This window comes from Neomonachus schauinslandi, chromosome 11, assembly GCF_002201575.2.
Source record: "Neomonachus schauinslandi chromosome 11, ASM220157v2, whole genome shotgun sequence".
Taxonomy (NCBI): Eukaryota; Metazoa; Chordata; class Mammalia; order Carnivora; family Phocidae; genus Neomonachus; species Neomonachus schauinslandi.
The window spans coordinates 95,838,733-95,898,349 of NC_058413.1; the positions used below are offsets into that span (position 1 = coordinate 95,838,733).

The 59,617-nt window shown below is 53.8% G+C and overlaps 5 protein-coding genes across 11 annotated transcripts in view; all 5 read right to left on the minus strand.

The window, feature by feature from the left end:
• PDZD3 (PDZ domain containing 3) overlaps positions 1-2,279 on the minus strand; it is a 3,991-nt gene extending 1,712 nt beyond the window's left edge. Inside the window, exons 1-6 of the mRNA XM_044919500.1 lie at positions 2,111-2,279; positions 1,564-1,775; positions 1,090-1,279; positions 855-991; positions 397-601; positions 10-206 (exon numbers count right to left, since the gene is read on the minus strand). Of these exons, the coding sequence (XP_044775435.1) occupies positions 10-206; positions 397-601; positions 855-991; positions 1,090-1,279; positions 1,564-1,775; positions 2,111-2,225 (1,056 nt within the window). The 5' untranslated portion in view covers positions 2,226-2,279. The remainder of the gene's footprint in view (positions 1-9; positions 207-396; positions 602-854; positions 992-1,089; positions 1,280-1,563; positions 1,776-2,110) is intronic.
• A 919-nt stretch (positions 2,280-3,198) lies between these two features.
• NLRX1 (NLR family member X1) lies at positions 3,199-15,208 on the minus strand. 4 transcript variants are annotated; one of them, XM_021696280.1, is made up of 11 exons: positions 15,197-15,208; positions 14,982-15,077; positions 12,563-12,690; positions 11,950-12,019; positions 11,419-11,507; positions 10,227-10,846; positions 9,011-9,832; positions 5,877-6,472; positions 5,552-5,638; positions 4,570-4,821; positions 3,199-4,133 (listed from the first exon to the last, which is right to left on the minus strand). In XM_021696280.1, exons 3-11 carry the CDS (start codon positions 12,630-12,632, stop codon positions 3,812-3,814), a joined length of 2,928 nt encoding a protein of 975 aa, XP_021551955.1. In that variant the 5' UTR covers positions 12,633-12,690; positions 14,982-15,077; positions 15,197-15,208; the 3' UTR covers positions 3,199-3,811. The 4 variants fall into 4 exon arrangements, with proteins under 4 accessions (XP_021551955.1, XP_021551959.1, XP_021551956.1 ...); XM_021696284.1 differs by lacking the exon at positions 4,570-4,821; XM_021696281.1 differs by lacking the exons at positions 14,982-15,077; positions 15,197-15,208 and adding an exon at positions 13,847-14,217.
• Positions 15,209-20,124: 4,916 nt separating this feature from the next.
• ABCG4 (ATP binding cassette subfamily G member 4) lies at positions 20,125-31,179 on the minus strand. Its single transcript, XM_021696465.1, has 14 exons — positions 30,942-31,179; positions 26,959-27,076; positions 26,711-26,843; positions 26,527-26,577; positions 26,163-26,308; positions 24,865-24,988; positions 24,625-24,739; positions 24,301-24,443; positions 22,608-22,706; positions 22,206-22,374; positions 22,008-22,108; positions 20,762-20,920; positions 20,474-20,592; positions 20,125-20,350 (listed from the first exon to the last, which is right to left on the minus strand). The coding sequence occupies exons 1-14, from the start codon at positions 31,177-31,179 to the stop codon at positions 20,125-20,127; spliced, it is 1,941 nt and encodes a 646-aa protein (XP_021552140.1).
• A 10,842-nt stretch (positions 31,180-42,021) lies between these two features.
• On the minus strand, positions 42,022-54,083 carry LOC110586148 (histone H4 transcription factor). Of its 2 annotated transcripts, XM_021696319.2 has the most exons (10): positions 54,062-54,083; positions 47,920-48,104; positions 45,643-45,872; positions 45,276-45,387; positions 44,949-45,101; positions 44,379-44,456; positions 44,171-44,291; positions 43,946-44,084; positions 43,730-43,854; positions 42,022-42,997 (listed from the first exon to the last, which is right to left on the minus strand). In XM_021696319.2, the coding sequence occupies exons 2-10, from the start codon at positions 48,092-48,094 to the stop codon at positions 42,643-42,645; spliced, it is 1,488 nt and encodes a 495-aa protein (XP_021551994.2). In that variant the 5' UTR covers positions 48,095-48,104; positions 54,062-54,083; the 3' UTR covers positions 42,022-42,642. The 2 variants fall into 2 exon arrangements, with proteins under 2 accessions (XP_021551994.2, XP_021551995.2); XM_021696320.2 differs by lacking the exons at positions 47,920-48,104; positions 54,062-54,083 and adding an exon at positions 46,072-46,093.
• A 3,693-nt stretch (positions 54,084-57,776) lies between these two features.
• The window catches only part of C2CD2L (C2CD2 like), a 9,500-nt gene continuing 7,659 nt past the window's right edge, over positions 57,777-59,617 (minus strand). For all 3 annotated transcript variants that reach the window (XM_044919340.1, XM_021696367.1, XM_044919339.1), the window contains one exon: positions 57,777-58,861. In XM_044919340.1, the coding sequence (XP_044775275.1) occupies positions 58,650-58,861 (212 nt within the window). In that variant the 3' untranslated portion in view covers positions 57,777-58,649. The remainder of the gene's footprint in view (positions 58,862-59,617) is intronic.

The following is a 59,617-nucleotide window of genomic DNA, read 5'->3' on the forward strand; positions in this document are numbered from 1 at the left end:
GAATCGCACCATGCTGAAGAAGCGGTCAGCCTTAGGGTCGACAACAGTGAGGGAGACACAGGAGCCCTGCGCCCGGATCCTGGACACCGTCTCCTCATGGCCCAGCCCCTCCACACTTTCCTCAGCCACAGCCACCAGCCGGTCCCCGGCCTGCATCCCGGCTTTCTCAGCTGGTAGTCCTGGGTCCACCTCCCACAGGAACTGTCCTGGGACATAAATATCCTCATCGCTCCTCCCGCAACTAACTCCAGCATCAGCCCAGGCCACCGTGGGCCCGCGGAGGGACTGAGCGTGGGGGGGACGCCGGAGGAAGAGGAGGAGGCTCAGGGCTGGGGTCTTCTGTGCACCACATGTGTGCCCGCACCTTCCCGACCCATCTCTGGGGCTCCCACTCACCAGGGCGACCATCAAGACCTTTCTCCTCACGAAGCAGGAACCCAAAGCCCTGGGGCCCTTTCTTTAGGTGCAGACAGCGGGGCCTGGTGGGCAGCGCCCAGCCCTCTGCCAGGGGCGCGGCCAGGGGCATTCCCAGCTGGCGACACTGTTCCTCCACCTCTGGCCCTGCTACCAGCAGGGTCACTTGCTCTCCACTCTGCCAAAGCTGTGGGGACCCAGCGGGGCATCAGCATCAAGCACCTGGGTAGGGAAGGCAGGGGCAGGCCCTCCTCATGGCCCCAGAAAGGAGGCAGCAAGGGTGGGGAAGAGCAGAGCCTAGGACCAACTGTAAAGGGCAGGATGGCCGGAGGTACAAGGTCAACTTTGGAGATGAGGTGTGTGGGGGAGGAATCGGCTGCCTGAGGCAAAGCCCCGGGGCCCCAGTGGGTGAGGATGAACAGGGAAACTTACAGCCATACCTTTCTGCTGAGTTGGCTGTAAGTGAAGTTCTCCACGCTGACCCCGTTCACTTCTAGCAGCCGGGCCCCCGGGGGCACCCCTGCCCGCTCCGCTGCTCCTCCGGGACTCAGCACCAGCCAGAAAGGACCCTGATGGCCTGGAAGCCAAAAAAAGCAAGTTTCGGTCCACTGGCTGCCCAGAACAGGGCGGAGATCCCCCTCCTGCCCCGCCCCCCGCCCCGGCCTCTAAGCTCACTGTAGGTGACACTGAAGCCAAAGCCACTGTCATCTTTCACTACGTGGCATAGTCGGGGCCGGACCCGCGGGCCAAGAGGAGGACAGAGGTGAGCACTGTTGCCCTGCTGAGCTTGAGCCACGTCATGCACGTGCCTCGCCAAGACCGTCAGCAGCACCCGAGGACCGCTAGCCCGGATGCGGCGAACCACCTGAACAGAGGCCGTGGGGGATGAGGTCGGAGCCAGCTCCTCCTGCCAACTCCCAGTCCCTGGAACCTCCATTTTTCACGCCGGGAGCCAGGGTGAATGGCTCCTTCTGGACGCCTTCACCCAACCATTCCCACCTGGACAGCCCTAGATCCTGGGAGGTGGGGGAGGCTGAGGCTTGGGTGCTGCCCCCGTATATCCAGGGAGGTGACCGACTGGCTTCTCTCTCCCTGAGGTGCTATGGAACGTCCTTCTATTCCACAGGGAGGCCCCCAGCCCAACCTCACCACAGCATAGTCTTCACATTCCACGACGTGGTCATTCACCCCCAGGATCCGGTCCCCTTCCCGAAGACCCTGGTGCTGGGCGGAGGTGCCAGGCTCCACCCTGCACACCACAGGCCCAGCCCTGCCCAGCTCCTGCTGCAGGTGGAAGCCAAAACTCCTGCCTTCCTCTTTGCTCAGCAGACAGAAACGAGGCCGCTGCAGGCTCCAGAGATCTAGAGGGGGAGGTGGGCAACAGAAGAGGGGGAGGGGAGGGGACAAGGCCCACATACAAGTCACCTTGGCCTGGCCGACGACCCTGCCCTGGTGATAGGGCACCCGGCAGGCTTCTACCCAGTTAGGTGTTGGGCAGTGAGGCCAAATACCATGTGGGCAGAGTGGTTTGGACAAAAGAAAACAGCCAACCCCCTCCTACCTCCACGTAGTTACTCCCCACCAAGGCTATTATCAGAGGGAGGCAGAGTGGAGTGGTTACCAAGGAGATGGGAGGCCCTGAGGAGCTGTGGTATCTCTGGGGAAAGGGAACGGTTGCCCAGGGCCAGGGGGTTACCAGAGGGGTCGTAGTCTTCAGCCAGAGAGAGGACAGGATTATCAATGCCCCACTTTGGATTAAACTCAAACTTCCTGCAAGGAGGCGAGGGATGCAGGTAGGAGCAAGCTGACATCTGGACTCTGGTCCCAGCCTCTCCTTGAGATGCTAACGGCAGCTGAAGAGCCTCCCCACCTTGGATTCCCTCCGCCTCCTGCCCCAACCCTTCCCAGCGCGGCACTTAGGCACTTACCGAGTTAACGTGAAGGAGGCTCTGTCCTGAAGATCTGCTATGTAAAGAAGGGAGGAGGGGAGGAGGGGTGCATTCTCTCCCTACCCCAACTCCTCTTCCATGTCATTAACTAAAAGGACTTAGGAGAACCCCCACTCCTAAGTGGAGGTTTGCCCCTCCATTCTGCTCCAAAAGGACCTTCCCTTCTTCTCCTAGTCCCTGGCACAGAAATCTGAGCATATCAGGAGAGGGCGTGGACCAGGAAGACAGACCTATCCACTCACCTCTTCTCTCCTAACTTGGGTCTCTTTGCCTCAGGGCTCCAAGCCTCAACAACAAGTACACCCTGGTCCCCAAAGCCTCCGCCTCCCACCCTGCCCTCTCACTGCCCTAAAGCCCCCACGGGAGGGTTTCTCCTGTCCTCCTACCTGTAGCTGCCTCCATAGTTGGACCAGCGACCCGGTGCTCAGGGTAGGGACAAGGTTCATCAAAACCAGCTGACCCTCCCACCTAGCCCGCCACGTCCCGCCTCCTTAAAGACACTGCCTTAGAAGCTGCGGGGTAATGGTTAACGGGAGGACAGTCTTCTCCTCTGGGGAAGTCTGCGTGTTCCTCCTGCCCCCATTCCTGGGCCCCGGACTTCCTCTGGAGACTCCGCTGCTGTCTGGGCTTCTGCTCTGGGCAGACAAAGGCAGATCGCCTGCTCGTGTCTGTAATTCCGAGCCTGGGATAAGTATGTTGGGAAAGGTGATAGGAGTCCTACGGCCCAGCTCGGCCTCCGCCCACCCCCAGGATCTTATTCATGCCCCCCCTCACCTCGGCCCTCACTGCCTCTGAACCTAGTGCCCGAGAACCACCTGCAACAGAAGGTGGTCAATAGTTTACCACAATGACCAAAAACAGTACCCTTTCTTGAAAGCACCAGGCAAGGAGGAGGCCACAGTAGGTGAAGACATAGCTTTTAATGGAAGTATGGCAGTGCACATGGCCCTCAGAGCCACGGAGCACAGGTACGGTGGTGAGGAAGGGGACGGGGAGGGGAGGGGAAGGCACCAAAGCGAGAGGAAAGTGGCTGCGGGCATCCTCGGGGTCCTCTGAAGAGCAGCAAGGCAGAAGGGGCAGGCCCGCGGACACAGCTGGATGGCGCACCTTTGGCAAAGGCGACTTAAGAAGTGCGCCCCCTGGTGGCACAATCAGAAGCTCCCGAGAGGAGAGAGGCCAGGTTGGCTGCGCCGCAGGGCAAGTGGCCACCAAAATGCCACCTGAAGGAGTCTTTCTCAGTCTTCCTCACAGAACGGAGAGGAGGCCTGTTTCATGACCCTGGAAATTCCAGACTTGGGAGCCATGGGTGGACATGGGACACCTGAGAACCCATCCCTTTACCTGCAGCCCCAGAGGGACCTTTCTGGAAGCAGTAATGCAAACCAGGAGGCCACAGAGGGAAGGATCATGGGGCAGGGTCACACAGCTAGGTGACTGCCGCCCCTGCTTCAGCTTCCCAGGCCTCCCAGCTGCTCCAGGAGGGCCCTGACCTCACCCTCCACTCGTAGCAGCTGGGCCTTGCGCCAGGGGTTAAGGGTGGCCCCTCGGCTGTCTTCCAGATCACGAAGCAGAAGGTCAAGGTGACGCCGGACGCGGCCCCGATCCCAGCTGTTGAGGTTCCGCTGGACTTCACTAAGGATCACCGACCAGTACTCGGACACCACTGTCCCCTCTGTCAGCGACACCACGACCCGAGCGCCCCCTTTAGCAGTGCCGCTCAAGTCCCGCAGGGCCTGGCGGCCCTCTGAGCTCAGCTCATTGAAGTAGAGGCTAGGAGAGAGAAGAGAAGAGGCCACTCAGCAGAGCTCTCAGATAGAGGGCAGAGGGTGCTGGACGGAGAGCGGAATTCTCATAACTCATCCCCTGGCTACGGAAGTGATGGGGCAAGTGTCTGCAGTGAGCCAGAGACGGAGGGTGGTGGCCAACAGGAGGCAGGGATGACACCTGAATTCAGCAGGACCAGGGACAGTAAGAATGGGGCCACCAGGACCCTAAGAGAAACGGCAGTAGGGGACCCGGGCAGGGTAAGGGCCAATCACAGAGGGGTGGGTTGATTCGGAAGCCGGTCCACGAAGATCCTCGAGAAGGCAGGGACAGAGGACAGGCCGTACGGCAGGAAAAGGCGGTGGAGACAGGGAGGGAGAGCCGGAGGGCTGGGAACAGCTTCTGGCCAGGGTGGGGCGGTGGGCCCAGGGGCCAGACTTACTGCAGCAGCTCCAGGGAAGGGTGGTCCCGGGCAGCCTGGGCCAGGGCCAGGGCCGCCCTGTCGCCAGCACCGTTGTAGGCCACGTTCAGCTCCTGTAGCTGTTGATTACGGTCCAGCTGGGCAGCCAGCAGCTGCAGGCCCTCGTCCCCAAGGCCCGTGTGCAGCAGGGACAGATGCGTCAGGGAGCTGTTCCCCACCAGCCCCTCCACCAGCAGGGCCACACCAGCCACTGTCAGCGGGTTGTTGGACAGCCTATAGCCACAAACACCCCGAGGTTATGAGGGACGATGGCAGGTGCCCCTGCAGTAGATGTCAGGACCCGGACCCAAAGGACACACAGCCTGGGGTGAAGGTGAGCCCCTAAAGAAATGCGGGCCAGGAGAAGAGAAGGAAGAAGCAGGGGTGCGGTGTGCACGGCAGCGGAGGGAGAGCGGGGTGGGAGCCGGCTTCTCCTCCTCCCTTGACTCCCCTCTCTTCATCGTTACTATTTCTGCTCTTCCTCCTTTTCTTACCTGCCCCCCCAGATGCCCCTGCCCCGGGGCCCTCCCCCTCCTCATTCACCTCCCCTTCCTCCAACCAGGCTTCTGGGTTCCTAGTAAATCGGTCAGCACTTTGGAAGCATCTACTGAGCGCCCAGCATTAGGGTCATCCTTGCGAGGCCACAGGGAACATCCTGGGAGGGCATCCGTGGCACTGTTACCAGGCAATCGGCCTGGGGATCATCCCCCCCTACCACCCCCCCCTCCCCACACGCTGGTTTTAGCCGCTTGAGAGGCTTTCTGAGCACCTATTCCTGGCAGCATCGTTCCTTTACCCTGCTGCTTGTACTGGACCTGGGGAGAGGGGGCAGGCCGGGGTCTAGGCTCCACCCCCTTTACCAGAGTACAGGTGGGCCAGCGCCAGGTGTGAGCGCACCCTTGACTTCAGCCTGCCACCAGGATGGCCAGAACCTCCCTCCAGGCCCCCCGACAGAAACACTCACCGCAGGGTGGTCATCTGGCATTGGTCATGCAGCAGCAGGTCCCGGAGGACACTGCAGGCTTCGGGGCCCAGGCTGTTGAGTTGCAAGCTGGAACAGCAGGTGGCCGGAGGGAAGGGGAAAAGCAAGGCAGGAGCTCAGCATGGAGCCTATCCACCCACCGTGCCCTCCCTCCCATTGCTCATCACCTCCACACACACCAGACTTCTTCATCCCACCCCCTGCTCCTTCCTCCCCACCTTTGGCCTCCCTAGGACCTTCTCTTCCCGCCCCTTCACCTCCAACCCTTTCCAGTCTTCAGGCCCGTTGCCAGAAGACAGGTCCTCACCCCAGCTTCCGGGCACGCAGGAAGACAGGCATGAGTGTGTGCAGCCCAGCAGGGTCCAGCTGACATGAGGCCAAGTTCACCTCGTCCAGGGCATGCCTTCCGCTGCCCAGGACGGCCGCCACCACCGTGCACTTGAGGGGCGTCATGCGCACACCCGCCAGGTTGAGCTGGCGCAGGGAGCTGAGCACCTCGGCGGAGAAGCGCTGATTCTGGAACTCGTAGTGGAAGAAGAGGTGGTCAAGGAGCTCGGACGGGGGCAGCACCTGCCGGCCCATCTTGCCCAGCTTCTTCTTGATGGCCTGGGCGTTCTCCAGGGCATCCAGGGTCTTGATGGGGCGGCCTAGCTGAGCCAGCATGGCCCGGTTGTGCGCAGAGAGGAGCCCCGCCATGAACATGGGGAAGAGCTCAAAGACCTCATCCTCGGGAGGCTCGTCCGGGTGCCGCCGCGGGCCCTCCACGCCCAGGATACTGGCACCCATCTGGTCCAGGACGTCGTCGTTGTAGTAATCCTCCTCTCGGAACATCTCCAGCACCATGGCCTGGGCCACCGCCTCGCGGCTCTTACCCACCATGCGCCCAAACACTCGCGGCACCACCTGGGAGAGCGCGCAGGGAAGGAGCTGCAGCCTCGCACGTGCCGCTCAGCTTCTGAAGCTCAGCCGAAGGCGCACTCTCCCTGCCCGCTCCGGCCTCCCCATCCATCCCTTTGATCATACGACTCCCCCCCCCCCCCCCGCTGCAGCACCTGCCATGGCTCCCCAATGCCCATGTGGAATAGAAAATGTGTCATGATTTGGCCCCAATTTGACCTTTCCAGACTCACCTCTCGACACTTGTGCCATACACATGGGCCCTTAGGAAATTCTTTTTCCCAAACACCCCTTACATTTGCAAGCCCAGTGGTGGGAAGGAATAAGCATCTGCTGTGCATTTTGTTTGGTACCCGGCTAGGGGCTGCGAAGACATCCCCATCCTCCACAACACCAGGGTCATCCCAGCAACGATGACTGACATCGCTCCTGTTCCTTGGAGGCCCTGCAGGATCTGGTTCCTGCCAGCCACGCGGCCTCCATCTACAGACCTCTCACACTCACACACTCTGCTTCTGTGCTTTTGGCTTTTCTCATTATTAGGATTTTTTTTTTTTTTTGACAGTACTACAGTTCTCTTCCTTCAAAGCTGTACTCTCTTCCTGGGGTGCTGCCCCCCTCCCCAGTTCTTCTCCTGGCTGATCCTTCAGGGATCAGATTAAATGTCCTTCCTGCAGAGAGGTTTTCCCTATCCACCACCCCCCAAACCAGCTCCCCCACTTATATACTTTCACAGCACCCAGAACTTCACTTTCTAGGCACTTACCACAACTTTAAATTACATGGTTATGGTGACCTGTTTGTGTTCTTACTGGAGGACCAGAGAGGGCAGAAACCGGGGTTCTGTTCATTTTTCCTTCCTCAGAATCTAACACAGTGCCTGGCACACAGCAGGTGTTCAAATATTTGTTGGAGAAATTAATGTTTGGGCGGATTTGGGACATCGGCACCCAGCCTCGTGTTGGGGCCGAAAGGCAAGAAGGAGCCCAGACCTCTGGCAAGGAGTTACGAGGCTATTTTGTGGCAGCTTCCCTAATGACTGGTTTTGTTTTTTTCACTTTTTTATAGGTGAGGTTCCTGCCATGGAGTTTCAAGTGCTTCTCCCTCAACAGTTACCTGGTGACCAAGAGGAAGAAATGTCACCCAGGGAAGCTGAGTCAACAGGCTGAAGAAACAGATGGGACTAGTCCTCTGCTAGGCAAGCCTCCCTCCCAGGGGGCTCAGAGTTGTGGTGCTAACCATAGGGTGAACCCTGTCAGGAGACCACAGCCTCTCACTGTAATCCAGAGCAGGCAAGCCCATCCTCAAAGAGGTGGGCTGGCCTCAGCAATGGCCATTACCCCCCTGTCTGAGGCAATGATGGGAGAAGGGGCAGGCTGTCTGAGCCTGTTTTTCATGTTTAACAAACATTTAAATAGAACTTACTACGTGCCAGGTCCTGAGAATGAATACATTTAATCCTCATGTTAGGCCCATGATAGAGATCATATTATCCTCATTTAACAGATAAGGACTTGGAGGCACAGACAGGTTAAGTAATTCGTCCAAGATCACACAGCTAGTAAGTGGCAGTGCCTGGATTTGAACCCACGGAGCTGGATTACTGAATCCCTGTTCCTAACCCCTATGCTTTGCTGCCTACACAAAGGAAAACCTGTTAAAATTTTGCCAGCACTGACCAGGGCTCTGCCTCCTCAAGACGAGTTACCAGAACATTCCTAGAGAGGACCAGGGTTACCTAGCAAGGCACCGAAGCTTAAGAGAAATATTCATAATACATCAGTAAAGTTTGACAAGAGAGCACAGGGTTCGGAATCACAAAACCTGGACTCAGATCCCAGCTATTCCACTATATGAGTGACCTTGGGTGAATTACTTGGCCCCTGTGAGCCTCAGTTTCTTTATCTAAAAAGGAATCATAATAATATTTCATTTACGAGGCACCTGGTAGACATCACCAGAGGGTGGATCCTTCCTCCCCTCAAAAACCTAGCATATCCGCCCTGCTCATAACACAGTCCTCAGGCCTGTAACTGGAATTCTGGAGCAGGCCTGCACTGTCCTAAGTCAATTACCAATGCCATTTATCCTCCTGGTATAAATGAATAAAACGGCATCTGCTTTATAAACTTGTCTCTGGTGATGTCGTTAGGATGAGTCATCACTCCCAGAGTCTAACCACCTCTGGGGGAACAGATACAGTGGAGTTTCCGGGCCCACAAAGCAGAGGACAGACCCTAGACTGTAGCGACTCCCGCCTCCCGCCAACAAAGACGAGGAGATGCAAAACTACAATCGTCATTAGGGTCACAGGACAGTGATTAAAGGCCCTGTGCCCTTCCATCCTCCTCCCAGTCTTCAAGCCTTGCACAGCCTGTGGTTTCTCTCTCCCCTTCCCTTGTGTCTCAATCCCACGGAAAGCCAGATTGCCCAAACCTGAAACCAGAGTCAAGAAGAGGATTCATGGCTATGTGGGAAGTAGCAGTTGCTACTGCAACTGCTGAGAGGGGCGGCGCTGAGAGCCTGGGGTGCTGGGGCTGTTACCTTGAGCAGGTTGAAGAGCAGAGGCAGGGCTCGCAGGGGCAGAAGCTTGGCCACGATGCCCAGGACCACGCTGACGTCCTCCCCGACTCGGCCCACGAGCTCGGCCATCTCCTTGCCCACCCGCTGCAGGGTCGTCTTACGCAAACCCAGCACGATGTAGAGGGCGGCCAGGTACTCCTGCATGGCAGGCACAGTGAACACAAAGGTGTCCCGGTGCCCTGGTTCCACGCACGGGGCCAGGAAAAACCGCAGGGCATCCCGGCAGAAAACATGCAGCAGCTGGAACTCTTCTTCCGTCTTGAGGCCAGCTTCCAGGCAGCCGCGGACGTCCTCTTCGGAGAAGTAGGTCTTGCGGGAGGACACCCCCTCGTAGGCCAACTTGCCCACGGTTCGGGCTGCATAGGCCATGAGGGACAACTTGGAGGGGTCAGTGCTGTCCAGCATCTCCCCACTGAAGTTGAGCCGCAGGAAGCTGGTGTAAATGCTCGTGAGGGTCTGCCCGGGCAGCGTGGGGGCATGCAGGAAGTGCAAGGTGGCACACACAAGCCAGCAGTAGGAGGGCAGGAAGCAGGCGGCAGAGATCTGGTGGTGCCCCTCCAGGTTGCGGGAGAGCATCTGCACCAGGCTGTCACGCTGAGCTGGCGTGGCCGAGACACCCGCACCCCCAGCTCCGTTCCCGCAGTCCGGCTGGTTGAGGCGGAGCTGGAAATAGAGCTTCTGCAGGTTGGTATCAGAAAAGCCACAGATCTCACCATAGCGGCCCACGTACTTGCTGGGGATTCGGCCGATGGCAGAGGGCCGGGTAGTCACCAGAATGCTGGCCTGGGGAGCGCATGGTTGAGGGTTAAGAAAGACCTTCGCGTCCTGATTGCCTCACTCCCCAGAGAGCCCCTGAAGACCGAGCGTCCGAGGATGAGGATGAGGATGAGCACCGTAATTCTAACTATGCCCGAGCCCCCGCTGCGACCCAGGGCCCTGCTCCAGGTGCTTCCTGGGCAGGATCTCATTTGATCGGGATAGCTCCAGCAGAGAAGGAAACAGAGCTTGGGGAAGTGAGGGACTTGCTCAAAGACACGCAGCCGGGACGTGGAGGGGCAGGTCTGAATAGCGGAGAGCCTGTGCTCCCGCCCCAATAAACACGTGGGCTGGAGACACCAGCGTCCTTAGGGGACGAGTTAGGGGCAGCAGCGGCGGGGCGGGGCGGGAGGCCGCTCACCTCGGGCAGCATGTACTTGCGCAGCAGGTTGACAATGATGGCAGCTGGTGCCCCTGGCTCCTCGGGGTCACTGCAAAGCCCTGTTCCCGCTAACCGGAAGTCGAGGTTGAGCCGCTCCAAGCCGTGGAGCACAAAGAGCAGGCGGGACCCAGCAGCAGCCATCAAAGGCAGGATCTCCTTCAGGGACGTGTAGCGCTGAGCCACGAGCTGGCATAAGGAGGCTGGGGCAGAGCCCAGGGAGGACAGGTCCTCGCAGGAGAAGGGGATGAGCAGCTCGAAGGCCGGCAACCGCCCGTAACACCAGTCCAGGACCATCTTGCGCACCAGCGTGCTCTTCCCCGTGCCCACCGTCCCGTACAGCACCACTGTCTGCACCCGGCGCCCACAGGCATCGGGGTCGAAGAGCTGAGACAGGGCCAGGGTGGGGAGCCCGGCCAGGGGGTGCTGGTGCTCCAGGGCCAGCTGCGCCGATGGGTGAAGCAGCTCATCCGGGGTGCTCTCGCGGATCACAGGGTCTACGTGGACCGTGTCCAGTGCAAAGGTCGGGCCGAACTGGCGCTCTTCTCTGGGCAATCGGCTGAACCACTCGGCCAGATTCCGGCGGTGGCCCTGGACAGCTTCTGGATGGGAAGGCAAGGGGAATGGGTCAAGGAAAGAGGCTGCAAGATGCAGGAGCTTAGGGCTGGCCAGGGCGGTGGTAGGGTCAGGCCACAGAGCAAGGTGCAGCACCAGGACACAGAGACCCAGGACGGTGCTATGTATACAGGACTCTCTCAGACAACAGACTGTCCAGAAAGTTTGGAACCCCCATGGCGGAAAGGGGCAAGCCATGAGACAAGTGCCGCCAAAACTGGGTTGAATGGTTTTGTGGTTGTCTGTGTGCCATCTCCACTTGACTGTTAGACCCAGTTTGCTGAGGGAAGGGATGATGTATCCCTCCCAGTGCTTTGCATATGGTAAGAGCGGTGAGTGTGCACTGCACACGTGTTGCAGGAAGGGAGACGTGGACAGGTGGACAATGGGCGACGGGGGTAGGGTTTGCCCACTGATGGATGATGGCCGTGGATCCTCTACGCCTCCTTCTTCCTGCCTGCTTCTCCCTCCAGACCCAACTCCCCACCTCCCACTCCCCCACCACTGGGATCCCAGCCAGCCCCTCCCCTCAGGCCGACTGAGCAGTTGGTCCCTTTACCCGATGCAGAGATGCCCTGGAACAACTTTCCATGGCTTCTTGATGGAGAACCACTGCCCGCTGAGCTTCCACGGTGACGTACAAAGGCCCTGAGAGCAAGGATGAGCTGGGGCTTGGCTCCTGGGCTCAGCCTCTGGACAGGCTCAGAGCCCAGGCCTGTCTGAATTGCTGGACTTCTAGCTCCCTGAGATCTAGGCCTGACCCCGGACACCCAAGCCGAGAGCCTTGTCTGACTCTCACACCCTTCCCAGGGACTGAGATCTCGCCCCCTGGAACTCAGGCTGGCCACTGCCAGCCTCCACCCACTTCCCCCACAGATCCTCCCCCTCTGGCTGCCCTTGTCACTTGTCCTGTAGATAAAGTAAACCAACTTTGTCTGAGGCCTGGTAGCTGACTCTGCCCTCCTCATTCCCAGAAAACCAACGTCACCCTGGGGGGGGGGAGGGGGTCAAGCCCTCTCCAAGTCCTGACCCTTCCCAGGTTACTCTGCTGTGCCCAGATGTGTTCTAAGGCATGACCCCGAGGCCTCACCTAGGGAGCCCAATGGGAAGCTTCCCTTTAAGGGGCCAACTCCAGTGGATCAGGAAGGGGATTCGTTCATCTACAGAGAGAAAGGTGAAGAAAGAAATAACATCCAGACCCCACCAACACACAGACTTCGCGTCTATATCAAATCCCCCGGCATTTGTTCTCATCGCATCACGTACTGCTCCTTTGTGGCAGCTACTATGCGGTTTTATATCTCATTGTGTGATTATTTGATTAACATTCATTTCTGCCCCACCCCCCTCCATGAGAGCAGGGACCACATCTGTTTTTGTTTATAATTACATACTTAGAACTTAGCACAAGGTCTGGCACATAGCACACAATAAATATTTGTCGAATGCAGAATGAGATCAGACAAGTGATCCTAGACTTCGTGTAGCTACAGGGACCCTCGAAGATCATCTAGCTTGACTTCCTTAGTTTAGGATGGGAAAAAGGGAACCTCAGCGAGGTGAGGTGACTTGCCAAGGCCAACAGCACATGAATCACAGAGCCAGAGCTAGAACACCTGGTGTCTGGATCCCTGCTCTCTTGGAGACACCATCTGGACTCTGAAGAGGAGAGGTAGAGACAGAAACCCCTGCTTCCAGCTCACCTGCTGACTGGAGCGCTCCTCCCAGACCAGAGCCCCAAGAGGCCCTGGGCAAATGGCGGCCCCACCTCATGGTAGGGAAGAAGGTGAGAGCCCAGGGCACTTAGCACACCACCTTCTATCCTGTTCCCCTGCAAGAAGACTTGTGTGAAGGGAACACACACACACACACACACACACACACACACACACACCCCTTCCCACCCCTACCTCCCTGTGCAGGCTACAGAAAGGCCTTCCTCCTCGGGGCGCAACAGCCCTTCCTTAAATGTCAGCAGTGCCAACACCCTGGCCTGGCTGGCCTTCGGATTGACTCTTTCTCCTATATCCCCCACTTGACAGATGCCATTTTATCTCCTACCCCCTCCCCCTCTCCCCCTGAGCCTTCATGGCTGCCTTTCTCCTGAGTCCCAGCCCTAGTGCACTGCTGCTTTATTTAGGTGTCCTTTTTTTTGCTTGGCTGCCAGCAAGCTCAGATGAGTCCTGTGTTCATTTTCAGTGGCTTTTCTGAACCTACATTTTCAAGGAACAATTATCCACTCTCCTCTCTGTTTTTTTTTCCCCAGCTATCAGGTCCTGTTAGCTGAGTTTTAATGATTTTATCATCTTATCTTCTCTGCGACTTTTATGTCAGCTGCCTTTGAGGTTGGCATAAATAATAAATAAACGGAAGAATGAACTTCCTACTTGACATCTCCATATGGCTATCCTGCCTGTGCTTTCAGCTTCACCCATACACTCCTTACCCCCTCCCCTTTTAGTTACTTTACTGCCTATCTTCCCAATCACACATTTAGACTAGGAACCTGACCTCCTGGTCTTCAGACCTTCTCCCCTCCATCACACAGTTGAAACAGTCCTACTGATTCCTTCTCCCCGTGCTTTGCCAGCCTGGTCCTATTGCATGGTCCCTATGCCCCTCCTGTGCTACCTCAGACCCTCTGTGGACTTCTGGGGACCCTCCTTCTCCTTCCCAGCCAACGCGTTCAGTCTCACCCCACCCCATTCCAATCCCTCATCCCAGCCACCAATCACCTCCCTAAAATCCTAGGTTACCTGTAGGGTCCAAAACCCCTGACCGCCCACACAAGCTGTTTTTTGGAGTTTGCCCCCAACCTGTACCTCATTTGCCAAGCCCCCCAAATTCGTGCCCACACTTCCCTGACTCTGTTCATACACTTTCTTGGGCCTGGAACGGCCTTACTCCCCTATCGGAATGCTACACAATCTTTTAAGACCCTGCTCAAAGGCCCCCTCTTCCGGGAAGTCTCCCCTGATGCCCCTTACCTGGAGCGTGCTGCTATTTGGCACGTGGCTCCTTAAGGGCAGGACAGGCTCTGGAAGACCCGCTGCCCTGAGCCCACCCGCCAGCAGGGTCAACCAGTGGAGGGGCTGGGGCTCGGAGCAGAGGTCCCAGGGGCTGGAGAAGGGTGAAGAGAGGGCCCTGGGAAGCTGAGGAAGCTCGGGAAAGCCAGTTCAGTGGGATCAAACCGGCTCCAGGGCCACTGCCTCAAGATGGGACCCGCGGAGCCGGTGGGCCGGTGGTGAGGGCAATTTCCAAAGACCACCCCAGCTCTGCGGGCCGGAGAGGAAAGGAGCGGGCGCCGCAGGAAGGGTGCAGGGGCTGTGCTCCCACGGGGCCAGAGCTCCCCGCCCATCCCCCCGACACACACACACACAAACTGGGTCCCAAACAGCTCTCCCCGCTCCCGTTGGCTTCGGAGCCCAAGGGGGTTGGCGGCCGGCATGCCCACCGCTCAGCGCACCCGCTCGGTCCTCCGCGTCCGGGGACGAACTCCCCGCAGCACGCGCGCCCCGAACAGCGGCCCGGTCGGGGGCGAGGGGCGACGGAGCCGGCTGGGCCTTCACCCGCGGCTGCCGGCGTCTCTCGCTTCCTCCCAGAGGCCCCGGCTCGGCGTGTCCCGCCCGCCCCGCCCGCCTGCGCGGAGCCCGGCCCCCCCTGGCAGCGGGGAGGACAGCCCGGGCGCTGGCGACCCGCGGAGGAAGGGGACAGCGACCGGAGCCGGGATCCGCGACGAGCGGGCCCAGGGCGGGGACTTCCCGGGCCGTCCCCTCCCCCACCGCCCCCTCCCCCGAGTCGCGCCGGCCCTCGGTGGCCGCGGCCCTGCGTCCGGGCGGGCCCCGCCGCGCCGAGCGCCCTCTGCAGGTGACCACGCGCCAGGGCCAGCCGGTTATCTCCCCTCCCGGGCGGGGCTCGCTGTTCGGCCCATTGTGCAGACCGAGGAGCTGCGGCGCCCCGGGGTGACCTGACTTGCGCCGGATGACCTAATGAGGAAGGGGCAGGGCGGGAACCAGAAGTCCCGGGCCTGGGTCTTCCTACCGCGCCCCTCGGCCGCTCCTGAGGCACCTACCCGTCCCCAGGGCATTCTTCCCATTGGGCCTCTTCACCTGCTCAGCCTACCTCCTGGCAGAGATCTGAGTCAAGGCCTTGTTGGGTCCTCCCTCTGTACCTGGCGCTCTTCAGACCCCAGACCTCTGTGTGTGGCTTCTGGTCACTCTGACCAAGAAAGGAGCAAGAATGAGGGCTGAGAGATAGCTCCCACCCCAACCTGCTCTTCTTGTCTAGCACCCAGTCCTGGCCTAGCCCTGGGGCTTCCTGGTCCCCAAAGTCCTCACCCTCATCTCCCTGCTTCCACACAGAGCACACCCAGGGCTCACGTCACCCATGGAAGAGCCACCCACCGCCCACAGCCAGGGCACACCCCACATACAAATATAGATGTGCAATGTGCACTGAACAGAGGTGTGCAATGGGGAAGCCATAGAGAGGCACCTCGGGGAAGGGCTGGGAAGAGGGCTTTGTGATCTCTACTCTCCATCCAGACTGAAGATAGAGTTGATCTTTCATTTATACTTGAATGCGTGTTCATTCACTGAGTTTGTACTGAGCAACCAGAACAAGGCAGGCAGGGACCAGACCATGGCTTCCCTCCAGGTAGCCCGAATGATGGTCCTTCAGAGGCTGACGGAAGCCTTTGGAAAGGTTGGGAGAGGAAGTTACTGACTCTGGCAGAGGAGGTGACATTGAATTGGATCTTAAACAAGTCTGGAAAGGGGGCACCTGGGTGGATCATTCCAGTAGGCGTCTACCTTCAGCTCACGTCACGATCCCAGTACTGGGATCGAGTCCTGCGATGGGCTCCCTGCTCCTTGGGGAATCTGCTTCTCTGCCTGCCCCTCCCCCACTCTCAATCTCCCTCTCTCTCTCTCTCTCAAATAATAAATAAATAAAATCTTTAGGGGCACCTGGGTGGCTCAGTCAGTTAAGCGTCTGCCTTCGGCTCAGGTCATGATCCCAGGGTCTGGGATCGAGCCCCGCATCGGGCTCCCTACTCAGCAGGGAGTCTGCTGCTCCCTCTCCCTCTGCTGCTCCCCCTGCTTGTGCTCTCTCTCTCTCTGACAAATAAATACATAAAATCTTTTTTTTAATTAAAAAAATAAAATCTTAAAAAAAAATAAGTCTGGGAAGGGAAGGGCATTTCCAGACAATAGGGAAAATGGCACATTCTCATTTTAAGAGACGCTCCAAAAGGGGAGTAGAATGGTAGAACAACACTGTGAATGGGGTCTCAGGGGTGACATTTCAGACCTGGGGGTCTTTTAGCTTCGCTCCGCTTCCCTAGCCACACGAGGCGGACAGGCCCCCGGCTGCAGTTACTGGACATGGCTCAGAGCAAGCTGTTCCCCTCCCTGCCCCCATGGCTATGACAGCCATGGAGGCTTTATTAATAACATATAATTTGGCCTCTTGCAAACAGAAGTACCATGAGTCACGCTGTGGGCATGTGCTCTGTCGTCTGACCTCAAGATCGGGCACCTGGTCCCCTAGACCCATAGCATGGAGAACAGCCTGAAGCATCCCTGTCCTCCAGCCCCTGGCACAGGCCCTGACACAGAAGGTGGCTGCACGGAAGGAAGTGATCTCTGAGTCCGGGAAGGGCTGGCACTCAGGGAGAGGGGGCCCATTTCAAAGCATGCAGGGCCGGGCTGAGGGCATTTGTGCCACACCTCCGAGGGCCGATGGGACCAGGGGGAGAAATCGCAGGTGGCTCACATGGCGGGAGCACAGTATCTGGAGAGCTTGCCCAAGGCACTTTTCCAAGCCTTGGTTTTCTTCTCTGTGAGAGGGAGAAATGATAATACTCATCCTAGCAGCCTCATGGGGTTATTGTCAGAATCCAAAGAGCTTTCTTTGCAAATACATGAGCCACTCTACAGATGTTCTCTGTGCCTGAATGGCCCTTGCTGGCTCCAGAACGGCTGTTCGTCTCCTTTTGCTCCCAGGGGCACTTATAGAAGTGTGAGTTTATAAATGTTTTACTCTTTTAGGGGTATTTACATTTTGAAAGAGAAAGTAAAGAGGAAGAATCTTAAGAAAGACTACTTAGGGCGCCTGGGTGGCTCAGTCATTAAGCATCTGCCTTCCGCTTGGGTTATGATCTCAGGGTCCTGGAATCGAGCCCCACATTGGACTCCCTGCTCAGCGGGAAGCTTGCTTCTCCCTCTCCCACTCTCCTGTTGGTGTTCCCTCTCTCACTGTGTCTTTCTCTGTCAAATAAATAAAATCTTTAAAAAAAAAAAAAAAAGACTACTTAGTGGTGGGATTTTGTGTCCATGGACTTTAAGAAGCCATCTGCAGGCATCACTGCAGAGAAAGGGTGGCTCCCGGAATGCCCTCTAAAAGCTAGCTAGAGTTCCAGAAGCTATGACTCTGACTTCTTCCCACTACCACCCTTCCCACTACCACATGAGAAGGTCCATCTCCAGGCAGGCACCCCAGCAGTGACAGATGGGACCCTCATCTAGCCTGGGGCACTTAGCACTAGTAGGGTGGATGCCAGTCCCCCCCTTCAGTCCCCAAGCTTCAGGATCAGGAAGGAAGAGGGTGAGACAATGTGCTGTTTCTTGGGTCATCTTGCCACCAGCCTTCAAGGACTTCTGGACAATTGCCTACTCCAAACCTCAGGCTACCAACCCATTTGCCGTCCTGGTAGCCGATGGCTCAGCCCTGCTAAGTATGACCTGGGGGCAAGAGACGAGAGGAAGAAAAAGAAAAAGCTGGGGTAAGCTCAGTGAGGTCCCTGCCATTCTCATCCTAGAGCTTCAGCTCCAGGGTCTTTCCTGCTTCTCACTGCCCTTCATGACCACTGACTACACCCGCCACCATGGGCACAACCAGGGCTCGGTGAATTCTGAAGAGAGAGACGTGTATCACCCGGCAAGAACATACCCATGTGAAAATTGGACAGCCACATGCAGAAGAATGAAACTGGACCATTTCCTTACACCACACACAAAAATAGACTCAAAATGGATGAAAGACCTAAATGTGAGACAGGAATCCATCAAAATCCTAGAGAAGAATACAGGCAGCAACCTCTTTGGCCTCAGCCGCAGCAACTTCTTGCTAGACACGTCTCCAAAGGCAAGGGAAACAAAAGTAAAAATGAACTAGTGGGACTTTATCAAGATAAAAAGCTTTTGCACAGCAAAGGAAACAGTCAACAAAACCAAAAGACAACCGACAGAATGGGAGAAGATATTTGCAAATGACATATCAGATAAAGGGCTAGTATCCAAAATCTATCAAGAACTTATCAAACTCAACACCCAAAGAACAAATAATCCAATCAAGAAATGGGCAGAAGACATGAACAGACATTTCTGCAAAGAAGACATCCAACTGGCCAACAGACACATGAAAAAGTGCTCAACATTACTCGGCATCAGGGAAATCCAAATCAAAGACACAATGACATACCACCTCAACACCAGTCAGAATGGCTAAAATTAACAAGTCAGGAAACGACAGATGTTGGCGAGGATGCGGAGAAAGGGAACCCTCCTACACTGTCGGTGGGAATGCAAGCTGGTGCAGCCACTCTGGAAAACAGTATGGAGGTTCCTCCCTGCCCCAAACACTCTAAAGCTCACAGATTTCTCTCAAGTGCTCTGAAGACCCATCACAGACCACGGAACCAGGAGCCACAGCCAGACACATTCATGCACTGCATACTGTATAAATATAGGTTTTATTAATAACGGGTGAAGTCCCACAATACAACTGGCATCTCTGGACGATGGGGAGGATCTGTGGCAGGGTAAGAGAAGGAAGAGTGGTGTGTGCACAGGAATAAGCAGGGGGGAGAGCCCTGGGGGAAGGGGAAATCAGAAGTGGCGTGAGCCTGGACCTACCACAAAAGCCAGACATGCTCTGTGTCTGTCGCTCTGGTGCCCAGAGGTATCGGCTGATGGGAAGGTGGGAAGGGTGTGGACAGACCCAGACAGGAGTTTGAATGAGCAGCAAGTGGCTGGGGAAGGGGCAGGGGAGTGAGAATGCCAACTTGACGCACAAAAGAAGGGCCCCGGGGTGGCAGTGGCCAAGGCCAACTTATGCCCATGCTTGTGCTCATGTTGGCTCCTGAGCTCCGGGGAGCTAATGCCCTGTGCCACCCCTGGCTTGGAGGGGAAAGAAGACTCAGGGGTCGACACCTGCAGATCCCGGGTCCCGGGACACCCTGGGCGGCACCAGCCTCATCTGTGCAGTCAAAGCGGCATCCCCGGAGGAGGTGGGCACTGCCCTTCCCACGGCACCTACCACGCCACCATCACTCCTCCTCGGAGCCACGGGGGACCGCGTGTGTGTGCCAGGCTGAGGTTGCCTGTTCACATGTATGTGCCTGTAACTCTGGGGAGGGGAGGGAGTGTTGCAGGACCGGGCAGGAGAAGCAAGAAAGGAGGCTTGGTCTTCTCCTACTCACGCCCCAGAATAAAGTGCATTCTCCAGTTCCAGTGGCAAGTGGGAGAGAGACACACACATTATTGCAGAGGTGCCACCAGACCCTCCCCCCATCAAAGGGGACAGGGAAGGAGACGGGGAAGGGGATGGGGCATCCCAGGGCCCCAGGCCTCTCCAATCCCCAGGATTGGGAGGGATGACCCAGACAGAAAACCCAGCTTCTGTTCCAGCAGATTGTCCAAATCAGCCAGGTCTGGGGGTGGGGAGAAGGTGAGGAGGAGGAAGAGACTTCCAGAGCCTTCCCTGCTCCGTTCCATTGTCCAAATGGGACTTCCAGGGGACCCCACCAGGGCCCAGCCCTGGAACCTGAACCTTAGAACAGCCCAGTTTACAAACACTTGTGTGGTGGGGACCCCCAGAGGGGGCCACTTTGGTCAGTTGTAAATGGGGGCCTGGAGAACCTGGGGCTCCCAGGCAGACAACAGAGGAGGGTGCCGAGGGCAGGAAGGAGGGTGGTAGCCTCCTAGTGGTCTTTGCATGCAGATGTTGGAGAGAGTAGGGAGGAAGCTACAAACTGCAATCAACTGGGGAAGACTCCTGGGCATGTCGGGGAGGGCTGGAGCCCCTGTGGCCACGGCCACGGCCACGGCTGGGAGCGCAGTCCGGCGGCCAACCTGTGGAGGAGCTGAGAGAGGGGTGGCCGCACCAGCAACCAGTGCCAAAGTCTACAAGGTTAAAACAGTCCCAGAGGGCTGGGGCTGGGGGCTTCCGCTGCGGGGGCTGGGGCGCAGGCCAGGGCACAACTCTATCTCTCTGACTTGACCCGGTAACGGAGCACAAGGTATGCCAGCAGCCGCAAGGCCAGGAAGAAGATGCCCAAGACAAGGAAGTCCAGGTAGAGCTTGGCATCCTCCACATCCAGCGCTCGGAGGATACTCTGCGGATTCTGGAAAGGGCAGTGTTCCTCCAAGCAGGTCAGATCTCCTCGATCCATGCCATAGATGGTCAGAATCACACCCTCAAAGCCATACCTGTGCACGCGGGGACATCAGAGCAGGATACAGAGCATAGGGTCACTGTTCCCTGGGCAAACTGCCAGGGCCCAGCGGCAACTCTCTCCTCCTTGGGGCCTGGGCTCCTGCCGTGGCACTGACCTGACATAGGAGAGGTAGGAGCTCCATTGCAGGTAAGTGGGGATGGTCTTGAAGCTGACAAAGAAACCGGAGAACAAGAGGACAGGGATGGCGGTAACTGGGCCCACAAAGGTGGCCACCTGGAGGGGAGAGAAGGGGACCGGGCCATCACAAGAGTGACCGGGACAGACCCAGGCCCCGGGTGGCCCGCGGTTCCCCACAGATCTGTTCCACTCCTGATGTCAGCCCCTGCTTCTTCCCACCAGACCCCGTCCCCTCTCCGGATCCCCAGGGGGCCAGCCCTCCCACCTGGAGGGAATTGGAGGCAGCTCCAATCAGCAGCCCCAAAGACTGGGCCACCAAGGCTGTGGCAGTGGCCAGGGCGGAGAAGAGCAGGAAGCGGCTGGTTTCGGCTGGCTGGCCTGTCATCCAGTACATGACACTGCAGTACACCACCGGGCACACCACCTGGGGAGCGGGCACGGGCCTGAGCAGGGGGCACCGGCCGGGACCACGGCGGCCAAGACCCTCCACGCCACCTGGGCAGGAGCCCCTAGAACAGCTCTTCCTAGAGCATCCGTGCTGAGTCCTGCCACCCCCACGCTCGGTGTGTGCTGTCCCCCCAGGCTGACGCATGTCCCCTTGCTTCCTCCGGTGTCGCCATTCCCATTGGGCCCCTTCTGACCAGTTCAGGCATGGTGACGTCTCCATATCTGAGCTCCTAAACTGGACCAGCTTATTCTTTATGTTGTTGATTAATTACTCTACATGTGAACATGTGTCGTCCCCCTCTGAGCTATCAAGTCCTGGGGGCCAGTGTCCAAGCCTAGTGTGGACAGTCATGTCGGCTGTTCCCTGTACCAGGTGCCCACTCAAGAGGCCACCAGACGCCGAGATCCAGCTGTGCTCTTCTGCACCGTGCGTGGTGCAGCATCCGCCCTGAGGAAGGGGCAGGTTTTTCTCATTTGCACACCAGCTGCCCTACAGATTTTTGGTGGCCCCGGAACTTGGAACGGGGGGGTGGGGGGCGGTTAGTGCAATAAAACCAACCCAAACCGGCTAACACTTACTGGGCACTTTAGCACGTGCCAAGCACTAGCCTAAGTCCTTTATGTGTATTAACTCACTGACTTCTCACAAACCATCCCGAGCTGGATACTCCCATCATCCCACTTGATAGATGGGGACGCGGAAGCAGCGAGAGACAGGCGGCCTGCCCATGTCTCGGGGCTAACAAGCAGCAGTAAGACTTCAGTGCCCGCGCCAGCTACCCTCCACCGCGGTGGCTAAGATCCCCAGAATCATTCGTAAATGTTTTCATCACCGTCTGTCATCGGTCGTTCCCGCAAGAACATCAGTGCCACGAGGTCAAGATCACATCTGTCTTATCCATTGCCGGGTCCCCGTGCCCGGCACAGAGCCTGGTGCGTGGTAGGTACTCCCCACCGATTTGCCAAGTGAGGAGAAGGAAAAGAGCAGACGGCCAGTGACGGGGTGGAAGGGGGCTAGCAAGCAAGGATGGGAGAAGCCAGCCAGGAGGGAGGAAGAGGTTTACCTGAAAGGGCACGTCGGCCATGGTCTTGGCCAGGTAGTATGCTTTGAGGCTGTACCAGTAGTTGAGATGCTCTCTCATGAAGACCGCCATCTCTAAAGGGACTGAGGACCCACGCGGGTGAGGCACAGCTGTCTGACCCCCCCGCCCCGCCCCTGTGCCCCGCTACCCGCCCCCCCCGCCCAGGGCGGCACCGCTCACAGGTGAGCACGGTTGGCATAAGGGCGGCAAACATGAGGAACAGCATGGAGAAGAAGAGGCAGCCAGTGTTGTTGAAGACCTTGCTGGCATCGTTACCGATGTGCAGGTAAAGGAGACCAATGAGCACGCCGATGACCACGTGGGACACAAACCGCAGGTGGGTCAGGACCTGAGTGAGGAGAGGGGATGGGCCACAGGGCCGGGGATGGGCAGGCCACACTGGGCTAGGAACTCAGAGCTGCCCTCAAGGACACATAGACCCAGAGACACATAGTGCCTTGGGAGACTGCTGGCTGGCGGCGGGGGGTGGGGGGGGGGCATTCCCATCCCAGCTGCTGAGATCCTGTGCCCCCCAAGAGCCAGGCCTGCACCAGCCTCCTCTCCCCCAACTTGATGCCTCACCGTGTCCCTGAGGATGGACAAGAAGGTCCTCTTGAAGAGGATGCAGAACTGTGTGAGGGTGCTGGTGGCGAAGGTGTGGCTTTCAATGGGATCCACTTCCTGGGGAGAGGACATTGGATCAGGCGAGCCTACCCCACCCACCCACTGCACACCCAGCGCAGTGAGGGGAAAAGCCTCCAGCCCTTCCCCAGGGCAGGGGTCCTCCATTCCCTGCCGTCCTGATGGGAAACTCTCCACCACTGAGGTGTGTGCCTGGAAGCGGGCCTCAGGGTCATGCACTGGAGCGAGATCTGGAGCGAGGAAACACTTGAGAGGGAGGAAAGAGCAAGGGCGTCGAGGGCACTGTGGAGGCCGAGTAGGCCAGTGACTCCTCTTCTTGTCTTTACTCCATCAACAGACATTTACCCGAAGGGCACAGTAGCTGTATGCCCACCAGTGCTGCGGTCGTGTTAAACAAGGATCATGATGACGGCAGCAAACACAACTAGCCCTCTTGGTTTCTGAAGCTGGCATCCAGCTTGTCAGTTCAGATGAAGGAATGAACACTAGAGGTCACATCGCCCCCAGGCACGGCGGGGCCAGCCAAGGGACCTGTAGGAATGGAACCCCTCTAGCTTACAAGTGGCTCATCAGCACTACCCTGAAGACACAATCACCAGATGGACCGAATGAAATCTCGAACATAAGGAAGAAGGATATCTTTCAGGTTCCAAGTCTCTTGAGATGGAAAAGACCTCCGGGGACCAGAAGAAACAGCACCAGAGCACCTGCTCGTGTGACCTCAGGTGTCTCCGGTCAATGACAACCACCTTCTCAAGAGACCCCTGCCCCAAATTTTGGCCTTAAAAACCCTCACTTGTGAGCCGCTGGGGAGTTTGGGACGTCTGAGCATTAGCCCCCCGTTCTCCCGGTGGCCCTACACCAGTAACTCGCCTATGCTCCCTTACTGCGCAAGCCTGCCGTCTGTTTGTACTGACTTGCTGCATGAGCTCTCCTTCAGTTAGGTGATGTTTCCAAGGGTCACAGTATCTCATTTAGGGAAGAGAACCAGCCCTGAACGAACACCAGCAGTACCAGCTACAGTGCAAAGAGATTTATGTGATGATCTAGTTAGTCCTCCCAATAACCCTGGAGCTCAGGGTCATCACCTCTGGGCTGGAGATGACAGCAAGACACATGGGCCACGAGGCAAGAGACAGCATCGGGTCTGCTTACCAGGTGGCCCGTGCCGGCACTGAGGACAACACACTACAGATGCTTAGTAAGAATTTGCTGAACATTGGGCACCTGGGTGGCTCAGTTGGTTAAGCGACTGCCTTCAGCTCAGATCATGATCCTGGAGTCCCGGGATCGAGTCCCGCATCGGGCTCCCTGCTCGGCGGGGAGTCTGCTTCTCCCTCTGACCCTCCTCCCTCTCATGCTCTCTGTCTCTCATTCTCTCTCTCTCAAATAAATAAATAAAATCTTAAAAAAAAAAAAAAAGAATTTGCTGAACACATAAATGAACAGAGGTCGAGCAACGTGCCCAAGGTCACACAGCTGTTCATAGTAGGCCTAGTCCAAGTTCTGAGTTCTTCCTAGTCCCTAATGGTTGTGATGCCTCTGGGGGACAGCTCCTTTGGCAGGGCCATCGTCCAGGGTCCCTTCTGCCCTCCCCCACTTTTCCCTCTCTGCCCTCTCCAACCCTACTCACCTGAGGGCAAGGGGGGCAGGGGGTGGGGACCTCGTTCTTCTCAGGGCTGCTCTTCTTCTCGGCCATGACACAGAGCCCATTCTGCACAGCCCTGAACAGCATGGGGTTCAGGTCTCCATATTCTCCAGAGGCCACTTCGATGACTGGGAGACACGGAGGGGAGTGCTTGGCTAAGATCCCTCCTTGGTTCCTGAGGGCAAGCCAGCCCCTCCATGGGTGCACAGGGAAGGCAGGGGACAGTGAGACCTCCCCAAGGAGGCCCAAGTGCAGGACCTGATCCCCCAGATTTGGCCCAGCACCACAGCCCAGGCCCCCCCGACTCACTGAAGTCAGCCGGGTTGTGGTAGGTGGGGCAGTGTAAGCCAAGCCCCTTCAGGTAGGGGATCAGGTTGGTGACCACGCCCTTGAAGATGCACTGACCCTGGCTCAGGATGTAGAGCTGAGGCAGAAAGGAAGGGTGAGGAGGACACAACCGTGGACTAGGCGGACCCCACTAGCACCTCTCCTGACGCCCTTCCCTCTCCCCACCTCAGGCCAGTCCCCTGGGAGGTCCAGAGCACTCACCTTGTCAAACATCTCAAAGAGCTTGGCGCTGGGCTGGTGGATGGTGCAGATGATTGTACGGCCCCCCTGGGCCAGGGACTTCATGAGGGACACCACTTGGAAACATGAGGCGCTGTCCAGCCCACTGTCCAGAGAAAGGCCACGGGGGGGTGGGGTGAGGTGGGCAGAGCCAAGAGAAGGGAGTGCTTGGGGTGGGGCAGCTGCTACGACAGGGATGGAGCTGGCATCCCCAGAAGGGAGTCCCTCTGGCCACCCCGATAGCCTGTCCTTACTAGAAGATGCAGGCCTTTGGAGGTACCAAGAAGCCCAGAGCGCCATTCAGTTTAACAAGCAAATATGGAGCGAGCACCTGCTGAATGGCCGGCGCTGGGATTACCATGACGGATAGCTAAGACATAGGCTCTGGTCTGGAGGGAGAGAGAGAGAAGCGCACAGATCATTGGAGATGATGTGGAACATGCTGTAGAAACATGGGGTGACAACGAGGGGGAGGCTTCAGGAATGCCACACAGGGGTTGGAGGGTGGTCAGAGAAGTTTCCTGAGTGCGTGTGGAAGAAGGAGCTGAGCCAGCTGAAGGTGGAAGGGCAGGCATGGTGGTGAAGGGCAGCCCGGACAGAAGACACAACATGTGCAAAGCTTAGAGGCATGAAACACATGGCTGGCCCAAGGAAGTATAAGCAATTCGCTGTTATTAGAGCATAAAATACAAGACAGCATGAAGCAAGATGTGAGGCTGGAGAAGTAGGTTCAGACCGGGACCTCGTAAGTCCGCTGACTTTCTTCTGAGGGCAAATGGGACTCGCTGTGTGTTTTTAAGCGGGGGGAGTGAGTATTGCCCGACTTGTGTTTTAGAGAGTGCTCCCTGGCTGCAGTTTGGAGGGAGGATTGGCTGGGAGAGACTGAAGACCAGGGTAGGTAGGAGTCTGTGGCAGAAATGCAGGCAAGAGCTGATGAGGTCCAGAACTTAAGCACGGGCACTCGGGATGGGGGTGGGGCGAATCTGAGAGACAGAGAAAGGAGGTAGAATCAGCAGGATTTGGGGACTGATTGGCGGTGGGGAAGAGAAGGAGAGGGAGGCATCCGTCAAGGAGGACATAGGATTTCTGCCTGCGTGAAGGATGGGGCTTCTACGGCAACAGGATTGGCAGGGATGGATGAGGAGGAGGCCCTTATCTCGGCCCCAGGAGGTTGCTGCGCAGGGACTCTGGTCTCCAGCAGTGGAGCTGATGTGGCCTCCTGCCCTGGCTCAGGGCCGAGGGGAGGCGGCATCCTGGTGGGAGAGGAGGGGGAGAACTACCTGGTGGGCTCGTCAAAGAACATGACGGGCGGGTTGTTGACCAGCTCCAGGGCGATGGCCAGGCGCTTCCTCTGCCCACCGGAGAGCAGAGCTGTCCTCGTGTGGGAGCAGGACATCAGGCCCAATGCCGTCAGGATCTCCGTCACCTGGCCCAGCCCCCCCACCCACCCCAGGTCAGCTTGAGAATCTCTGCTCCTCCCCAGCCCCCACACCCCGATTTAAAGAAGCGTTCCCTCCAGTCCACCTGGCCTCCAGTGTCCCAGCCTTGGCGTCCAGTCTCCCACCCCCCAACTCAGGGCTCTAGAACTCTGAAGCACAGCAAGGGCAGCTCTCCTGTTCTCGCCCCTTTCTCTTCCCCACTCACCAGTTCCTTCTTCACCTCTTGCTTCTCACTCAGCTTCAGGTTAGCAGAGACCTGAGGCCCAGAGAGTAGGCAGGTCAGATATATGTGGGAGGAGGGCCCTGCCTTGAACCCCTAGCCACCGGGGAGGATGGGGAGGGCAGACAGAAGCGGAGGCTGGGAGAGGGAGCGGCCAGCCAGCCCTCACCATCATGGCTTCCAACACGGTGAGGTGTGGCAGCAGCATGTCATCCTGCATGATGTAACAGGACATCTTGCGGAAGGTCCTCAGCTCCCGCGGCCTCCCGTTGACCAGGATCTGACCCTTCATTCCGGACTCCCTGCAGGCCCATTGGTTGCGGATGGGGGTCAAGGCCACTTCAGAATACCTTCTGTGCTCCCCAGGGGATCCTTCTTCCTGGCTCCTGCCCCATTCCACCCCGGCCTCGTCCTCACCTGTACCCTGCCAAGATGTTCATGAACGTGGACTTGCCGGCCCCGGAGGGGCCCATGATGCCAATCAGCTCCCGGCGGCAGAATTTACCCGACAGGCACTTGAGGAGGGTCTTATAACCTGCGGCGAGGGAGGGAGGAACTTGTGATCAGGGTTACAGTGAACAGAGGCACCCGAAACTCTGAGGAGCGGCCCTGGCTATTAGTGAACGAGGCAGTTCCCTACTCAGGGGGGATCGATGAGGATGGAGAAACACCTTCCGAGGGGCAATGATATTCACCCCATCTCCGCCTGTTCCCCTAGAAGGGCCAGGTCCTCACAGCAAAGTACCAGAGGTAAGCACACTCTCCTGTAGGCCATGGGAAGACCTCCACTCCTCATGGACGGGCAAGGAGAGGGGGTCAAGTTTATAGACAACCCTGCTCCCCCACTATAAACACAGTAGTCACTCTCGCTCCCTCCAGGAAGACTTCGCCAACCGTCAGCCTGAGTGAGCTGGTTAAATGTCCTCTGTGTTCGCACAGCACTCTGCATACGTTAGCATGTTTGCTATTTGATGTGCCCGTCCCTTGCCTCTGTCCCCCAGCCTCTTAGTCTGTGAGCTGCCTGGGGGCAGAGCCTGTGTCCTGCTCATCTATGTGACCTCAGCAGACTGGCATGTACTACTAGGTGCTCACGGTGTGTTCTAGGAACATGTGTTCTCAGAACTTTTGCCTCATTCTGAAAAGACCTTCTTTGTGCTCGCTTGGCCCACAAGGCTCCTCTCCGCAGCCCCTACCACGGCCCGGTAAAAATCTCATGATTCATTCACTCCCTGGGAGGCAGCATATGCATTAAGAGCATTGATTTGGAGTCAGGTGGATCGAGGTTCAAATTCTGGCTCCACACTTACCAGCTGTGGGACCTCAGGCAAGTTGCTTAACCTCTCTGAGCTCCAGGTCCCTCATCTGTAAAATGAGGATGATAGTACCTATCTCATAGAGTTGTTATAAAGATGCAATGAGATAATATATGTAAAGCATATGACACAGTGCTTGGCACATAGAGTACATTTAAAAAGTGACATTTTATTATTAATTCTATTTGACAAACACTTATTGATGTCTACTACTTTCCAAGCTCTGTACCAGACACTGGACAAAAAAATGAAGAAGACACATTTCCTGCATTCAAGAAAGTCATAGTCTAGGTTAAAAAGATGGAAAACATCTGTGGATCTGAGGAGAGATAAAATAAGGGTTATAACAGAAGCACAAATAATGTACGATGAGAATGCAGAAAATGGAACTGAGGAGGGTGGAGGGGCAAGGGAAAAATCAGGAATGGCTTCGTGGAAGAAGTGGCATTTGAGCAAAGTCTTGAAGGATGAGCAGCATTCAAAAATGGAGAGGAAAGTCGGAGGCTCTCCAGTCCTTGGGAGGAAGAGCTCTGCTACCTGAGAGCATATAGACAACACAGGCCAGGAAGCAGAGGTCAGAGACTACACGGAGTCACCTGGGGAAACAAGGGGGCGGAGAGGAAGGAGGGAGCCCACGAGGCAAGACTTGCCTTCTATGCTTGCAGACCTGCCTCACTGAGGCCGAAACACCAAGGCTCTACTGGAGATTTTGGGGCCTACCACCCTCCTCCGCACCCCCCCCCCAAGAGCTCAATTCCCTCTCCCCTCTACCTCCTTAGCAGAGACAGTGAAGGGATGTGATCTTTCACCCTCCCTCCACCGCACCCAGCTGTCCCTCTGGACACATCCATTCAGAAGGAGGCTCAGCTGCTATCCACTGTGGGGTCCCCATCACACCACCTGCCCGGATAGTGCTTTAGAGTTTACAGACACATCACTTGCATTGCTGCTATGGCAACATGGATGAGCCACCTGGGGCCCAGGGACATCCAGCGACTCACCCAAGGTCACACAGCAAGTTCTTTCCTGGGAGGGGGAAGCCATAGTTCCATCCCTCGGCCTCAGGGATCGTCACCCTCAATCAGAAAGATGTGTGGTTGTGTACTCCCGCAAACACCCTCCAGAGCCACTCACAGGAAATGATTTCTTTGGCAGGGGAGGAAACAGGCGATGATGAACCTTCCCCTCATTTAATCCGAGCCAAGCACCAGACTGAACACTGATGCCTAATACAAATATCATCTTACACTTGCCTCTCAACAAGCATTTGCACAGATAACTTCTCAGCTGAGCTTCACAACACGCCTGTGCGGGGACAATTCTTATCGTCCCTGTCTACAGACGGAGAAAGTGAGTCCAAGAGAGGCTAAGGAGATGGCCCAAGGTCATCCAGCGGACAGGTGGCTTTGAACTCCTGCTGTTCCCCAGCTGCTCATCACGGGAGGGGCCGGCCAGCCCTTCCAGATAAAAACACACCAGAGTTCTGGTCCTGCCTCTGTCAGTAACTCTCGCAATTTTGTCAAGTCACTTAATCTTTGAGGACCTCCGTCTCCTCATCTATAAAATAAGGACAGTAATAGCCCCTCCCACGGCATAATAGGGTTATTGTGAATATTCAGTGAGATATTGAATAGTAATTAATGGGAAAGTGTTTTGAAAAACAAGAAACATCCTATATAATTAGGGGAGATGGGTGGCAAGTCCTTACCTGGGCAAGGCAGACACCACCCTTCCCATCCCTCGCTCTTCCTCTCTGCCTACCTCTAACGGCTTTCTGTCCTCCAGACAAGGGGAGAGGGACTCCAGTGAAAACACAAGTCAAAGACAAGAGGACAGAGGGCAAAGAAAGGGGCAAAGGACAGAAGAGACAGCAAAATGGACAGTAGAGAGCCTGCGGCTGGCAGGATCAAAGGAGGAAGCACCTGGTCAGGGGTGCCAGTCTGGTTGGTGGGTTGAAGCAACCGGTCCATCTAGCTACACTTCTTTCTTATCTTCACGTCTCCTTAAAACTGAGGGAAAACAGGGCGATAGGAATAACGGCCACCTCCTCATTTGCCCAGAGCTGATCTCAGGGCCCAGAGGCTGCTCTGGGACAGGGCACCCAGCAGGGGGCCCAGAGGCCTGTTTCCATTGGCTCAGGCCCTGGGACCTTTTGGTCACTTGTGAGAGCAAGGGTGGGGAATGCAGAGACAGCTCATGCTCAGCCCTGCTCGGAAGCACCCCAAACTTATCTCTTGAATCTCAGAGAACAATGTCCCAGCCCCATCCCTGACCCACACCCAGCTCTGGGCAAAACAAACAAAACAAAACAAAACAAAACCCTCAGCTTCTCTATTCCCAGCTCAAGCTGCCCAGGGCAGGCGGGGCAAGGACTCCAGGGGCTGCTCAGAGCCCCAGACCTGACCCACCTGTGCGGATGAGAGAAAAGAGGAGGAGATGTGAATGCCAGACCAGGGAAGTTAAGAAGGAAAGAACAATACACAGAGAGCTGGCAAACCTGACTTCTGGTCCCAGCTCTGCCACTTATTAGGTGTGTGGCACTGGTCAAGTGACTCAACTTCCCTGGACCTCAGGTTCCTTATTAGTAACATGGGGATGTCACCTATCCTGCTAAACCTTCACCCTCCCTACCTTGGAGGACTTCAGCAAGAATGAAGTAAGATGACAGGAATGAGAACATCTTTTAACATTAGCAGTGTTCTCTAGGTACAAGGATGTTGCTAACCACTGAGGAGGGCTGCAACAGAGCCCGGAACTTTCTCTCACCAGGCCTCAAAGGCAGGAATTCTACCTAAAATAAAGGTAAACTCCTCCAGGACTACCTAAGGACCAGAGGTTCTAGTGTCATCTTAGAGGAGGAAAGCTTCAATAGCCAGTTGAACATAGTGTCCCACCAAGCTCACAGGTGCGTGGGGAGCACAGACCTGGCAGGTCAGCTGTGTGCATAGTCGGTGGTGGGTTGAGATTTCAGTGCTTCCACAGAGCCCCCTGGGGCGGAACTTGGTGAACAGGGGACACCCAGACCTCCTGCTCTCTAAGAGGCAACTCCTGGGGGCTCCACAGCTCCCCATCAGGCTGCTCCCTTACCCCGTTTGCGCCAGCAGGGCCCCTCCCGCACGGAATAGGACAGCTCCACGAACTCGATGTCCACCGCTGAGCGCTTGGGTAGGTGGGAGAAGCGTTGGGCTTCGGTGATGTGGTTCTCCACCTTCTTCAGGTGCGTGGTCAGCATCGGGGGCTCCGCCCCGTCCTCCAGCGCCACGGCCATGGCCACGGCCCCGGGTCCTAGTCCACAGCCCACGGCCTCCAGCGCCTTCTCTGCCATCGCGCCGCGGGCCTGCAGGGAGAAGGTCTGCTCAGTTTGGGGCAGACCCCCAAGCCCTGGCTCAAAGCTCCCTCCCTTGCTTTCTAATGGTCCCCACCCCCACTCCCCGCCTCCTTCTCAGGGCAGATCCGCTACTGGGAGCACCCCACTTCCCACCGCCAGAGCATCTGCCCTCTCCTGCCCCCCACTCTCCGCGTAGCTACGCTCGGTCTCGACCTCTCCTCGGTCCAGGCAGCCCCAGTTCCAGCCTGGCCCCAGCCTGGCCCCAGCCCGGCCCCTGGAAGCCCTCACCCGCTCCCCCCCACCTCCCCGCGGCGGCTCTAATCTCCTTACCCTGCAGGCCAGCAGCCCCTGGGGACTGGAGGGTTGGGGGGCGGGGAGGAGGGCAGGGGCGGCCGGCCGCGGCTGCCGGCTAGGAGGTCAGGGTAGCCGGCTGCGCGCAGGGCGGACCCGGGGCAGGCGGAGGAAGAGGAGGCTCTGGGCCTCCCGCTGCATCCCCCTCCCCATCCCCGGGCGCGTCCTCTGGCCGGCCCCTCCCGCCGCGTCCCGGACTCTCCCCAAAGGCGGGCGCACCACCGGGACTCAAGACCACCGCTCCCCCACCGCCGCCGCCAACTAGCCCCCGACCGTGGCGGGCTCCCCCCGTTCCCTATCTCCTGTATGCCTAGTCACCTTGACGCGCCCCCGGGCCGGTGCGGACCGAGAAGCTTAGCGCTGCCGCGCGGGCCGGGGATGGAGACTCCGGGCCCTCCTTACCTGCCTCCGACTGCGGCACCCGCGGCCCGGCTCCCGGTCCCGGCGGCGCGGGCCGGGGCGGGGCCGGGGCGGGGCGGGCGACCGGGGAGGGCCCGGGCCGCAGGTCCGCGGAGAGATGACAATGATGGGGAGGGGCGATGGGGGCGCGCCCCGACTCGGCTGCGCACAGCCGGGTCCCAGAGCCCGGTGCTGGGCGCTGTGTCCTCCCGAGCCCGCCGGGCGACTGCGCTCTCCTCCCAGCTCCTGCTCGCCGGTCCCGCTGTTCTTAAAGGGCCCGCGCCGCCCCGCAGCCGGCGTGGGGCGAGCACGGCGAAAGGGACAGCAGTGCCGGCGACGCGGGGCCAGAGCGGGCGCAGGCGTGGACCCAGGACTGGGGGGTGGCGGCGAAAGGCCGACTTGAAGACTGTGAGGACAGGAGAGCTGAAGTCGCTCAGAGGGGACAGTACCCTGGATTACAGACTAGACGGTGGTGGTGTGCGTATAGGGGGTGGGGGTGGGCATTGGGGTGCAGATGCCATCCCTCTCAAGGGATTGTGAAGCTATCAGACTGTCTGCACCACTCCCCCATCAGTTTCCCTCAGTTCTGGCCTTTGAGCTCAGGCTTCCTCCAGCGATTTCCCAAACTAGATAAAAAGGCTTTGAAAGCTAGAGTCTTGGCATAGCCTCCTCCCCTTTCCCCACCCCATTCCCCACCTTCCCTATCTAGTTAAGAAGGGAAGGCGGGTGGACGCTTTGGGAGAGCTTGCAAGCAGCTCCGAGGTGATGGCAGTACTTAGAACTCAGCCTGCTCCGACTACAGTCCTTACTCTCCCAGGCAAATTAAGACCTTTAAGACAGGCACACGCCTGACGCTGGAGGCACAGACGTACCAGGGCACGCACGGGGCTCACAGACTCTGCCTTGGGCATCTTCTAGTACACATGTCATTCTCTCCTTCAGCCCACAAGCCTTCAAACGCAGGTCCCCAGAACACTCTGGGGCTTTCCCCTGCTTTGCTCCTTTCTCATGCTCCTCTTGGCCCCCGCCTGCCCCGGCCCCAGTCTTCTAGGGGTAAGTAGATTAGCCAGTTGAGACACGTGGCCTGAGCTTTTAAGTTCCCACCTGTCACAGAGCAAAGACAGATGGGAGGGGAGGCTGCTGGTGCGGCTGCCACCTCCTTACTGCAGCAGTTGAGAGGTTACTAGCAGTCAAACCTCTCCCCTGCCCATCAGCCCCTCCTCCAGCCTCTCCCCGGCGGGAGGCTGGCGGCCCCTGCAGGACATCTCCAGGCCCCTGCAGGACATCTCCAGGCTCCGCCCTGCAACCCTAACGTTTAGTGGATTTAGGATCCAGCCCTCCCTACCTTCCCCTCCTCCCATGCCTACACCACCACCATTCCTCAGGACCAAAGTTCTCACTCTCCGGGATGGACCCTCCGTTCTCCAAGTTAACCTCCAATGCTCCCATAGAGACCCCCCTCCCCAACGGTTGCATTTACCGAGCAATCATTATGGACCTGGCATTGCCTGATTTAATTCTCACCATGCCCTTATGAGGCAAGCATTACAACCTCTCTTTAGACATAAAGAAACAGAGGCATAAGGAACTTGGTTAAGCAATGTGCCCAAGAGTACATGTCTAGTCTGCAGCAGAGCAGGGCTTGAACCCTGAAGTCTTTGCTTTTACCCATCCTGCTCTGGGGACTCTCAGAGCCCTATTTCCAAGTGGACTATCTCCCTCCATTTACTGGACAGGCCCTTCCATTCCTCCAAGATAACCACCACATCTTAATGACACTCCTCTCCTTTCCTTGGCATTCAACTTGCCAAGTCTCGGGAAAGTTTCCTGCCCTTTCTTTTTTTTTTTTAAAGATTTTATTTATTTATTTGACAGAGAAAGATACAGCGAGAGAGGGAACACAAACGGGGAGTGGGAGAGGGAGAAGCAGACTCCCCGCCGAGCAGGGAGCCCGATGCGGGACTCGATCCTGGGACTCCAGGATCATGACCTGAGCTGAAGGCAGTCGCTTAACCAACTGAGCCACCCAGGCGCCCCTTCCTGCCCTTTCTTAAGAACACCATATCCCCTTTTCCTCCGGACAGGCTTCCCCAGCTTCAGAGGCCAACATTTCCAAGTCTTTGATTGGCTTTCCACACCGTGGGATTCACACCCCATGCCCCAGAGCAGTGGTCTTCAGTCTTGGCTGTGATAAGCATCACTTGGGGAAGTTTCAAAAGATGTCTAGACAATACTTCAAACCAGTTAACCCTGATATCTAAGGTGGAACTCAGGTGTTAGTGTTTTTAAAAGCTCCCCAGCTTATCCCACTGGGTAGGAAGTCAAGATCCACTACCCTACTTGAACCTCCCATTCCCTAGGGTGGAACACCTGCCATGTACCCATGAGAGTCCTCTTTCTCCCCTAGAACAGGCCTTCCCATTCTCTAGCACACCCCCTCCCCATTTTGTGAGCACATCTTCCATGTTCTGAATCTGGAGTCGGAGATCTGCATTCTGACCTTGATGCTTTTACTCATTCCATGCTCTTAAGCAAATTTCTCCACCTCTCTGAGCCTCATCCATGAAAGAGACATGATAAAAACCTTGCAGATCAGCCTTGAAAGGTTTTTAAGAGGTTCAAGGGTCCAAGAGATTAGTGCTTATTCTCAAGAAAAGATCATACATCCGTACTCTCCAGGCCAGACTTACGATGCTTCATTGTATTTCCTCTAGAAGAATCTCCCATTTCCTTGGCAAAGAAGGGGAAACTACATTTATTGAATGCCTACCATGTGCTAGGTACCTGACATAGAGATAGGATCTCTGGGAAAGGAGCTAGGCCTGTATCTTTTCCCCCTGAATTCTTAGAAGTTGGACCCAGAAAATACACTCAATAACTCAAAAGCTACCTGCTGACTGGATGGTCTAACCAGTCCTTATGACAACTCTATAAGGACAGTATTAGCCTCCCATGTTTCAGGTAAGGAAACTGATGCTCAGAAATATTAAGTACAAGTATGAGTTCACGCAGCTAACGTAATGACTCCAGGGATCCAAATCCAAGACTTAGTGATTCAAAACCATGACATTATCTACTATGTCAACCTTCCTCATTCTCTAATATTTCCCCTTCCCCTTTTATAAAGCAGATCCATCTCTACTCCTATGAACAGACCTCTTCTCGTTCTAGGATATAAAACGTTTCCAACCTTCTAGAGGTCCACTAGCACAGACCCTCCCCATTCTAGGAGATACTCCCACCACATATCCCCCAGATTGGACCTTTGATTCCCTAGAACACACACACCTCTAATTCCTAGAAGAGATCCCATAACTCAAGAGTGGTGGTTCTCAAACTTTAGCACAAGTCAGAATCATCTGGAGGCCTTGTTAAAACAAATTGTTAGCTCTACTCTAGGAGTTTCTGATTCAGTATCTGGGGTGGGGCCAGAGAATTTGCATCTCTAATAAGTCCCTAGGTGATGCTGATGCTGCTAGTCTGGGGACCACACTTTGAGAACCATTGCTCAAGAGAACCTTCATCCCTCAGTCTAGACCTCACCATCCCCAGAACCACCCCCCATATCTCCTACCATGGACTTTCTTTCCTTCAGATGAACCCTCTCTCTCTTCCCCAGATAGTCCTCCTCAATTCCCTGAGATTGATCTTTTCCTTTCTCTAGGACCTCCTCAATTCCCACCCCAGACCCCCCCACCCCAAGACAGAGACTCCACCCTGGGCAGGCTCCCTAGACCCAAACAGGTAAGGGTTGATGATAATTGGCTTACAAGGAGCAAGGCAGAAGCAGAAAATTCCTGTCTCAGCTTAAGTGCCAGGAGTTAATCTAGCAGACAGGCTGCTCTGGGCAGGGATTTATGGGAGAAGCTATTGGTAAGGAGGTTTGTGGACCTCTGGGAAAAGGAGGATAGCAGTGTCCTATGGGAGCTGGGAAGGAACTGGACTGGGCTGGAACCACCTCAGTTCTGCTTCCAACACCCCAGGCCCCTCATCCACGGTGCCTCCCTTGCCCACAGTGCTAGTCTCTCATCTTTGGAAAGAATGATTTTAAAGTGTATTTGTCAACAGACCCTCTGCTGGCCACTGGGGGAAACACAGCCCAGGACTGGGAATGAGGGGTCCCTGAGGAGGGAGGCCACTGGAGCCCTCCCCAGCCCAAGTCCAGGCAGTGAAGGGATACCTACTAGGCGGAGCCCCTGCTGTTGCTTTCTAAAAGATCTTTATTATTTTAAAATTATAAAAATACTATATAGCAAAACCGAGCAACAGTGAAGTGCGTTTTCAAAATGTAGTATGTACCGCTCCATTTCTCTTGCTATGTAATGCCGTTTTCTTTTGCTCTGAAGGAAATGAGGGAACTGCAAAGCTGCAAAATGCCAAGGTTCTCTACCCAAGAGTCTCTGTCTCTTTTTCCTTCAGATTCCTCACACTTACCCCCTCCCAATCTCAGCTGGTCGTCGTCTTCCTTCCTCTAGAACTTGAACTCCCCCCACGCCCCTTGGCTGTGTCCTTTGCATGGAACCAGCCTCAGAGCAGGTGTGTGCCCAGTGTTTCTCTGGGGCCTGTTCCCCTCGTGAGACCTGGCCCACTCCACCGCCGCGGGGGCAGAAAGGCCTCTGCGGGTAGATGTTTCCCTTAGACTCTTCCACAACAGTGACTTGTCTTCACGCCACAGCCGACTTCTTTTAGACATACTATGGACTCTGAATAGCTCTATTTAAAATGTCCCCTTTCTGGGACTCCTGGGTGGCTCAGTCAGGTGACACTCTTGATTTCAGCTCAGGTCATGATCTCAGGGTCGTGGGATTGAGCCCCATGTTGGGTTCCAGGCTGAGCGAGGAGCCTGCTTGGGATTCTCCCTCTTCTTCTCCCTCTGCCCATCCCCCCACTTAAAAAAAAATGTCCTCGGGCGCCTGGGTGGCTCAGTTGGTTGAGCGACTGCCTTCGGCTCGGGTCATGATCCTGGAGTCCCGGGATCGAGTCCCGCATCGGGCTCCCTGCTCGGCGGGGAGTCTGCTTCTCCCTCTCCCACTCCCCGTTTGTGTTCCCTCTCTCACTGTGTCTTTCTCTGTCAAATAAATAAATAAAATCTTAAAAAAAAAAAAAAAAAAGTCCTCTTTTTGACCACAAGCTTTCCCTTCTACTTTCTTTTTTTTTTTAAGATTTTATTTATTTGAGAGAGAGAGAGACATGATGGGGGGAGGTTCAGAGGGAGACGCAGACTCGCCGCCAAGCAGGGAGCCGGATGCGGGACTCGATCCCAGGACTCCAGGATCATGACCTGAGCCAAAGGCAGTAGCCCAACCAACTGAGCCACCCAGGCGCCCCAATCCAACCCTTCAGCTTTCTAATTTTCAAAAGCCTTATTGGAACCTCCAATGCTTTGTTTTTGGGTTGTTTTTGTTTTTTCTTTAAGTAAGCTCTGTGTCCACCGTGGGGCTTGAACTCATGACCCCAGCGCCGACTGAGCCAGCCAGACACCCTGGAACCTCCAGTGCTTTGATTCTAACCACTACCTTCTAGTCTCCCAGGGCCTCCCTGTCCAGTCTTCTCTAGCTGCTTTAATTACCCTGCTCCTTGCCCGATGCAATCCATGTCCTGGCTGGGAGTCAACTCCGAGGTCTGTCTTCTGTGTTTGCTCCGGGGGCGCTGGCGTCTGCTACAAAAAATTGTCTGGTTGTAGTGAAGCTGCCGCTGCCTGATCTTGGTCTTTAACCTCAGCTGCGTCATCAGGTGATCTATCCCACTCCTATATCTATTAATGGCAATTCTAAAATTTGACAATTCTTATAAATCTCAAAACCTTAATTCCTACTTTCTCAAGGAAATAGAGAAAACCAGACGTGAAGGCCCTCTCACCCCTCCCATCCATCCCGCCTTCCCTCTACTCAAAAGGAAGGGGTGTCTCCATTCCTTTCCCCAGTGTCATCTATCTACTTGTCCTCTATATTCCTTGCCCACTCAAGACTTTCAAGCTATTTAGCATGGAATGAAAAGTTTTCCCCACCAACCTTCCCTCTCAGCCTCAGCTCCTGCTGTTGAACATGAAATGGGTATGCTCCTTATTCCCAAAGTGCACCGTAGGATTCCTGGTCTTGAGCAAAACTCATTCTTTCATCTACCATTCATTATACGTATATTTGATAGGTCATAATCTTACAGAAGTGACTGGATTCCCCATGACCATTCCTCCCTCTCCTCATCTTGGGGAATCATTTCTCTTCTATACTCACTCAGCTCTTCTGTGCTCTTCTCAGATTGCGGACTTGCCCCAGTTAAGAGAAAAGCAGCATTAGCTTCCACCCTCCTGGGCCACCTGCCTTCTCTCCTGACCTACCCCCCACCCCCAGCCCCACTCCTTGAGGAAGAGGAAGAGAGACTGTCATCTTAATCTTCAGGCACCATGATGTCTGACTCATGGGCTGACTCTGGATGAAACCCTAAGGCGATCAAATTAGTATTGTCACCCACCCCCGTCCCTGATACCCTTCCACAGGCTTCTGGCTGCTTTGACCCAATAACCCCTGCCGCTGGGTCCAGTGATTTCTAACCCATGCCTGCTGAGCCCAGAATCCCCTCCTCCTGGAGGACTGGAATCACACGGTAGCAGGCCAGAATCTCTTCTGCTGTCCCCATGATCCAGAGCATAGCGTGGGCATGGCTAAGACTGGTAGGGGAGAGGGTGTCGGCTTGATCCTCAAGGCACTGCTCAGTGGAGGAAAGGACAGCATAGGCAATGCTGGGTTACACAAGGGGCAGACTGAGCCACTGCTTAGAACACGTGCAAAACAAGGGCACCAAAAAAAAAGAGGGGAGGAGAAAAATTGAGACCAGAATTTGATCATTAATATATATACAGCTGACCCTTGAACAACACGAGTTTGAACTGTGTGGGTCCAACTATAAGTGGATTTTTTTTTCAATAAATACAGAACAGTACTGTAAATATATTTTTCCTTATGATTTTCTTAAAACATTTTTTAAAGATATTATTTAGAGAGAAAGAGACAAAGAGTGCACAAGCAGGGGGAGGGGCAGAGGGAGAGGGAGAAGCAGACTCCCCACTGAACAGGGACCCCGATGTGGGGCTCGAACCCAGGACCTGGAGATCATGACCTGAGCTGAAGGCAGACGCTTAACCACCTGAGCCACTCAGGCATCCCAAAACATTTTCTTTTTGCTAGCTTACTTTATTGTAGGAATATACAATATATAATACATATGACATACAAAACACGTGTTAATCAACCGCTTCTGCTCTAGGTGAGGCTTCCGGTCAGTTAAGTTTTAGGGGACTCCAAAGTTACACATGAATTTCCAATTGTGTAGGGGGTCAGCACCCCAACCCCCGCACTGCTCAAGGGTCAACTGCATATTTTTGAAAGAAACTATAATCGATTGGATGTCCTATATATGCCTCATGGTTCAATATTTTCATTTTGAATTGTATATGGAAAACGGGGCACCATTGTGTTTTCAAGGTTTGGAGGCTTTAAAGATTTTATTATTTTTAAGTAATCTCTACACCCAACGTGGGGCTTGAACTTATAACCCTGAGATCAAGAGTCACTAGCTCTATGGGCTGAGCCAGCCAGGCACCCCAAGGTTTGGAGTCTTTAAAGTCTTCATCTCGGGGGGGTGTGCGTGGCTAAACATCTGCCTTCCGCTCAGGTCATGATCCCAGGGTCCTGGGATCGAGCCCCGAATTGGGCTCCCTGCTCAGTAGGGAGCCTGCTTCTCCCTCTCCCTCTGCTGCTCCCCCTGCTTGTGTGCTCTGTCAAATAAATAAAATCTTTAAAAAAAAATACTTAGTCTTCATCTAGTCTTGGTTAGGAGAAAGTTCTCTAGTGACTTGTTTTTGGGGTCCGTCTTTGGCCCTGTTCTATTCAACTTTTTAACCCACCTCTTGGGGATGGGTGTCAATCAAGTCTAACAAGAAAAACTTAGTAAGGACAAATATGAGGACATGCTGTTAAGTCCAAGGTAACAGCTTCATATGTCTGAAGTGAAGGGATGTGGTCTGGATAATAACAAAATATGTAAAGACAGGGGTTCTAGAGGGCAGTGGCTTCACAATAAATTGAGAGCAGGGTGTAACCACCAAAACACAGGCCCAGAGGTCGGGGGGAGGGGACCCCAAATTACATGACACAAGGAGGTACAGAAGAAACTGAGGGTCCTTAGCTCAAAGAAGCCTCAGTTGTCTTCAGCTAGCAGAAGGCATGCTGGGGGAAGCGGACTACACTTGTTTAGTGGAGGACAGGGTGTGGGCAGCAAAATCAGTACAGGATCCTGCAGAAGTGAGCCTGGAAACCCAGTAGCTTTGCTGGTGCCGATTTTTCATCCACATTTCCGCTCTCCTCCACACTGCCATTCCTTGAAGGTGCTCCTCATAGAGGCAATGGGAACATCCACACGGACACATAGCCTTAAAACCCTCATTATTTCTTGCCTGAATTCTTGCAGCAGCCCCCTAACTTCCCTGCTTGCCGTCTCTCACTCTTCCAAATGTATATCCCCCATCGCTAGCAGAATCACCATCCAAAAACCTGACATGGTCCTTCTGGGCGGCCTGGCCTGCCTTCCTGGTCTCGTCTCTCCCCACGGCCTCTTGCCCTCTGTGCTGCAGACCACAAAGTACTCCTTCAGCTTTACACACCTAGTTTCCTCTCCGTGGAGTAACTTGTTCACACTTTGTACGTGGTAGCTCTAATCACTTCCTCAATGACGCGTTTCCTGATCCCTCACCCAACTAATACTGCCTCCTATTTAACGAACCCCGCTTGACTTCAATCGCTCCACTTCTTTAGATCTTTCCTTGCCTCTGTACCACAAGTCTCTTTAGGGCAGGTCCTGGGTTTTATTCATCTTTGTATTTTTATTTTATTTTATTTTTAAGATTTTATTTTTATTTATTTGACAGAGAGGGACACAGCGAGAGAGGGAACACAAGCAGGGGGAGTGGGAGAGGGAGAAGCAGGCTTCCCGCCGAGCAGGGAGCCCGATGTGGGACTCGATCCCAGGACCCTGGGATCGTGACCTGAGCCGAAGGCAGACACTTAACGACTGAGCCACCCAGGTGCCCCTCTTTATTTTTTTTTTAAAGATTTTATTTATTTATTTGACAGAGAGAGCACAAGTAGGGGGAGGTGTAGGCAGAGGGAGAGGGAGAAGTAGGCTTCCCGCCAAGCAGGGAGCCCAATATGGGGCTCAATCCCAGGACCCTGGGATCATGAGCTGAGCTGAAGGCAGATGCATAACCATCTGAGCCACCCAGGAGCCCCGTCATCTTTGTATCTTTAGCACCTGCCACAGTGCCTGGACTACATAGGAAGAACTCAGTAAATGGCTGATGGAATTAACAAAGAGATTTTTCTTTCCTAAATTCTTCCTGCAATAGGCACACAGTTTTTGTGAAGAGAATTAAATTTGGTCCTTCGTGGGCAGCTTTCTGTCCAGCTAGGACCCCTGAGAGTATTTCACTGACCTCTCTTGAGTAGAAGCAACCCTGAGAATGGACACAGGGTGCTGAGAAGTGGCTAGACAGCCAAAAAATGGTTCTTATTTAGGAGGGTTTCAACCTCGTTGAGAATCTAGTGAAAAATAGACCCTTTCCCCAGGAAAATGTATATTCAGACACACAATTTTCTAACTTGGTTCCTAAACCTAGAGTCCCTGCCATTCCCCAGGGCCTCCACCTCCACACCCCCCCCCCACTCCCCCCCACCAAGGCTTCCTTCCCGGTCCCACAGGTAAAGAATCCCTACGCCAGAGGCACTGGATATCTAACCAGGACTCAGAGAGGATGGCTATGGTGGCCAGGTGCTCTCCCTTCCTGATGAGGCCAATGCGTGCATTCTAGAGCACTACTTCTGCCCATCCACAGGACCTCCATGGAGATGGTAGATGCTCTGAGAAGAAATGAAGAAGTTTCACCAAGGGCGTAGGGGGAGGGGAACAAGAGGAAAGTTAAAAACAAAAACGAACCTCAGTCACTAGAAGGAGAAGCCTAACTATTCAGCTCCTCTTCTGGGCAGCTGCATCTCCTATCTAGTTAACAGCCACCAGACATAAGGAAGAAGAAATGAGTAACAGCCCAAGTGTTTATTACCAAAACAACTGTTCCACACTCAGTGCCTCCACTCCCATCCCTGAGGATAACCAGGAAAGTCCTTGGGGTTGTAGGAGCCCTTCGGAGGGAAAGAACTGCCTGGTTCACGCTGCCTTGGCTGGTTGTGAGGACAATGCCCTCGCAGGGACCAGTTACACAGCATCCCTGGACCTAAGGACCCCTAAAGATGGGAATGGGTGCGAGCTGACAGAGGATTTTGGTCACCGTTTCAGCATGACTAGGGGGTTATGGGTAAGCCTGATAGTAGCCCCTCTACAAGAACATACACAACCAGGGCATCCCCCTCAAGGAATCCAAACTCCTCAGGATCCCCACCAAACGTGGTCTGGCAGAAAAGAGAAGTCTTTAGAGCCTGCTGCATGATGCAAGCCGGGTCCAGAGTGCACCGCATTGCTCTTGGCACCACTCTTAAAGGCCTCCATTGGCAGGGGCTGCCCACGAGGGGCACAGCCACCAGCCTGGCTCAAACCCCGGGGCCTGGGGTGGAAATGGTCAGGCTCCGCAGCCTTCACACCATCCGGACTTCGGACTCCTCGGCTATTCCCTGAAGCTTTTCCATGATGTCCCCTGAGGGGGGCTCAGGGGCTGGGGGGGGGCCCTCCCGGGGCTTCGGACAACACATAGTAGACAATCTCTTGCTCGCCTTGGGCGTTGGTCTGATTCACCACGTGGATGATGGGGCTGGGAGTGTCCTGAGAGGCTGAGAGGCCTGTCCCCTCACTGCTCCCGCCCTCCTCTTCCTCTTCAGCCTCCTCCTGGGGTCCTGGCTCCCCTGGCACTGCTTCGAGAAGGATGCCCTGCAGGCTGCTCTCACTCAGTGCTGCTCCCAGGCCCGATCCGTCCTGCGGCTGCCGTAGCAGCTGCTGCGTCAGCTCCACACTCTCGTAGCGAACCAGCTGCAGCCGCATGTAGCCATCTTCGTGCTCCTTGTACCTGGTGAGGCGGGGGCGCACAGGGCAGAAACCACACGCAGGGGGAGGCAGGGCGCCCCGGAGAGCGGCAAGGTAAGGGACAGACCCGAGGGATGGGACGGGCCCTGGGATTTTAAATGATAGAAGCTGGAGATCAAAAAGGTCTTTATGAGAATATGTAGAAGACAAGAGGGAAGGAGCATTACTCAAGATGGAAAATTGTATGTAGAAACTTGAGAGGGAGGGAGGGAGAGGGGGTGGGAAAAAGAAATGATCTGTGTTGGAAGGTGGGGGTGTCACAGGATTTATGAGATGGTCAGGACCCTTAGGCTCCAGTTCTGGTTCTGGCTGCAGGGCTTTGGCACCACATTCAAAAATAAAAAAAATCATCTCGCTCCACCACTTTGTCCCTTGAGCCTGAATGGAGATGGTGGATTATCATCAAATTCAAAAAAAAATTTTTTAAGATTTTATTTTTTATTTGAGAGAGAGAGAGAGTGTGCGCACACACAAGTGGGAAGAGGGGCAAAGAGAGAGGAGGGGCAGAGGGGCAGAGAGAGAAGCAGACTCCCTGCTGAGCAGGGAGCCTGATGCGGGGCTCGATCCCAGGACCCTGGGATCATGACCTGAGCTGAAGGCAGGCGCTTAACGACTGAGCCACCCAGGTGCCCCAAATTCGAGGTTTTTAACTTGTTGAAAAGATATGGGGGGGGGGAAGGTCTGTGAATCTAGAGGGCAGGGTTGAGAGACATACCGAAAACGGGGGTGCCCTGAGGGCCACTTGAACTGGTGCTTCTCACGAAGATGCACAGTGAGGTTGTTGCCCCTCGTGAAGCATTTGTCGCACACGTGACACTTGTACCTTGGCTCTGAGTCTCCCTGATGGGGAGGGGAGGGGGAGTGAGGCCAGCTCTTCATCCTGGGCTCCCCACACCTCTGCCAGCCCTCTCCCACCGACAGCCCCACTCACTTCATGCACTTTTCGGTAATGGGACTTGATAGAGCAGAGGGATCGCGCACTGAAGCTGCAGTTCTCAAAATCACACCTGTAGGCTGGCTCCTTGCTGTGGGTATCCAGGTGCTTCCGCAGGTCAATCAGATTCTTGCAGCTGCAGGGAGAGGTCAGGAGGGGCTGGAGGGCATGGGGGACACGGGACCGTGAGTTCTCGGCCTTCCATCCCCTGGTTCCCCCTACCTGTAGTCACAACAGTCACATTTGAAGGGCCGGTCCTCGCTGTGGCGAAAGCGCATGTGGTTGCGGAGGGAAGACGGCAGCGGGCAGGTCATATCACACAGAGGACACTTATAGTGGTTCACTGAGAGAAGCAGAGAGGGGGCTGTGATCTGAAGCCGGGCGGAAACCCGGAGGGAGGGCCAGGAGCTTGGGGGCTCCGGCTACTCACCATGGTTACGCATATGGTCCCGCAGGAGCCGCTCCGTGGCAAATCTCTTGGAACAGTGAGAGCACTGGAAGCGCTGCTCTGGGGTGGGGCAGGCAGAAGACAGGGTGGGCTGGGGGAGGCGCAGAGAGGAGAGCAAGCCCGGGAGAGGGGAACCACCAAGAAAGGGGGAGCTTAAGAACTAGGGATGGACGCAGTACCACTGAACGAGCCTGGGACTTGGGAGTCGAGAACCTGAATTAGAATCCCTGCTGGACCCCAAACTAGCTGTGCACCTAACTAGTGATTTAACCTGAGACTCAGTTTTGTCCTCTGCAAAAAAGGGGATAAGAAGCACACCTCATGGGGCTGTGAGGATTCACTGGACAAAGAGATAGGGCACAGAGTAAGCACCGAATAACAATATCTAATGATTCTTAGGCAGCCAAGGCTGTGGCAGATGACTGAGCCCTAAGGACAGATGTAGCCAAGTTGCAGAGGCCTTCACTAGCCCCCTCTCCTGGGAACATGCCCCTAACCCCCACCCCACGCAGGATAGCCTGCACCCACTCCCCTTCCTCTCTGATTGCTTACGATCCAACGAGGTCTGGCGACGGATGTGATCTAAGAACTTGGTGTTGTTGGCAAACATGCCCCCACAGGTGGGGCAGGCCACCACCTTCTCCTGGGTGTGGCTGCGGAGGTGCTCTCGAAGCTTCCGGCAGTCCTTGAAGGTGCAGGTACAGCCTGGGAAGGAAGGCCCAGTCACGCTCCAGCCACGGACCCCCAGAGCAGGCTCTGGTGCCAAGTCTCCAGCTGGCAGCCACCCTTACCCCATGGGACTGGGTCCATACCTAGCTGCCTTAGGCCCTCAGCAACCCCAGGCGTTTTTAAAGGCCAGAAGTTAAGGAGCAGCCCTACCTTTCCAGCCACACAGCACCACATGGTTGTCCTTGCCGACTGCCTGGTATTCACAGCATAAGCTGTGCGCTTCCACGTGCCGATAGAACCACTCGGGATTGTCGAAGGAACTCTGTGCCAGGAGCAACTTGCGGTAAGGACTGAGGATGGGTAGAGGGCCTTTGACCCCTACGTTTCCAAGGGGGGCTCCTTGGCTGTCTCCCAAATTAAGTTGACGGGGACATGAAAGTTGGAGGAAGGGAGCTACCCAGAAATAAGATGCTAGTAGGAACCTGGCATACATAAGGGCATCCCTGAAAGGGTCAAGGCATCATGAGCTAAGATCCCCAACTTCCCTCCGCCCCTATTCCCAGTACTGCCCGCTGACCTCACAGTGCTCCCACAGACACAGGAAGTGATCGGGGATGTCAGGGATGATGTTGCGGCTCTGGAAGTCCAGGATGCAGGGACTGAGGTTGGCCTGGCTCTGCAGAGCCTGCAGCCCCCACTGCTTCAGCTTGGTGTGGTAGCAGTGGAAGTAGACATGGCGGATGAGGTCAGCCGAACTGTCCATAGAACAAAAGCCACACTCCTGCCACAAGCAGGAGAATTCTTCCTCTGCATAAAGGGGTTTAGAGGTAAGAGTCTGACATTTTGCAAAGCTCAGCTCTCCTACCTATAGCACTTAGCAGTGGGAGAGGAGGCTGGACTCTGACCCAATCAGCAGCAGTTCATTCGGCAAATACCAGCAATTTAACCACCACCAATCGTGCCAGGCACTGGGGATATAACAAGTAAAAAGAGTTGCAGTCCTTACCCTCACAGCAGCTTTCAGTCATGGAGAAAAAACATTAATCAAATAACCACATGTATAAATATAAAACTGCAGCCAGTTACAAGGTCCATGAGGAGGGCAGGGGTCTGGGGTACTATAACATCGTCAAAGAGAGGTCATTTGGCGTGGACAGGGATGACTTGGAAATGTCCCTGTGTTGAGAGGTGATGGGCGAATATCTGTAAACTAGAGGGAGAAGTGTGGTTGAGGTAGAAGGAAGGGTGTGTGCAAGGCCCAGTGCCAAAATCTCCCAGAAGGCAGGTGTAGCTGGCAGGCGCTAGTCGCTCCGGGTTTCTGCCGCTGCCTCCCAGGCCAGGACACCTCCCACTCCTTCCTTCAGACCAGTCCTTTCTTTCCCCATATTCTGCCAGAGACCTGTCCACTCTGGGAAAGCCATCGACTGCTGCAGTCCACTGCCTAGCTCTCGAGCAGCTCTCTCCAAGAACATTTTCAATTCTTTATAGGGGTTTACTTGTTTTAGAAAGTACGTACTTTAAAACATATAAGAAATGGGCATCTGGGTGGCTCAGTTGGTTAAGTGTCTGCCTTCAGCTCAGGTCATGATCCCAGGGTCCTGAGATCAAGTCCTGCATTGGGCTCCCTGCTCAGCGGGGAATCTGCTTCTCCCTTTACCCCTCTCCCCTGCTAGTGCGCGTGAGTGTCCGAGCTCTCTCTCTCAAAAACAAATAAATAAAATCTTAAAAAAAAAAAAAAATGGGGCGCCTGAGTGGCTCAGCTGGTTGAGCACCCAACTCTTGATCTTGGCTCAAGTCTTGATCTCACAGTAGTGAGTTCAAGCCCCATGCTGGGCACAGAACCTACTTTAAAACACACACACACACACACACACACACACCCTAATTTCTTTCATACATATATTATTTGACTTCTGAAACTATTACTTATAGTTCATAGTCACTAGACTTAAAACAGAATTTGAGGTAGGGGAAAGAGGGCTGCCTCTGTATTTTCTATAGAACAGAATTCTTTAAACTGTATTGTGACCTATTAGTAACTGGAGAAATCAATTAGGGGATTGCAAACCAATTTCTTTCTTTTTTTTTTTAAGATTTTATTTATTTATTTGACAGAGAGAAAGAGAGAGAGCACAAGCAGGGGGAGTGGCAGGCAGAGGGAGAGGGAGAAGCAGGATCCCCGTTGAGCAGGGAGCCCAATGCGGGGCTCGATCCCAGGACCCTGGGATCATGACCTGAGCCGAAGGCAGACGCTTAACCAACTGAGCCACTCAGGCACCCTACAAACCAATTTTTTTTTAAAGGAGGCTCCATGCCCAACGTGGGGCTTGAACTCATGACCCTGAGATCAAGAGTCACTCCACCGACTGAGCCAGCCAGGCGTCCATCCCCATTTTTTTTTTTTTAAATAAAGAACAAGATAGAACACTTCAGAGAGCACCTAATAAAGGCAAGGGTTGTTTCAAGTATTTTTTAACTTTTGTGTATGGGGTTGGGATATAAAATGTATTCCTAACTGGTAGTTGCAGTAAAGAAAACATCGAGAAGCATTACCAGAGAATCAGAAGAGCAGGCTGTTGACAGCTTGTACAATATGATCCTTTTTAAAAAAATAAAACCATCCTTATCTAATGTATGTATATATGCAGAAAGACATCAAAAGAATGCTCACTAAAGTACTGTCAGTAATTGCCCTTTGACGGCAGGCTGGCAGATTCGTTCCGCTTACCCTGTTGAATCCGTTTTCTACAAGGCATCTGTCTACCATGTTTTTAGAAGCAAAAACAGCCTAAGTAGGAAAGTCAGATTTTGCACCTTCCTTGAGCTCTTTCCCCTTCATGTCCTGCTCCCTTACCGAGCAGGTCCTCCTCCTCCTCCTCGTCCTCCCCGGAGCCGCGCACGTGCTGCTGCAGGTGCCGAGTGACATGCTCGCAGAACTCCTCCATGGCCGAGCACACAAAGGAGCAGGACCCCCACTCACACTGGAGCCCCAGGTTCTCCTTTCGGGGAACTTTCCCCGGGGGCGGCATGGCCTTCACCCTAGAGGAGGAAGAAATCCACAGCTGCAAGGATCCTACCAAGTGTCACTGGGGGTGAACGGCTGCCCAGCCTGCCAAGAACCAGTAGGCCTTTCTCCCGTGACCCATGAGAAACAGCTACTCCAGCTCAGTTCCTCAAACCCCTGGAAGCTGTCTGGTCTTCTTGCGAAGGGAAAACACAAACTAACGTTATTGAGAGCATGCCAGGCACTGAGCTAAGAACTTGAACAGCCGATTTCTCACGAAGCTTCAGAGCAACAGGCCGAGAAGGAATTAATTATTCTGGTAGGATGCAGAACAGTGTGCACAGGTTCAAAGAGATGGCCTGGACAAGGAACAGACTTCAAATCCAGACTCCTGTGTCTACCACCTACCAGCTGTGTGACCGTAGTAGCCAAGTAACTTCACCCTTCTAATCCTGAACATCCTCAGCTTCGAAATGGGGATAACAAAACACTTTGTTTTTAATTTCACACCTACTATAGGTCAAGCACCATATTAAGCACATTACACGATGTCACTGAATTACCAACACCACCCAATGAGGGAAGTACTATTTTTAACTTCATTTACAGATAAGAACTTCAGGTTCGGAGAGGTCAACTGGTTTGCTCAAGGCCAGACACTAGTGGTGTGGCAGGGTTAGGTCACGCTGACTCCAAAGTCCAAATTCTTTCTAACCCACACGGCTTGCGGATGAACCCAGAAGCAATTTACCTCTTACTGCATCCCATCCTAAGTCCCCGCCAGAATTTTAAACCACCATACAATCTGCCTTTGTCTAACCTACCCAGTGGTTACTCACCACTGCCCTAACATCCTCTAGACTAAAATGTCCAGGTGACCTTGAACAACAGACATTTGAAGTGGGCAGATCCACTCATATGCAGAGTTTTGCAATACTTTTTGAATACACTGGAAAGCTTTTTGGAGGTTTGCAACAATTTGAAAAAATTTGCAGACGAACTGTGCAGTCTAGACATATATAAAGAATTAAGAAAAAAGTATGTCATGAATACATAAATACTAGTCTATTTTAGAACACTAGTCTATTTTATTATTTACTATTTGTTATCCATTATTTATTATTTACTATCATAAAAAATATACACAAATCTATTATAAAAAGTTAAAATTTATCGGGGCACCTGGCTGGCTTAGTCGGTGGCACATGTAACTCTTGACCTCACGGTCATGAGTTCAAGCCCCACACTGGGTGCAGTACGTGTAACATCTGCAGTGTTTTGTTTCATATAAAACAATATTGGATGGGGCGCCTGGGTGGCTCAGTTGGTTAAGCGACTGCCTTCGGCTCAGGTCATGATCCTGGAGTCCAGGGATCAAGTCCCACATCAGGCTCCCTGCTCAGCGGGGGGTCTGCTTCTCCCTCTGACCCTCTTCCCTCTCATGCTCTCTCTCTCTCATTCTCTTTCTCTCAAATAAATAAATAAAATCTTAAAAAAAAAACAAAAAACAATATTGGTGTAGGTACTGACAGATGATTCACCTTATAAAGAGTTCACATAAACTTACAGCATCAATAAATACAGTCCAGTACTATAAGCGTATTTTCTCTTCCTTATGATTTCCCTAATATCATTTTCTTTTCTCTAGCTCACTTTATTGTAAGAATATAGTACACAGTACATATAACATACAAAACATGTTGATCAACTGTTTATGTTAATGGTAAGGCTTCCGGTCAACAGTAGGGCTATTAATAGTTGAGTTTTCAGGGAGTCAAAAGTTACACATTGGGGCCTCCTGGCAGGTTCAGTTGGTGGAGCATGCAATCTTTTTTTTTTTTTTAAGATTTTATTTATTTATTTGCCAGAGACAGAGAGAGGGAGAGTACAAGCAGGGGGAGTGGCAGGCAGAGGGAGAAGCAGGCTCCTTGCTAAGCAAGGAGCCCCATGTGGGACTCGATCCCAGGATCCTGAGATCATGACCTGAGCCGAAGGCAGATGCTTAACCATCTGAGCCACCCAGGCGCCCCTGAAGCATGTAATCTTGATCTCAAGGTTGTAGATTCTAGCCCCCATGTTGGGTGTAGAGATTACTTAAAAATAAAATCTTTAAAAAAGCAAACAAGCAAACAAAAAAACAAAAACAGGGGCACTTGGGTGGCTCAGTTCAGCTCAAGTCATGATCCCAGGGTCCTGGGATGGAGCCCCACGTTGGGCTATCTGCTCAGCGGGGAGCCTGCTTCTCCCTCTGCCTGCCGCTCCCCCTGCTTGTGCACTCTTGCTCTCTGTCAAATAAGTAAAATCTTTAAAACAAAACAAAAAAGTTACACGTGGATTTTTGACTGCACGAGGGTTGGCACCCCCAACCCCCATCTTGTTCCAGGGTCAAATACAGATTCCATTTGAACATAAGAAGCTGTATCTATCCAGTTGATATTGTACCTTGGGTATTTACAGTGCTAGGCATGCTTAGGCCTATAATAAATATCTGTTGAAGAAAGCTGAGTAAGAAACTGCAGGTTCTCCATCTTTAATATGCATACAAATGCAAAGTTCTCCAGCCCCTTCTCTAGAGGTTCTGATTCAGGACGCCCGGCGTTAAGCCTAGAAATCTGTCCTTTCACCTCAGCACCCCAGTTCTGACGCAGGCAGTTCCAAGAGCAGTTTGTGGAACAATCAAAGAACAGTTTCCCTCATGTTCTGAACATGAACACTGAAAGCAACACTGAAAGCAAAAGGACAACACTGAAACCAAAAGTTCGGGGACAAGAGAGAACACTAACAGGGGCCTTGACTCTGCCCCTTGAGTGTCTTGGATGATGCCCCCCCGGTTGGTGCCCCTACCGTGGTGGGCCCTGGGAGGGAGCAGGGCACTGGTCTACCTGAAAGAGGTGGGAGCTCTGAAAAATACCACATACCAAGACGGGAAAAAAACAGAGAAAATACAAAATATACAAAATCCTTCACGCCTACAAGTACAAGAACCTAATGTACCTGCTTATCAGAGAAACCCTTTTTTAATCCACAGCTTCTGCCTCCCCTCTGAGAAGAAGCCAGTGACCTTTGACACTCTGAGGTGTACATGGGGCTGCTGGGCTGCTCTAGACTCACAGTGAACCCTATTAGGAAAAAAATGTTGACTATTTTTATGATGTTGGGGTAGGAAAAGTAGGGAAAGCCTTCCTAAGTCAGACATAACATCCGAAACCTCCTCTCTCTCCTGCCTACAGGATCAAGTCCAAATAGAACCACACGCAAGGCTCTTCTCCAACCAGCCTCAACGTACTTCTCCAGAAACTGAGTAAGGAAACTACCACAATTGAGGGCCTACCATGTGTCAGCCCTGTGGCGAGCCCTCTCCCAAACTTCATTTCATTTGATGTAAGAGCATTTTTACTCTAAGCCAAAGATCATGCTCTTCCTCGTCGACACCATGCTGCTGCTCTGGCTTCCTCTCCCGTCCGTTCATTCCTCTTCCTCTCTGATTCAGTGATCTTTGTCCCTAAACACATCACATTCTCCTGAAACTCTCTGCCTGAGAAACTTCTACCTACCCTCAAGCCCAGTGTCCCTTCCTTGGTGAGTCCTTTCCCAATTCATCCAGGTACAGCTGGAAAATCCACCTGCTGTCCCCGGAGCACTGTGTACAGCTTTGTTAGTGCTGTTACAATGGAATGGAACATCTGTCTCCCTCAGACTAGGAGCTTCCCAGGGCAGGGACCATCGCCCCTGCCCTTCCCATTCCCAGCATTAGCACAGAGCTCTGTACTCTTCAGACAATCAATGTCAGGATCTGATCACATTCCAGGAAGCCTTCCTAAATTACCTGCCCCTCAGATTACTCTTGCCTCTCGGTTCTATGGCTGGCCTAGCTAATACCAGAAAATCTCAACCCTATTTGTATGCTGCCCACGGTCATTTGATGTGTTCTATTTTCATTCACCCAACTGGACAATATTAGCTGCTTCTGAGCAGGAACCATACCACACCCATCTGTGTCCCTATACTGTGTGCAGCACAGTGCTGAGCACAAATACCCTATAAACATATACCTGCTGGGCGCCTGGGTGGCTCAGTTGGTTAAGCGACTGCCTTCGGCTCAGGTCATGATCCTGGAGTCCCTGGATCGAGTCCCGCATCGGGCTCCCTGCTCGGCAGGGAGTCTGCTTCTCCCTCTGGCCCTCCCCCCTCTCATGTGCTCTCTCTCATTCTCTCTCTCTCAAATAAATAAATAAAATCTTAAAAAAAAAAAAAAACCCATATACCTGTTGTTGGACTGGATAAGGCCCAGGAGGTGGGCTACCTAGGTATCTAGATATCTAGAATGCCTTGAAACTTAGGTAAAGCTCCCTGAATCCCTCTTTCGTTGTCCCCCAGCATTCTTTACTGTCTCTCCCTGTGCCCTGCTTGTCTCTACCCTGGGGAGCTGTGGGATAGTGACTATCTGGTCACCACTCCTCTTTCTGCAAGCAAGGAATACAGTGAGGCACCTTATATACTAGAGAGGTCATTAGACCAGCTGTCAGAAAACCTGGGTTCAAGTTTCCTGTCTCAATTATTTTACTCTGCCTAGAACAATATAACATTCATTAAGTATCTATAGTAGGCAAATCACTGTTCTAAGTGTCCTCTATGTATAAAAACTCATTAATACAACAACCCACATACTGAGGTATTATTATCCCACTTCACAAATGAGGTAATGGGCTCTGATAGGTTAAGTAATTTACCCAAGGCCACAAAGCTAAGGAGTGATGGAGACAGAATTTAAAGCCAGGGAGTCTGGCTCCGTTTTCCTCCTACACCTGCCATCTTATCTCTCCTTGTCTGATTGCTTCCTCCCTATAGACCTCCTATCTGTATACACAGTACCCCAAATATGTTTCAATAAGTAGTTATTCTGTCAGCTTCCTCCAATAAACTGTGAGCTCCTAGAAGCCTGGCCTGTGTCCTGTTCAGTTCTAACTTCAGGGCCAGCACATCCTCATATAGGCTCTTTTAATGTTTAAGTGAACCTATAACTTATTACTTTACTTTTCGGATAAATAACCTAGCTTTTTTGAACCTTTTTTTTGAACGTAAAATGGGATACTAATATCACAACTAGTGATGGATTCAACAAATCTGGTTAAAAAGCGCCCCCATTTACTAGCTGTGTTCCCTCCTGCAAGTTACTTCCGCCTCAGTTTCCCATGGAGCAGGGGAATCATTAAGCCTGTCTCACTGAATTGATTTATGGACTAAGCTAAATAATGGATATTGAAACGTTTAGCATAACACCCCGCCAGGATTCAACAAGTGTTAGCTATTTCGATCCTTGCTTCTGAGGGTGAGACACTCTAAGCACAATTCTACAAAAAGGTCAACAAAAGGACAACCAGAGGAATTCTTAATACTTCTTTTCATCTGGAATCAGAATAAGAAGCAATCAGCAAATACTTAAGAGTATATATTTTAACGCAAGGCACCGAATTAACCAGAACGATATTCAAGAAAAGGAGGAACCTATGTCCTGAACCTCCTAAGGACTCACAATTTGACCGAATAGATGACACTGACGTGTGACGACAACCGCCAAAACAAAGCGCCAATGAGGGAAGTCAGGACAGAAAGAAATCCCAGTGCATAGGCGAAGCGGGTAAGACTTGCCCTAAGCGGCGGGGACCGGGCCCCTGAAACACCGGTAGAATTCGAAGAGGAGACCGTCCCGGCAGGTAAAACCTCTCCCTCACAGCCCCGCAGACTTCCCGGAGTCCTTCTCCCACTAAGGCATGGCGGTGACCATGTTTCAGCAGCAGCGAAGCCCCAGACGAGAAAGCAGGGAGGTTCGAGTCGGGGTCAGTGGCCGGGGGCACTGCAGGCGCCAGGCAGACCGACGTGGCCGAGCTGCCAGAGGAAGCCTCGCCGAGGTGACTAGAGAAGAGCCTGGCCCCGGCAGCCTGCTCAGAGCGCACCCCGACGCTGCCCCTACCAACCCCGGAGCCCAGCTTACCGTCCCTCGGCTGCCGGCTCTCTCCAACTCTTCCCACCTCGGACCATCTCCGGAAGGGCGCTTGAGCGACGGCCAGCGAGAGCCAATCGCCGCTCTCGGATCCCTCTAACAGCCAATGGCCGCTGCGACTGACGGAACCCGCGCGCGACCAAAATACGGAAGGGGCGGGAGTGAGGACCGGCGGGCTACGGGGAAGGTAGCGTTGCTGGCGCCGCGGGGTTCTAGGCGAGGCGCAGACTGGGATCCCAAGGCCCCGAATTCCCTCAACTGCGCAGGCTCCGCGCTCGGCACCCACTGGGCCTGCGCGGGGCTCGAGCTGAGCGCCGAGTGGGGTCTCTCCTTCCTCGCGCGGCTTACTGCGTTAGCTGTCAGCGAGCGCAGGGAGGAGGAGCGGGAGGCGGTGGCAGCTGCGCGCAAGGCTGCGTGCGCGGAGCTGTCCGCCCCTCCCGACCCAAACTCGAGTCCTACCTCTCTCCTTCACCCTCTTACTCTGATTTCTTAAATATCGGTATTCCTGTGCCATCTTCTCGTTCCGCCACCACCTCTCCTCTTCCGAGGCTCAGTGAACCCAGCCATGTTATCCATCCCCTCCTTTAAGTCGGAAACGCGGTAGTCCTCCCTGATTCCTCCCTCATCCGTTACCTGCGATCCTCCGCCAAGTCCTGTGAATTTTACCTCCTTAAACATAGGAGCTCTCAAATTCACCCCCCATCCTTCACCGCCCCCTCGCTAGTCTATTAACGACGCCCAGCCCGATGTCTACACTATCTGGTTCCCTTGTATGCACTCTTGCTTCCCTCCAAGACATTGCCCACGGAGATCTGATTAAACCACCACCCCGGTTTCAACGCGTCAACGCCTTCTGTGGCCTCGAGGCAAAAACCCCAAACCATACTGAGGCTTTCTAGACCCTTCAATATCTGAGTCCTGTATACTTCAACCGTGTCTTTAGTCCTTCTTGCCCTCACTTTCTGCTCTCCAGCCCAGGGTTTCTTGCAGTTTCTCGACCACACCTAGCCACCTTTTAACCTTTCCTGCCTTGTACTTGCTGTTTCCTCTGCCTGGTGCCGTCTTCCCCCTTCACCCCCTCTGACATGTATTTGATTGACTCCTACTTATTCTTCTCGTCTCAGCGAAGATGCTTCTTTTCCCAAGAAGTCTTCCAGTAAGGGAGGGCAGGGATTGTATGTGCTCTTCACCTTCATGACTCCATCACTAGCGGTTGAAACATTAAGGGTTCAAGACGTATTTGTCTTACATTGTTAAATAATGTACCTTAGTAAAGTTCATTGGGCTTGAGATTTATTTTGTTACATTTTTCTATATTTTCTAACCTAAAATAAGCCTATATGATTCATATAATCAGAAAACACATTAAATGTTCAGTATAAATAAAAGACACTTAAAAATAAAGTCAGAGTAAATGCGGAAATTTGTGCATAAAAAAAGAAATTTGTGCATGAAGTTTGTTACTAACAGTGGATTATAGCGTTGTCCCTATATTAAAACTGTTTTTTTTTTAAAGGTTTTATTTATTTATTTGACAGAGAGAGAGGGAACACAAGCAGGGGGAGTAGGGAGGGAGAAGCAGGCTTCCCACGGAGCAGGAAGCCCAATGTGGGGCTTGATCCCAGGACCCTGGGATCATGACCTGAGCCGAAGGCAGCCGCTTAACGACTGAGCCACCCAGGCGCCCCTTTAAAATCGGCTTTTTAAAATATAATTCAAAAGTAACAAAAATATATTTTATCAACTTCATTCCTTCAAAGCACAGATAGTTAATACACAAAATGCCAACCTTTTAATTCAGATTTACACCACTGAAGATGGTTCTTAGCCTTAATTTAGCAATTTCATGAGGAAAAATTTCATTCACAGAGCTATGTAGACTCAAAACAATTTTTACAGGGCAAAAATTTCAGGATAGCTCTGGGATCCACACGTCTCCAAAACTTGAGACCACATCTTGCTGTCTAGCTTATCTACTTCCATCTCAATCTGCTTCTCTTGAAAACAAGCTACAATTTTGGTTGGATAATTCAGACACATCCTGAGATTTGTTTTTTAAAAGCTGCCACAAAGACTTAAAGCATAATTCACAGTCATCAAAAGCTGTGGCTCTCTTCTCAAAGTGTAAAATGGATAAAGTTGATCAAATAATATTTTGTATTTCTTATACATTTGTTAAAAAAAAAAAAGACAACCTGTGTTTGAAATGTGATCCGGTTCTTTACCATAAACTGTGTGATTCCACTGAGCTCTGGGCAGCTCAGCACTAGAAGCTGAGTACAACTTCCAGTTACCATCCACTCAATCCACAGATCCAGTGGGAATCTGAACACTTGCCCTCCCATCAATAAAAGTTTCTTGTAAAATTTCGAGCTCAGTGTGTTTGGCTATCTTGGCATCTTGGTAAATAAGCTGCTCCTCTGTGAGCTATTAAGAGTTGCACTTCTTAGATCAAGGGAAACAGCTTGGTAAATCTCTTGAGTTTTCATGACCTAGAGTTGAGCATATCACTGTATACAAATTAACCAAATATCCATACTCTGCCACTTACTAAATATCCTATATTCGGGGGCACCTGGGTGGCTCAGTTGGTTAAGTTTCTGCCTTCGGCTCAGGGCAAGTCCCAGGATTGAGCCCCACATTGGGCTCCCTGCTCAGCGGGGAGTCTGCTTCTCCCTCTGCCCCTCACCCTACTGGTGTGCTCTCTCTCTCAAAGAAATAAATAAATATAAATAAAAATCCTATATTCTGTGACTAGTATGGACAGGACACGCAAAATATCGACAGTTCCATGCTGCCTACCCAAAGGCAATGTGCCCTAAACCCCCTGTGATGTAAGTTAGTCAGAATGGCGAGGCTGGACGTGACCTGAATGATTATCTAGGCCACTCTCCATTTTAGGGATGAGGAAGTGGAGGTCCAGAAAGGAGAAGTGGTCTGTCCCAAGGTCACTTGGTGTGTCTGTGGCTTTCTGTCCCTGGTCCAGGGCTGTCTGACATCCTGCTGCAGCTTACCTGGTTCAAATCCTGGGTCAGGTCCCACAGAACAGGAACCAGGGTGTAGATTTTGCTAGTATACATAACTCCCTGAAACTTGCCCACATTTAGGAATGAGAGACTTTTCAGTATGTTGAAACCCTTTTAAAACTTCCCCCTCCCAATCTGTCTCAGAATTCTGAGGCAATAGTTAGCACTTATTCAGCACTGACCATATGCCAGCAGAACTGTAAGCACTTTATGCATTTACTTCTCAGCCACAACCAAGTCATAGCTACTATCACAGTTCCCATTTTACAGATGAAAAAACTGAGGCACTCTGTGGTAACGTAACTTGCCCAAGGTCACACAGGTAATTAGAGGAGCTGAGACTCAAATCTAGGCCATCTAGATCCAGAATCCATGCTTAGGACTCTGTTATATCCTGGAAGGAGCAGCCTATTCAAGAAAGGGGCATGAAGATGGCTTTTTTCTCTGATGGACGTTTTTTACTATGACTTCACCCTTCAAAGCCTCGTTCTCCCATTCTCTCTCTCCTTGTCCCTTCTTCCCTGCACGAACTTCTCAGCAGACCCAGTATGTGTGTCGTTTACCCCATCTCACTATCTGCGCCCCTGTCTCTGATCCTCCCACCCCACCAACGCCCCAGCCTTGCTGCTCACTCACCTTTCAAAGGATAACCAGTTGTCCAGTTTATAAACTCCAATTTGACTTTAATTTAATAAATTAAATTCCAAGCCATCACACAGCAATGGACATCATCATCTCCCAACACACAGAGGTGTAGCCCTGCTCGTGCTCCATCATCATCACAGTCTTTAATAAAGCCCCTGAAAGCCATTTCTCTGGGGAAGGCTTCCATCCAGCTCCTGGCTCCCTCCTTCTGACAGAGCCACTGCTCACGGAGAAGGCATCAAGTACAAAAACAGTAATAAAGGGGAGGGAGGGATGAGGAGCAGGAGGGGAGGCAGGGAGGTGGGGAGTACCTGCCCCCCATCCAGGGCACCGGCCCGGGCTTTCTGTGAGCTGCCAATGTCCCCAGAGGCAGACACTGGTGCTGGTCGGAGTGGGGACCTGAGGGAGACATGGGAGTCCTGTCCCAAAGGGAATTAATTGCCTACCCTCCTGGGACAAGAAAGAAGGGTCACCTGGGAGAGATGCCCTCTCTCATCTGTTCACTGAGGGTCCTGGACCACACATATAAATAGAAAAGAGAATAAATAGGGGAGGAAGGACCAGCTGAGGAGCTGAGCACCCTGGGACTCCTCTGAGGGGCCAATGTCAACAGCAGGCAACCGGTTCTGAGAAATGCCCACACGTGGCAGGACAGAGCCCTCCTCTTACTCCCAGCCACCCACTCCCTCTTCTGTGTCCTCAGCAACGGGTGCCCGCCTCTGTCATGCTTCCCGTTGCAAGTACCCTTCCAACTGGCCCCACAGCCCAGGGTGGACAGGGCTTCCTGGAACCCAGAGGGCTTCCCTGGCCCAGGCTGTTGGAAATCCAGGAAGGGGAATGGAAGAGGATGTGGGGGGTGGGCTGAGAGGACTCCTGCCCTCTCCTAGCTCAGGAGGTGGGAAGGGCCCTCAGAGCTGGGGGCTGGGATTGCCATTGGCCTTGGGTTTGGATTTGAAGGAAAAGCGCTTGATAAGGCGGCGAGAAAAGCTGCCAGCCTTCTTTCGGACACTGGGTGTGGCCGCCGTGTTGGAGAGGTCATCGTGTGATTGGCTCAGACCAGCTTCCTTCTGTCGAGGCCTCCGGCGGAAGATAAGCTTTGTGCCACTGCGCAGGAAACTCACTGTGGGGGGAGAGGGGAGGCTGAGGCAGAGAGAGGGGCACGGCAAGCATGGGGTGAGGTGGGGAGCAGAGAAAGGACCAAGCGAGGAGGGGTTGAAGATACAGAACAGAACCAGTTCCTTTGTCTAAAAGCCAGGCTTCCTTAGGAAAGAAAGTAGAGAAAAAACATGCCTTTTATCTTTCCTGAGGAAAAAATGGCGGTGCTCATGGGATTGTGTGCACTCCTGACCGCCGCTGAGCAGCAACGTCACGGGGTTGTTGCTCTGCGAGGCCAGACTGACAACTGGGCCTCTTTACTACAGAAAGACAAAGGCTGAGCGGAGGGGATTCCTAAGGGCACCTAAAATCATGGAAGGACAAGGTGGGTGGGCACTGACTCGTTGACCAAATTCCAGGATGTGAGCTGGAAGCAGGGCAGCTAGAAAACCTCAAGGAGGTAAATTCAGGACCAACATAATGAGAAAAGTGCTTACACAGCAGGCTTTGGACTTAGGAATCTCATTATCCCAAGAAGTGATGCAGGCTTAAGTCACAGTTAAATACATTTGTGGTTGATAGACTCATTGGCAGAGAGATAAAGATGTGTGGGGGCAAGCCCCTCATCTTGAAAAGTTAGAAAAGCACCACGACTATCCATGGGCCAGCCATGTCGCTGCTAGAAGGTCACTCCTAGAGTTGACCCAGGGTAGAATTTCTTATACTCATAAGGAAGAGAGCACAGATGGAAGGGGGATAAAGAAAAAAAAAAAAAAAAAAG

Coding starts and splice junctions, on each gene's coding strand:
- NLRX1 (XM_021696280.1), bottom strand. CDS start 12,632: ATGAGGTGGGGCCGCCATTTGCCCAGGGCCTCTTGGGGCTCTGGTCTG. Junction 10,847..11,418: donor CCAGGGCATCTCTGCATCGG/GTAAAGGGACCA, acceptor CTTCCCATCCAG/AAGCTGTCCAGGGCCACCGC. Junction 4,134..4,569: donor CCTTCCCTGGAGCTGCTGCA/GTAAGTCTGGCC, acceptor TCTCTCTCCTAG/CCTCTACTTCAATGAGCTGA.
- ABCG4 (XM_021696465.1), bottom strand. CDS start 31,179: ATGGCAGAGAAGGCGCTGGAGGCCGTGGGCTGTGGACTAGGACCCGGG. Junction 27,077..30,941: donor GCCCTGCTGGCGCAAACGGG/GTAAGGGAGCAG, acceptor CCCTCGCCGCAG/GTTATAAGACCCTCCTCAAG. Junction 22,109..22,205: donor TATGCCAACCGTGCTCACCT/GTGAGCGGTGCC, acceptor GTGGGTCCTCAG/TCCCTTTAGAGATGGCGGTC.
- LOC110586148 (XM_021696319.2), bottom strand. CDS start 48,094: ATGCCGCCCCCGGGGAAAGTTCCCCGAAAGGAGAACCTGGGGCTCCAG. Junction 45,873..47,919: donor GGAGGAGGAGGACCTGCTCG/GTAAGGGAGCAG, acceptor CCCTTTATGCAG/AGGAAGAATTCTCCTGCTTG. Junction 44,292..44,378: donor GGACCATATGCGTAACCATG/GTGAGTAGCCGG, acceptor TGCTTCTCTCAG/TGAACCACTATAAGTGTCCT.